Source organism: Xenopus laevis, chromosome 9_10S (assembly GCF_017654675.1).
Source record: "Xenopus laevis strain J_2021 chromosome 9_10S, Xenopus_laevis_v10.1, whole genome shotgun sequence".
NCBI classification, from domain to species: Eukaryota; Metazoa; Chordata; class Amphibia; order Anura; family Pipidae; genus Xenopus; species Xenopus laevis.
This window is the reverse complement of record NC_054388.1, coordinates 1324114-1396202: the sequence shown is the minus strand read 5'-3', so window position 1 is coordinate 1396202 and position 72089 is coordinate 1324114. Positions and strand designations below refer to the sequence as shown.

Genomic DNA, 72089 nt, shown 5'->3' with positions numbered 1-72089 from the left:
TTTCAGAGGAAAGGTGAAATACAATTGTCAGCTGACATTCAATTAATCATAAAATACACAGCAAAATATCTTTGAATTCAATTGTAACACAACTTCAGTGGTTTATTTATTAGAATGTACTTCTTGCCACATTCAATATGTTGGACAGACCTCACGTCCACTCAAGAATCGTATCAGGGAAGGTGGAGATGAAAGAAGGAAATTCAGAAGCCAACGCAGCTGAACACTTCAAAATCTGTCATGAAGGTGATGTTACAAAACTTTCTGTTATAGGAATGAAGTAGTGAGTATTAGTAGTTAGTAGTAGTAGTAGTAGTAGTAGTAGTAGTAGTAGTAAGGGAGGGGATGGCACCCTAAGACTACTTCATTTGGGAATAAATCATCATCATCATCATCACAAGTAACGACCTGACACTTCAACCCTTACCCTGTGACCATGTGATGACATCTCAGTACCTTTATAACCTTCACAATTATATATTATATTACATAAAACACATACTGTACATAGCGAGTAGAAAGGACAGCAATGTTGTGCTTCAGACTGTATTATTAGTCTTTATATCAATAGGAAGTTTTATTTAGTATGTTTACAAAATCTCTCTATATAAACATTTATCCATTCTCAGAGGATCACTCACAGAACAAGAGCCAATGGGTGTTGTAACAAACAGAATCAATAAAACACAACATTGTATTAGAATTATGTGATATACATTTTATAAATATACCCTTTATCTTTGCATCTACACAACATGTCATGTGACAATCACATGATGACAATCACAAGATGACATCACAATCATCAATATGACATCGCCACTTGACTGTCACATGACAATCATAAGATGACATCACAATCATCAATATGACATCGCCACATGACTGTCACATGACAATCACATGATGACATCACATTCACCAATATGACATCGCGACTAGTCATGTGACAATCACATGACCTTATGATATAATGATACCAAATAAGGGCATAAAACTCACATAATCAGTCTGCATTCAGACTTGGTGATTGGCAGAGGTTGGTATCAATACGTTTAGAACAGTTGTCTTTTAGAGAGGTGTGATCATGCTCAAACACACCAATGATATAATATAGCAAAATTGCCTTTTTTTTTTGTGTAATTTGCTATTACATAAATCTACCGTAATTTTCTTTTTTTTCTTTTCCATCCAGGCTAATGATATATCTCATATACCATGGCCCCTCTTAAAATATCTCGTATTTTAAAAGTGATTGGAAAATCAATAGTTAAACCCTTTAAGCTTTTAGGCAAAGGAAAGAAAAAGAACAAAGTTCAATCAAGAGAACAAGGGAATGAAACAGAAGACGAACCGTGCAACTGCTGTTTTCCCAAATGCAAAATCTTCAAGAAATTGAAAAAACAGAAGGAGAAGATAATCTACTCACAGGAGGTGTCAGTAGAAACAAAACCTTGTGAAGAAGAGGAACATATAAAGAGTGTTTCCTTCTCTCCTGAAACCAATGCTGATTGGCTCCCAGATCTCAATCTGAGCAAGAAGCATAGAGAAGAGTTGCAAGCTGATGACTGGCTGGATGACAGAATCATCGACGCAGCACAGAAGCTTTTGAAGAGACAGTTTAATACGGAGGGACTTCAAACCTGTGTCCTCTCTGAATGTCAATTTCAACCTGTCCATGGACCCTCTGCTCAAATTCATTTTGACAGCAAGAGGAACCATTGGCTGACCAGCTGTTTCAAATCTGACCATGTTGAGATAGCAGACAGCCGGAAAGCTGGAAAACTTCCCCATCAAGTGAAGAAACAAATAAGTGAATGCTACAGGGAAGTGATACGTGAGCCGACTAAAACAATGAAACAACTCAATGTAGATCAGCAGCAAAATGGCAATGACTGTGGGGTTTATGCCATTGCTAATGCATTCGAGTTCCTGTCCAATGGAGACCCCACTTGTAGGTACAATGGCAAAACGATGAGAAAACACCTCATTGAGTGTTTAGAGAAGGGAGAGATTACTGCTTTCCCTAAAACATCAGGCCCAAAGAAGAACAAGACACTGGCCTGTAAATCCTCTATGGTTACAGAAGAACAGAAGAAAGACGATGAAGAGAAGAAGAAGAAAGAAGATGAGATGAAAAGGACAGACAATTCTGTTGAAAAGAAGGAGTTGTCCCCTTTGCTCAGTTTCAGAATCCATTTTGACAAACTGGTGCAGGACTGGTTGAGGTTTGGTTTCCAGATTTGGAACAGACTATCTGCACCGCTGTATTGTGGCAGCAGTTGGCAAATCTGGTTAAAGAGTTGCTCATGGAAGAACTTGTCTAAGCACCTGATGAGAAACAGAAAGAAGAAAGAAGCTAAATCAGTGAGCTTTCATGAACCATCTGATGCCGTGGTCCCTTCTGCTAATATCAGAAATACAGTTACGGCCTATGTGGCTGGCGCAGCTACAGTTTTGGCATTTTACTTCTTTTGGAAGAAGCAATAGACACAATAGTTATGCTATAACTACTACTACTACCCAACCAGTGGCACAACCATTGGGGGAAGACTGTGTGGTGGTGCGTGGGAAGGAAGGAGGGTGGGCCTGGTGCACATTTTGCACCAGTGCCCAATGATCTACAGATTTCTTTGTGTATAAAATATAAATATTCATCTGTATATAGTTTTGGCATTTTACTTCTTTTGGAAGAAGCAATAGACACAATAGTTATGCTACAACTACTACTACTACCCAACCAGTGGCACAACCATTGGGGGAAGACTGTGTGGTGGTGCGTGCACCAGTGCCCTATGATCTACAGATTTTTTTTGTATAAAATATAAATATTTATCTGTATATAGTTTTATATTTAATAAACAGAACAAAACATATACTGTTGTGCTGATTATTACTATACTCTGGTATAAATGTGAATTCTGGGACCTGCATGAATGCCATGTTGCCTCTATTTAATGTGACAATACCAAAAAGCGTTACCTTGCTTACACATTTACTCCTGGTAATGACCCAGTTGGGGGCCAATGTTGGCCCTTGGTTAGGCGGCAGATGACAGCAAAATGGCTAATGTATTTCAGCCTGTCAGGGGGAATGATCAATGGGCTTAGGGACAACATGGATAGGGGTTCATGGGAGCTTCCAAGCTAAAGTGCAGAACACAAGGTATATATAATCCAGTGTGAGGCAGAATGGCTGCAGCAGATGAAGAGTTACCCCAGAAGAGGGTCATGAAGGGGGATCGGGGCTGCTGCACTTTTGGGACTTTAGCCAAGTCCTTGAATGTCTGAGGAAGCCAACAATGCTGAATAGTTTACGACAATACCGATCCCATCTTGTCCTCTAGACAAAAAGAATAGTTATGTGTCAATTGGAAATAAAAACCCAAAAACTCAGGGTTGTGTGGCCAGTCCACCGTTGTTTACTTTGTTAACACATGATTGTGTGGCTCAGTATAGTGGCTCAATGTAGTGGCTCAGTATAGTGGCTCAGTATAGTGGCTCAGTATAGTGGCTCAATGTAGTGGCTCAGTATAGTGGCTCAGTATAGTGGCTCAGTATAGCAAGGGCTCACCCTGCCACCATTACCGTGTGTTCCAGTGATTACTTTGTTCTATCCCGCCTATACGTTGTTTTCCTTGATTCCATTGATTTTGGAGCATTCAAACTGCAACGGCCAGACACTACATACGTTTTTTCCCACAGGAGGTTAGAGTTTCGGATGCATTAGTAGGAAAAAAAGAAAGGAAAGATAAGCAGGAGAAGAGGGCATGGTTTATTATACACAGTTTGCATAGGTTTTTTTTAGAGGCATAATATTTACTATGAATGGTTTGATTGGTCTTTAAAGGTACTGATGTTTATTATGGATTTACAATAGACCCTGGCATTCCTAGTACACAGAGGCCCACCACTTGTGTTGCCACATTATTGGGCTTCAGTGAGCAGATCCCCTCGTTTGGTCTCACCGAATCATTACAATTTCAGAGGAAAGGTGAAATACAATTGTCAGCTGACATTCAATTAATCATAAAATACACAGCAAAATATCTTTGAATTCAATTGTAACACAACTTCAGTGGTTTATTTATTAGAATGTACTTCTTGCCACATTCAATATGTTGGACAGACCTCACGTCCACTCAAGAATCGTATCAGGGAAGGTGGAGATGAAAGAAGGAAATTCAGAAGCCAACGCAGCTGAACACTTCAAAATCTGTCATGAAGGTGATGTTACAAAACTTTCTGTTATAGGAATGAAGTAGTGAGTATTAGTAGTTAGTAGTAGTAGTAGTAGTAGTAGTAGTAGTAGTAGTAAGGGAGGGGATGGCACCCTAAGACTACTTCATTTGGGAATAAATCATCATCATCATCATCATCACAAGTAACGACCTGACACTTCAACCCTTACCCTGAGACCATGTGATGACATCTCAGTACCTTTATAACCTTCACAATTATATATTATATTACATAAAACACACACTGTACATAGCGAGTAGAAAGGACAGCAATGTTGTGCTTCAGACTGTATTATTAGTCTTTATATCAATAGGAAGTTTTATTTAGTATGTTTACAAAATCTCTCTATATAAACATTTATCCATTCTCAGAGGATCACTCACAGAACAAGAGCCAATGGGTGTTGTAACAAACAGAATCAATAACACACAAAATTGTATTAGAATTATGTGATATACATTTTATAAATATACCCTTTATCTTTGCATCTACACAACGTGTCATGTGACAATCACATGATGACAATCACAAGATGACATCACAATCATCAATATGACATCGCCACTTGACTGTCACATGACAATCATAAGATGACATCACAATCATCAATATGACATCGCCACATGACTGTCACATGACAATCACATGATGACATCACATTCACCAATATGACATCGCGACTAGTCATGTGACAATCACATGACCTTATGATATAATGATACCAAATAAGGGCATAAAACTCACATAATCAGTCTGCATTCAGACTTGGTGATTGGCATAGGTGGGTATCAATACGTTTAGAACAGTTGTGTTTTAGAGAGGTGTGATCATGCTCAAACACACCAATGATATAATATAGCAAAATTGCCTTTTTTTTTGTGTAATTTGCTATTACATAAATCTACCGTAATTTTCTTTTTTTCTTTTCCATCCAGGCTAATGATATATCTCATATACCATGACCCCTCTTAAAATATCTCGTATTTTAAAAGTGATTGGAAAATCAATAGTTAAACCCTTTAAGCTTTTAGGCAAAGGAAAGAAAAAGAACAAAGTTCAATCAAGAGAACAAGGGAATGAAACAGAAGACGAACCGTGCAACTGCTGTTTTCCCAAATGCAAAATCTTCAAGAAATTGAAGAAACAGAAGGAGAAGATAATCTACTCACAGGAGGTGTCAGTAGAAACAAAACCTTGTGAAGAAGAGGAACATATAAAGAGTGTTTCCTTCTGTCCTGAAACCAATGCTGATTGGCTCCCAGATCTCAATCTGAGCAAGAAGCATAGAGAAGAGTTGCAAGCTGATGACTGGCTGGATGACAGAATCATCGACGCAGCACAGAAGCTTTTGAAGAGACAGTTTAATACGGAGGGACTTCAAACCTGTGTCCTCTCTGAATGTCAATTTCAACCTGTCCGTGGACCCTCTGCTCAAATTCATTTTGACAGCAAGAGGAACCATTGGCTGACCAGCTGTTTCAAATCTGACCATGTTGAGATAGCAGACAGCCGGAAAGCTGGAAAACTTCCCCATCAAGTGAAGAAACAAATAAGTGAATGCTACAGGGAAGTGATACGTGAGCCGACTAAAACAATGAAACAACTCAATGTAGATCAGCAGCAAAATGGCAATGACTGTGGGGTTTATGCCATTGCTAATGCATTCGAGTTCCTGTCCAATGGAGACCCCACTTGTAGGTACAATGGCAAAACGATGAGAAAACACCTCATTGAGTGTTTAGAGAGGGGAGAGATTACTGCTTTCCCTAAAACATCAGGCCCAAAGAAGAACAAGACACTGGCCTGTAAATCCTCTATGGTTACAGAAGAACAGAAGAAAGACGATGAAGAGAAGAAGAAAGAAGATGAGATGAAAAGGACAGACAATTCTGTTGAAAAGAAGGAGTTGTCCCCTTTGCTCAGTTTCAGAATCCATTTTGACAAACTGGTGCAGGACTGGTTGAGGTTTGGTTTCCAGATTTGGAACAGACTATCTGCACCGCTGTATTGTGGCAGCAGTTGGCAAATCTGGTTAAAGAGTTGCTCATGGAAGAACTTGTCTAAGCACCTGATGAGAAACAGAAAGAAGAAAGAAGCTAAATCAGTGAGCTTTCATGAACCATCTGATGCCGTGGTCCCTTCTGCTAATATCAGAAATACAGTTACGGCCTATGTGGCTGGCGCAGCTACAGTTTTGGCATTTTACTTCTTTTGGAAGAAGCAATAGACACAATAGTTATGCTATAACTACTACTACTACCCAACCAGTGGCACAACCATTGGGGGAAGACTGTGTGGTGGTGCGTGGGAAGGAAGGAGGGTGGGCCTGGTGCAAATTTTGCACCAGTGCCCTATGATCTACAGATTTTTTGTTTAGAAAATATAAATATTTATCTGTATATAGTTTTATATTTAATAAACAGAACAAAACATATTCTGTTGTGCTGATTATTACTATCCTCTGGTATAAATGTGAATTCTGGGACCTGCATGAATGCCATGTTGCCTCTATTTAATGTGACAATACCAAAAAGCGTTACCTTGCTTACACATTTACTACTGGTAATGACCCAGTTGGGGGCCAATGTTGGCCCTTGTTTAGGTGGGAGATGACAGCAAAATGGCTAATGTATTTCAGTCTGTCAGGGGGAATGATCAATGGGCTTAGGGACAACATGGATAGGGGTTCATGGGAGCTTCCAATCTAAAGTGCAGAACACAAGGTATATATAATCCAGTGTGAGGCAGAATGGCTGCAGCAGATGAAGAGTTACCCCAGAAGAGGGTCATGAAGGGGGATCGGGGCTGCTGCACATTTGGGACTTTAGCCACGTCCTTGAATGTCTGAGGAGGCCAACAATGCTGAATAGTTTACAACAATACCGATCCCATCTTGTCTTCTAGATTGATATATCTGATTGATATAGACTGAGATCCCTCTGTTAAGCTCTACCCTTGATTGATAAACAAATTCTTTCAAATGAAAGTCCAGTGTTGATTGTAGTATAATAACAGGGTCAACTTACCAATAAGTATTAGGGGTCCAAGTGCACAAGCCCCAGACCTTCAGTTTTTGGGAGGCAATAGATACAATTAGATATTCATTGTAGGACTGGCACAAAGCGGACTTCACAGAGCTGATGACTGGCTGGATGACAGAATCATCGACGCAGCACAGAAGCTTTTGAAGAGACAGTTTAATACGGAGGGACTTCAAACCTGTGTCCTCTCTGAATGTCAATTTCAACCTGTCCGTGGACCCTCTGCTCAAATTCATTTTGACAGCAAGAGGAACCATTGGCTGACCAGCTGTTTCAAATCTGACCATGTTGAGATAGCAGACAGCCGGAAAGCTGGAAAACTTCCCCATCAAGTGAAGAAACAAATAAGTGAATGCTACGGGGAAGTGATACGTGAGCCAACTAAAACAATGAAACAACTCAATGTAGATCAGCAGCAAAATGGCAATGACTGTGGGGTTTATGCCATTGCTAATGCATTCGAGTTTCTGTCCAATGGAGACCCCACTTGTAGGTACAATGGCAAAACAATGAGAAAACACCTCATTGAGTGTTTAGAGAAGGGAGAGATTACTGCTTTCCCTAAAACATCAGGCCCAAAGAAGAACAAGACACTGGACTGTAAATCCTCTATGGTTACAGAAGAACAGAAGAAAGACGACGAAGAGAAGAAGAAGAAAGAAGATGAGATGAAAAGGACAGACAATTCCGTTGAAAAGAAGGAGTTGTCCCCTTTGCTCAGTTTCAGAATCCATTTTGACAAACTGGTGCAGGACTGGTTGAGGTTTGGTTTCCAGATTTGGAACAGACTATCTGCACCGCTGTATTGTGGCAGCAGTTGGCAAATCTGGTTAAAGAGTTGCTCATGGAAGAACTTGTCTAAGCACCTGATGAGAAACAGAAAGAAGAAAGAAGCTAAATCAGTGAGCTTTCATGAACCATCTGATGCCGTGGTCCCTTCTGCTAATATCAGAAATACAGTTACGGCCTATGTGGCTGGCGCAGCTACAGTTTTGGCATTTTACTTCTTTTGGAAGAAGCAATAGACACAATAGTTATGCTACAACTACTACTACTACCCAACCAGTGGCACAACCATTGGGGGAAGACTGTGTGGTGGTGCGTGGGAAGGAAGGAGGGTGGGCCTGGTGCACATTTTGCACCAGTGCCCAATGATCTACAGATTTCTTTGTGTATAAAATATAAATATTCATCTGTATATAGTTTTGGCATTTTACTTCTTTTGGAAGAAGCAATAGACACAATAGTTATGCTATAACTACTACTACTACCCAACCAGTGGCACAACCATTGGGGGAAGACTGTGTGGTGGTGCGTGGGAAGGAAGGAGGGCGGGCCTGGTGCAAATTTTGCACCAGTGCCCTATGATCTACAGATTTTTTTTGTATAAAATATAAATATTTATCTGTATATAGTTTTATATTTAATAAACAGAACAAAACATATACTGTTGTGCTGATTATTATTATCCTCCGGTATAAATGTGAATTCTGGGACCTGCATGAATGCCATGTTGCCTCTATTTAATGTGACAATACCAAAAAGCGTTACCTTGCTTACACATTTACTCCTGGTAATGACCCATTGGGGGCCAATGTTGGCCCTTGTTTAGGTGGGAGATGACAGCAAAATGGCTAATGTATTTCAGTCTGTCAGGGGGAATGATCAATGGGCTTAGGGACAACATGGATAGGGGTTCATGGGAGCTTCCAAGCTAAAGTGCAGAACACAAGGTATATATAATCCAGTGTGAGGCAGAATGGCTGTAGCAGATGAAGAGTTACCCCAGAAGAGGGTCATGAAGGGGGATCGGGGCTGCTGCACTTTTGGGACTTTAGCCACGTCCTTGAATGTCTGAGGAAGCCAACAATGCTGAATAATTTACTACAATACCAGTCCCATCTTGTCTTCTAGATTGATATATCTGATTGATATAGACTGAGATCCCTCTGATCAGCTCAACCCCTGATTGATAAACAAATTCTTCCAAATGAAAGTCCAGTGTTGATTGTAGTATAATAACAGGGCGAACTTACCAATAAGTATTAGGGGTCCAAGTGCACAAGCCCCAGACCTTCAGCTTTTGGGAGGCAATAGATACAATTAGATATTCATTGTAGGACTGGCACAAAGCGGACTTCACTCCAATGCTTGATGCGATTATATCAATTTCAATGGAATATCAATTGTAACACAACTTCAGTGGTTTATTTATTAGAATGTACTTCTTGCCACATTCAATATGTTGGACAGACCTCACGTCCACTCAAGAATCGTATCAGGGAAGGTGGAGATGAAAGAAGGAAATTCAGAAGCCAACGCAGCTGAACACTTCAAAATCTGTCATGAAGGTGATGTTAGAAAACTTTCTGTTATAGGAATGAAGTAGTGAGTATTAGTAGTAAGTAGTAGTAGTAGTAGTAGTAGTAAGGGAGGGGATGGCACCCTAAGACTACTTCATTTGGTAATAAATCATCATCATCATCATCATCATCACAAGTAACCACCTGACACTTCAACCCTTACCCTGTGACCATGTGATGACATCTCAGTACCTTTATAACCTTCACAATTATATCTTATATTACATAAAACACACACTGTACATAGCGAGTAGAAAGGACAGCAATGTTGTGCTTCAGACTGTATTATTAGTCTTTATATCAATAGGAAGTTTTATTTTTACATAGTATGTTTACAAAATCTCTCTTTATAAACATTTATCCATTCTCAGATGATCACTCGCAGAACAAGAGCCAATGGGTGTTGTAACAAACAGAATCAATAAAACACAACATTGTATTAGAATTATGTGATATACATTTTATAAATATACACCTTATCTTTGCATCTACACAACGTGTCATGTGACAATCACATGATGACATCACAATCACCAATATGACTTTGCGACTTGTCATGTGACAGTCACATGACAATCACAAGATGACATCACAATCATCAATATGACATCGCCACTTGTCATGTGACAATCACATGGACATCCACATGACTGTCACATGACAATCACATGATGACATCACATTCACCAATATGACATCGCGACTAGTCATGTGACAATCACATGACCTTATGATATAATGATACCAAATAAGGGCATAAAACTCACATAATCAGTCTGCATTCAGACTTGGTGATTGGCAGAGGTGGGTATCAATACGTTTAGAACAGTTGTGTTTTAGAGAGGTGTGATCATGCTCAAACACACCAATGATATAATATAGCAAAATTGCCTTTTTTTTTGTGTAATTTGCTATTACATAAATCTACCGTAATTTTCTTTTTTTTCTTTTCCATCCAGGCTAATGATATATCTCATATACCATGGCCCCTCTTAAAATATCTCGTATTTTAAAAGTGATTGGAAAATCAATAGTTAAACCCTTTAAGCTTTTAAGCAAAGGAAAGAAAAAGAACAAAGTTCAATCAAGAGAACAAGGGAATGAAACAGAAGACGAACCGTGCAACTGCTGTTTTCCCAAATGCAAAATCTTCAAGAAATTGAAGAAACAGAAGGAGAAGATCATCTACTCACAGGAGGTGTCAGTAGAAACAAAACCTTGTGAAGAAGAGGAACATATAAAGAGTGTTTCCTTCTGTCCTGAAACCAATGCTGATTGGCTCCCAGATCTCAATCTGAGCAAGAAGCATAGAGAAGAGTTGCAAGCTGATGACTGGCTGGATGACAGAATCATCGACGCAGCACAGAAGCTTTTGAAGAGACAGTTTAATACGGAGGGACTTCAAACCTGTGTCCTCTCTGAATGTCAATTTCAACCTGTCCGTGGACCCTCTGCTCAAATTCATTTTGACAGCAAGAGGAACCATTGGCTGACCAGCTGTTTCAAATCTGACCATGTTGAGATAGCAGACAGCCGGAAAGCTGGAAAACTTTCCCATCAAGTGAAGAAACAAATAAGTGAATGCTACAGGGAAGTGATACGTGAGCCGACTAAAACAATGAAACAACTCAATGTAGATCAGCAGCAAAATGGCAATGACTGTGGGGTTTATGCCATTGCTAATGCATTCGAGTTCCTGTCCAATGGAGACCCCACTTGTAGGTACAATGGCAAAACGATGAGAAAACACCTCATTGAGTGTTTAGAGAGGGGAGAGATTACTGCTTTCCCTAAAACATCAGGCCCAAAGAAGAACAAGACACTGGCCTGTAAATCCTCTATGGTTACAGAAGAACAGAAGAAAGACGATGAAGAGAAGAAGAAAGAAGATGAGATGAAAAGGACAGACAATTCCGTTGAAAAGAAGGAGTTGTCCCCTTTGCTCAGTTTCAGAATCTATTTTGACAAACTGGTGCAGGACTGGTTGAGGTTTGGTTTCCACATTTGGAACAGACTATCTGCACCGCTGTATTGTGGCAGCAGTTGGCAAATCTGGTTAAAGAGTTGCTCATGGAAGAACTTGTCTAAGCACCTGATGAGAAACAGAAAGAAGAAAGAAGCTAAATCAGTGAGCTTTCATGAACCATCTGATGCCGTGGTCCCTTCTGCTAATATCAGAAATACAGTTACGGCCTATGTGGCTGGCGCAGCTACAGTTTTGGCATTTTACTTCTTTTGGAAGAAGCAATAGATACAATAGTTATGCTATAACTACTACTACCCAACCAGTGGCACAACCATTGGGGGAAGACTGTGTGGTGGTGCGTGGGAAGGAAGGAGGGTGGGCCTGGTGCAAATTTTGCACCAGTGCCCTATGATCTACAGATTTCTTTGTGTATAAAATATAAATATTTATCTGTATATAGTTTTGGCATTTTACTTCTTTTGGAAGAAGCAATAGACACAATAGTTATGCTATAACTACTACTACCCAACCAGTGGCACAACCATTGGGGGAAGACTGTGTGGTGGTGCGTGGGAAGGAAGGAGGGTGGGCCTGGTGCAAAATTTGCACTAGTGCCCTATGATCTACAGATTTTTTGTGTATAAAATATAATTATTTATCTCTATATAGTTTTATATTTAATAAACAGAACAAAACATATACTGTTGTGCTGATTATTACTATCCTCTGGTATAAATGTGAATTCTGGGACCTGCATGAATGCCATATTGCCTCTATTTAATGTGAAAAGCGTTACTTGCTTACACATTTACTCCTGGTAATGACCCAGTTGGGGGCCAATGTTGGCCCTTGTTTAGGTGGGAGTTGACAGCAAAATGGCTAATGTATTTCAGTCTGTCAGGGGGAATGATCAATGGGCTTAGGGACAACAGGGAATTCAAGAGAAGTTGGGGGATTGGTTTCAGAATCCCAAGCGGATGATTTGTTTGGTTTTTCTGTAGAGTTACTTGGAAATAAAAATGAATGTGATGAGCTTTGGACTTTGGCCATTTTTCAAGATGAGAAAGTAAGATTTCTCCAATTTTCTTTCCTCCTTACAGGCTTACAGGCTTACATGTTGTACTTTAGTGGTTTAAGGCAATGGACTACCCATCGGCACCTACTTATCATCACCTACTTACTGAAGGCACAGCAGGGGCCTGGGAGTACAGCCATGCTTAGCAAGTTTTGGTGAAAAAATACAGAAGTATATTCAGTATACCAAATAAAAATGCTGCTCATGCCATGATTCAACTAAAACCAGTTGGGTGCATGTTGGTGTGGCTTTTCTCCTTTTTTCAGCTTTGAATGACTGTCCACCCCCATGGCTACACAGCAACTTGTTTATATAAACAAAACCGTGTTGCTTATAAATACTTACTGTACCTGACCCTCAGTAAGAGGATCCTGGTGAGCTCTTGTTTTCAGCAGTTGGGTGGTCTCATGTGCATCAACATGAAATGTGGTTTCCAACTTAAATTGAAGTTCTGGTGGTTTGGCCGTCTCATGAAAATAACGAGGGGTTTTATGCAACTCATTTGTAGGTTTTTCACTTTTTTTTTACCATTATATTATCAGCTGTTGAAACAGTTGTCTCCACGTGTCTTGTAGGCCACTGGGTCATGCCTGTGGTCTTCCTCATGGCCGTAGTAATAGGATTTAGAGGTTTCTTTCTGGATTATTGGAGGTCTGTCTGTTGAATAAACTCTTCCTTTACCCCATTGAGGCAACCTGCTGTGGGAATATTGTATTTTTTTTGCTTCCTCTAGCTCCATCTGGCGGCAAATCCTGATACTTGCATTTGAGGAGCTGCATTTCATACTGTATCTCAGTTTGTTTCCAATGGGATTATCAGATCATTGCCCTGTGCTCACTAATGGACAATTGGATCATGCCCCTGAAGATGAATATTATTATGGGTCTATTCATTGGAAGGATTTTAAATTAGACAAATGGCTCTTTGAGAAAGGCTATGATCATCCTGCAAAATAATATATGGCATTAAGTCGAAAATAGGCATTAAAATAATTCCGGAAGAAGCTTCCCATCGTTGTATTGATACCCTGACAATGAGTCATTGAGATGGTCATCCATATTCAATTTTGCAATCGAGTAGGGAAGATAACCCAATGGGTCTCCTACATTTAACCCCAGTTTAAACTCTTTTGTCCTGACAAGGGTACTAAGAAACATTTAAAAAGATAATGTTAAAGGGTTGGTTCAACTTTAAGTTAATTTTTATTTCTAGAAAGGCTAATTCTAAGCAACCTTTCAAGTTATTCAGCTGATCCCACATCACCGCTCATATATTCCGGGTAAGTACGGCATTTGTTAGTTGCAGTTCAAAAACCATCCAGAGGGGGGACAGAAGAAATCTACTTATGTGTTGAGGTTTAAAAAGTTGTTAATAAAAGTATAATAATAGAGAATGTATTAGGGCACATGGCACACAATTGCTGCCCACTTAAGTGGCAACTCAGAAAGTGGGCACCAAACACTCACAGTTGCCCCTCAAATGACCTAAATGATAATTGCCCGACCCACTAGTGCACCCCGTGATTAGCAATTCAATTTATAAAGGTGCTGGAAAATGCACAGGTGGCAAAATATTTATAATTGCCTAATTGCCCCAGGTGCTGTTGCCCTTCCCATCAGAGGATAAAGGGAATAACATGGGTTGGAGAAACTTCAGTTGTTTTTGTATTTGATCCACATATTCGGTGTATAAAGCCATTTATTGTACCTTGCTATGGAATAGGTTGGTGCTTTATAACTACATGTTAATAATAGTAATAATAATAGTAATAATCATAGTAATAAATAAACCAGCAGAATAGTGTTAGTGGAAAGTAAGAAGGCAGAATAATTGTGCTGCAAGAAAATAGAACTTTAGACGACAGGTTTTGGTGGAATTTCATAAAATGGCAGAGGGATTTCAAAGGCCACAGTCCAAGGTGAATGAAGCATTAGCAAAGCTGCAATATTTCAAAATAATTTCCAGGAACCCTTTGTCCTTAGTCCCAAGCACCATAGGGGGCATAAATGCCATACAATGACCACAAGATCACACTGAAACCACTGCCATGATGACTGCCGGTCATAAGATGATTGAGATTCCTCTGTGCACTTGGTGAGATTTAATAACCTGGGGCATTTCCAGGGGACAAAACATTTCCAGGGACAGAAAGTCAAAAGCAGGGACTGTTCCTGGAAATCGGGGCCAGCTGCCAGCTACAGTATGACAGAGAGCAATGTCAAACATGTCCTGCTGAGCATGAAGAGTCACAAGAGTAATAAAAAGGATTTTTTTTAGGATTCTTCCCATGCCTGGGGAATATATGCACAAGCCACAATGTGCCTGAGACTAATACTTTGGTATTTAATAGAGAAATGGCTTACATGGAGAAATAGGAGATGGTCTGGAGCAAGAGGAGAAATTGAAATTAAATTGAAGTTAAATGCAGCAACTGGAGGAGTGTTAAATAAAGCAATAGGGTGAGCAACATGGAGGGTTTATGTGCAGCTATAAGGACTAGGGAGGATTCGTATTGTGCAATGATATACCAATTCTCAGCAAGCCTTCTTTTGCCTCCATGATACTGAGCTTTCCTGAGCTTTCCTGGTGCTGGGATTAAATAGAGAATATGAGAGTATATGGAGCACTATAGGGTTATAGGGAGGGGTATATGGAGCATTAACAGAAGCTGTAAGATTGGTTAGCTGGAGCAATTGGAGATATTATAGGAATAGTTCGATGGGGCTACAACATAAGTTATAAGGATTGAGCAATAGGAGAGGGTTATATGGAGCAATAAAAGAAGCTTTATGGGAATGTTATAATGCACTATAGGAGTACTACTATAGGTGCAATATATTTAACATCCTTGCAATAAAATACACTTCAATTCCTAAAACAGCATAAACATTTAAGCCAAAACAATCAAATAAAAGACATCAATATTGTTGCCTAACTTTGTATCATCTTTCCTTGGCGTATACCGTCCCTATTTTACACCAATCTTTATGGAAGATAAGCACAGAGCACTATCCAATGAATCGGAGCTCTTAGACAGCTTCTATATGACAAGCAATAACCGTATTATTAATATATATCTGCGGCACAAACCAAATGAGCCCATGACCCACCTGACCATTCCATTCCAGGCTCTATTATTAAAGGGACAGGGAGGGAACTAAATTATCTCTTCATCCTTTGGACAATCCATTAACATTTTTGAATTTCATAGTGGCAGGCGCTTTCCAATCAAACACCACATGGGCCGTGTCCGGTGATCCGAATGCCAAGACAACGGTGCCAAATAGCACAGGGGCAGTTGCCCAAAAGTACAATTTTATCAGTATACTACCAGTTTGAACGTGAATGCAAAGATTGGATGGGTTGCTATGGGAAACTACTCAGAAATTTAGCAACTCAGCTTTAATAGTCTTTAATTTGGCTCATTATAATAAATAAATCAAAAAATAAATGTTATGCTTAAGTTCATTATTTAGGAGGAGAAGCACCACCCCTTTGAAAACATGGCTGCCTACACCGGGAGCTCTTTCCTAGTGTGGGGTCCCAAGCAGGTCCGGACTGAGAATTAAAACAGGCCCTGGCATTTCAGTTACACAGAGGCCCAATCAGCCCACATAGAAACCCAAACATCTCCCACCAGCCCACTAAATACTGACTTTCTATGGCACCTTATAGCAGCCCCTCAGAACCCACAGATTGCCAGTCCGGGCCAGGTCCCAAGCGCTTGTTGGGGGAAACAATTTTTACATGATAGACACCCTGTCAACCATCTTCTTCTTCATTTAAAGAGACAACAGACACCAGTTATCTATATCATTTAAAGCACTCTAGGCCCTAGCATCCCATAGTAAGTAAGAGTGCAACGTGTGCAGCGAAACAATCAACAAAATACTTTCGAGAATTCCGGTCAGACCTGGGCTTTGTTCCATTGGCCAGTGATTTAATACGACGTTAACCTCCACCTCCGAAATGGGACTTATCATTTTAATATCCGGATCTGGAACGGCATTTTTCACATCGTTTTGAAACTTTCTGTTCCACAACAATGTTATTTATAGTACACAATTATTCATTTCTTTATCTGTATTTCTTTATACAATTAGTCTTAATGATGGGAATAAAAATTGCCAATGATTATTTTCCGACTTTCAATAACTGAGGGGCATCTCTATTTGTTCCAAGATACTGAAGATTCCTCATGTTGCCCATCCACTTGTGTTGGATTCTGCCCATTGCCTTCTCAATGGGGTGTAAATCAAGCCCTCCCTCCATTGGTATTATGAAAGGATTCAGAGAATTCCTTAAAGGTATGACCAGTCCCAGGGTACAAGTTACATACCATCTCACTGATGAATTGTTTGTGACTATATCCCACATGAGCACATGTTGAACACAATACTTGGTCACAGCTGTAATCCACATGTCTCCATGACCCACATTGATATCAAGCTCTGCTTTGTTCCAAGCAATAGACAAGGCCTCTTTTGGCACCAATGTAATATCTTCATTAGATGCCCCATAACTGTTGTGTTGCTGCTCAAACCAGTATATACTGTAAATATCAATTAGCTCCTATACCATGAAAAATGTAGATGTTTACTGGACTAACCTTGCCCAGATATCATTATCCTTGGTCTTAGGGTAAACTATACAAAATATATCTACAAACTGGCTCAAAGAGTGAAGTTCCGCCACTAGAGTGAAATTCCGCAGCTCTCAATTCATTTCTATGGGATTTTGAAAGGCGTATTTATCAATGGGTGAAAGTGAAATTTAGAATGGGAAGTGGCGGAATTTCACTCTACTGGCGGAACTTCACTATTAACTTCATTCTTTGATAAATATACCCCTATATCTGATTTCCGTGTGCCTGGAAAACAGGGCTGGAACTAGGGGTAGGCAGAAGAGGCATGTGCCTAGGGTACCCTTTCATAATACCAATGGAGGGAGGGCTTGATTTACACCCCATCATTATTGAGTCGCTACAAAAGATCCTTCAGATGCAAAAGGAAAAAAAGTGAAATTCCGGGCAGTGCAAATGGTCAGTGAGTTGCCATAGGGTATTGCCTGTACTGAGGCATGAGAAGGCAATGGGCAGAATCCAACACAAGTGGATGGGCAACATGAGGAATCGTCAGTATCTTGGAACAAATAGAGATGCCCCTCAGTTATTTAACTTCCCAGACTTACATGTAAAACATGCCGTCGTTTATTAGATATTCTGCTTTATATATACGCTCCACTTTGTTTCCCCAGAAGCATCATGTGAGTAACCAATCACAGCTCTCACACAGGGAAAGATACACTGCAGTTCCCTGTCAGGTCGGTCAAAGTGCTGGTTGGCTGCCCACAAGATGGGGATTGGTTGGCACCTTCCGTACAAAATGCCACTGGCTCTTCTGAACACCTTTACCAAGTGCCCAGCTGCCCAACTGGAGATATTTGTTTTCATTTAAAGGCACATCCAGCCTAATTATATAGGTAAATGTCATTTCAAATACATATTTATACCTTTTAAATAGGGTAGACATTGCCCACCATTTTTGTTTGCCTTGCTGGGGAGTGCTTTCTGCAAATCATTTCCATTTATTAACTGATGTATACAAGTTCTGCCTTAATATTGAGGTTCCAGCTAAATATTGGGAAGGGGTTTGTTACAGTGAGAGCTGTGAAGATATGGAATTGTCTCCCTGAATCAGTGGTACAGGCTTATACATTAGATAGGTACAAGGAAGGGTCGGATGCTTTATTCACCAGTAGCTCCTCCCAGCAGACAGGAGGGAGCCAATGAGATTAGAGGAGGGAAAGGGGTGTTACAGGGAGAGCTGGGAAGTGAATCAGGGGTACAGGCTGATACATTAGATAGGTACAAGGAAGGGTCGGATGCTTTATTCACCAGTAGCTCCTCCCAGCAGACAGGAGGGAGCCAATGAGATTAGAGGAGGGAAAGGGGTGTTACAGGGAGAGCTGGGAAGTGAATCAGGGGTACAGGCTGATACATTAGATAGGTACAAGGAAGGGTCGGATGCTTTATTCACCAGTAGCTCCTCCCAGCAGACAGGAGGGAGCCAATGAGATTAGAGGAGGGAAAGGGGTGTTACAGGGAGAGCTGGGAAGTGAATCAGGGGTACAGGCTTATACATTAGATAGGTACAAGGAAGGGTCGGATGCTTTATTTACCAGTAGCTCCTCCCAGCAGACAGGAGGGAGCCAATGAGATTAGAGGAGGGAAAGGGGTGTTACAGGGAGAGCTGGGAAGTGAATCAGGGGTACAGGCTGATACATTAGATAGGTACAAGGAAGGGTCGGATGCTTTATTCACCAGTAGCTCCTCCCAGCAGAAAGGAGGGAGCCAATGAGATTAGAGGAGGGAAAGGGGTGTTACAGGGAGAGCTGGGAAGTGAATCAGGGGTACAGGCTGATACATTAGATAGGTACAAGGAAGGGTCGGATGCTTTATTCACCAGTAACTCCTCCCAGCAGACAGGAGTGATCCAATGAGATTAGAGGAGGGAAAGGGGTGTTACAGGGAGAGCTGGGAAGTGAATCAGGGGTACAGGCTGATACATTAGATAGGTATAAGAAGGGGTTGGATGGTGTTTAGCAAGTGAGGGAATACAGGGATATGGGAGAGAGCTCATAGTACAAGTTGATCCAGGGACTGGTCCCATTGCATTTTGGAGTCAGGAAGGAATTTTTCCCCCTCTGAGGCAAATTGGAGAGGCTTTAAATGTTTTTTTTTTTGCCTTCCTTTGGATCAACTGTCAGTTAGGCAGGTTATATATAGACTTAAGGTTGAACTTGATGGCTGTGTGTCTTTTTTCAACCACACTCACTATGTTACTATGTTACTATGTTACTATGTTACTATGTTACTATGTATACTCTCCATGCACTTACACAGGTTGTCCAGTTAATCCAGAACACTCCAGTTCTGAGAGACCTTGCCAGAGTTTCGGATCAATGTCCAGTATTCAGTTTATCTAAACACCTGACACAATGATAGCAAAACTGTCTGCTGTGAAAAAAAAAAAACCTTTCCTTGCCCTTTTACTAAATCCTTTTCTATATATACATTTATTAACTGACAGTAATGCATCAAGTGATTGCTCTGTGCCAACACACATTTGCCATTAGGGAGGCCACATTTTCAGGAAAAAAATACTGACCTCCCTATACCTTATCAGTTTCTCTTTTAGTAACATTGGAATCAAGTATCAGTGTTACCAACCAGACTGGCACATACTGGCCAGGTAGCAACCCCCCGAACTGCCATACATTAAGCACTCGGACTGGCCAACCGGGATACCAGGAAAACTCCCGGTGGGCCCAGGTGTCAATGGGCCCATTTGCTTCTAACTATGTGGCCAATTTCATGGCCATTCCCTATTTCTTTATGGTAAAATATACTTAATAATGAAAGAATAGACTAAGTTAATATAAAAGACCAGTGGAATAAAAAGGTTGATTGAGGAGAGGAGGAAAAATAGTTTGGAAAGTGGGCCAACGGTTTTCTGGTGGGCTCCTGGCATCCCAGTCCGACACGGGAAGCACTTGTACCATAAGAGTCTTGCACCTAATTCCAGGTTGATCCTTTCCATGACACTCGTTCACACTGTGTATTACCAGTAAACTAACAATGTGGCATAAAGAGAAATCTAGAAGCTTGGAGCCCTTCTGGAAAACTAATAGGAGCAATATTTTGCCCCAGTTTGCAGGAGGGAAATACCACTAGGCACTAAAGCTTTCTGGATAACAGATCCCATACCTGTCATAAAAATAATAAACATGTGCATCAAATAATAAAGTTCTAGTGCAACGTTTTTTTGTTTTTAATTAGACACGACTTATCGGCAAATGTCCCCATTAAATAAATAATGACGGAGGAGGTTCTGACCATGAAGGAAAGCGGCAGCTTCTCAGATCAGACCTTCTGGGCACTTGAGTGAAGTGGCTCAATTCCATTCTCTGAATGTTCACGTTCGTTTCCCCCTTTGGAGTTAATCAGATGGTGACTTTGGTTGAAGAGTTTCTTCTCATCTCATGGGTTCTTTCCAATAAAAGTGTGACTTTTCTATTGCTCCATCTCTGTTTCATTTCTTTCTCCCACCCGTGCTCCTCTGTCTCTTTCCCCTGCTGTTTCCCCTCTCCCCCCCACTCGTCTATTCTGCTGGCAGTGGGACTAGAGATAGGAGTGGCTTAGCTCCTGTATAAAGTCCACATCTTTCAGCCCAGCGCAGTAAATCCTCAGTCCCCCTGGTTCTTGCTATGGAGAGCAGCAAAGCCAACACTGGTACATTGAGCCTTGAGTGTGTCATTGGGTTTTAACGTTGCCTTTAAGCCTGCAGACTCTGCGCAAACTCATTCATCTCCAGCCCAGCAAGTCACCTAAACGTCATGTCTGGATATTGCCACCCTGCCCTTTTGTTACTTGCTTTGGCAACCCTTGGCATAGCAGAAGATGCTGCCATCCAGTGCCCTCCCTGCTCACAAGAGAAGCTCATCCGTTGCTTGGACCCTGTTGGGTGCCAGGAACTGGTGAAAGAGCCAGGTTGTGGGTGCTGTGCTACCTGTGCTCTCACAAAAGGAGCCCCCTGCGGCGTGTACTCTGCCCGCTGTGGCTCTGGACTCCGATGTTACCCCCCCAGGGGGAGCGAAAAGCCACTGCACACCCTCATGCACGGGCAGGGTCTCTGCACTGAGACTGGGGAGATTGATTCCATCCAGGAAACTTTCCCGAAAGTAGGTGAGTATGAAACAATGACCAAGCCACCTCTAACTGGTTACCCCTAAAATATTTATTTACACTGCAGGGGGGATACAAACAAATTATATCATATCTCTGTCCATTACAATGATCACAAAATGATGCCATTAATAATTCACAGGGTTAATCCTTAAAATAATCAGTTGAAATGTTTTGAGCTTACAATATTCCCTCCTTTGCAACGTAAACTTCTGCTTGTATTAAAAACGTACCCCCATAATGTACATTAACGAGTTTACTCTGCACATTCTCTGTAAAGCCAGTTCTATACTTGGAAGCTGCCATGTTGCTTGTCTGAGCCAAGGTATGTGCAAGCCACTAGGGGTGCCATTATAAAGAATAAAGAAAGAATATTTTGTGCCTACACTTGAAGTTTACTGTTTATTTGATGCCTGGTGATCCCTGCTTAGAAAAACACCGAATATTTTCCTTGAAGGGATAGTTTTTTTTTATTTTAAATGTCAGGTAGACCCCGTGCATAAATAGAGTATATTTCATCAACAGGAAATGTCTACACAATATGTCATTTTAATCACCTACTGAATGGGACTTTAATGGAAGGCATTCTGTTAAATCAGTTTTAATTAACCTTAACACGTAATTACAGCTCAGTTTTTCCATTTAAACGAGGCCTTTGCCTTTTCCGGGGCAATCAGTATCTTCCAGTGGTTTATGGGAGAATTGGAATGTATAAGGGGGAGAGGTGACTGTACATAGGACGATGCATAGGCGCAGTATTAATGTTAATCCTTATAGGATCTCTATATTGATGGCTCTGGTTCTCTGACCCATGTGCCATGATGAAGATCAGTTTTCTAGTTCTGGATATTTATTTAGCCTTGGCACCAGCCTGCTGTCAAACTTCATTCCAGTGGGGTAATTAGATATTACTGGGTCCCACAGCAAATTATTTTTCAGGCCCCCAAAATGTTTAGAGGTTGACCTGTTTTAACCAATATTTATTGAAATTGTATATAAATGAGGGCCTTATAGGGTCCCAATATCTCCTGGGCAGCAGCAGGTTCTGTTTCCTCTAAAGTTACACCCCTGATTCATTCAGTAGTCTATTAATGCAATACTTATGCCTTTAATTGTTTAACTGTATCTTAGCCCTGAATTATTGTTTCTGGGACTGAAAGTTCTAAATTTTACTCCAACAGGGAAGCACAACAATGGGCCTCCTGTTCTTGGTTCCGAAAACAGTTGTTTCGCTTGGCAAAAGTATCTGGGCTGGGAGTGCTATGTCATGTCTGGTTCTGGGCCCTGATCGGAACCCGGGGCGATTAAACAATCTACAGGCACAAAAAAAAATTTGGTAATTTTTTAAAATCGTGCCAAATGATTTTTGCTAATTTCTATTTAAGATGTTGAATTCAAACAGATGGCAGGGGTTACAGGGAGTTCCCAAAGCTGGAAGCCTGTGAGCCTCCATGTTTAGCAGATCTGCTGGAGCCATATGCTTCTCAAAAAAACACAACACTGAGGCTGTAGTCTCGACACCAGAAGTGGCTTGTTCCAGCTGAGCTACTCTCTTACATTATATTATGCCACAAATTATTAGATGGACATGGTGAGCTGGGCCTACTTTGGCTCCAGATTGGTTGCTGAGACAGTCCTTGGTGCCATACTCTATAAAACACCCAGTTGTAGACGGGTGGCACTAAGCTCCACATGAACTTTACAAATAGTTTCTGAAGGTCACAGTGCAGTCTATAACAATGACCATCCCTAGGTCACCACTGAACTACTAGCCCACTGGGCATACATGCACAGATCTGGTTGGACAGTTTGACTAATTTCAACCATAGGCAATAATTCATTATTGGCTTGGGTCCTCACTACTTGCAAGAACACAACTAGTTGTAAGGGGTAATTGCTCATTTCTGCAATCCTATAGGGAAAAAAACAAGAGGTTTGCTAAGGTGCAACATCAAGGGAGCTCTTTCGGCTGTAGTCAAACATGAGACTTGCCTTACTGGTCTATAAAGATATAGTAGCTTACCTTCCTAACACTGGGAAAGAGCTGGTTTTATCAAGAGATAGCATTTGTCTGTCTTTGTTACACCTGGAAGGGATCTCAATACACATGAAGAATAGACAAACTCCTTGCAGTTAATGTCATGGCTGAGATCCATCCAAGAACCCAAATGACACGTGTATGCTATCCTCTCTGATTATCTCTGTATTGGAGACAGAATATTAGACCAGTAGGGAGCCCCACTACCTTATCCCCCTTCAAAGGCAGCTTTACAAATACAGTAAAAGCCAATCCACTAGCAGAGCTAAAAACCAAATAGGCTTGAAAGGTTTGGAGAAAATCCCATCTGGGTGAGACAAATACATTACATGCTCTTACTACAGTATCTGATTCCATGTAAAAAGCTCAATGGAAGATGTAGAATTTTATGGCCAAGTGTTTTTATAATATGTCTACTCAATGGGTGGAATTTAACTCAGTTCTCCTTTCCTGCCTTAAATCATTAGAGATAGAAGTGACAGGATTTGCCCAACACTCAGCCCAATTCAGCTAGATAATTGCTGGTGGAATAATTATATGTTCATGTTTTTTAATGTGACTCCAGGTTGAGTTGGCAGAGTTTGAGCCTAACCAACAACGTTCCCATCTGATATCTGATTGCATATCAAGCAAATATTGATCGGTAAGGTTGGGAAATGCTATTGGGCGAGAACCACATTGCGCCACTTTGTATGGAAATCTCGTTGTTGGTTCTGGGACAAGATGCACTCATTGGGGGGGACCTTGTCCAAGAAATGACAAGGGCACAGTAAGATTACTTCCCCTTGGGCACAAGAGCAGTCAGACAGACACTGGCCACTGAGGAGACAGGGAGGGAGGTGGGAGAAACACTAGACAGAAAGATGGACATGGAGAAGCTGAAGAGAGAGGCAGGCAGGGTAATTTTTTTAATGGTGTATCGTTTTAATCGAGCAGGCTCTCATATCTATGCATCCAAAGTAAGGACACATGATGCATGCCCATATATTTCCTCTTCAACGAGACTGATCTTTTTTAACCTGTACAAGTAAATAATCGCTCATTGGAAAGCATTCGTTCCCTGGGAAGGAATTTAAGGTTGTTCCCTTCCCTTCCTGTTTGGCAGATCAGCCGTCTGCTGCTAAAGATATTTGTATTTATAAGATGAATCTTTACTCCGTGAGCTACTAAAGCCTTGCATGTGAAAATCTGGCCCTTACAAATCCAGCCTGAACAGTAATTAGGAGACTAGGGCTGATATTGGAGATGGCATAATGGTGGTGCCAAGTTGTTGCTCCAGGTTCCTAAATTGTCTGTCCTAGGAAATGGGTTTCTCTTACATGAAAGGAGCATGTACCTGATCTTTTATAAAAAGATATTTTTGTGTGTAACTTTAGCAAGAAGTGGTGTTTGCCAGGGCAACAGCTTCCTCCAGCCTGATGAAAAGCTTAAAGGCATCAGCACCCGGCATTATCTATTCCACCTAGCAGGTAACGTGCCAGAAAAATAGCTTCCCCCTGTGTGCTGGACATCACTCTACAGCCGTTATATCTATATATATGTCACCTGTAGTCAAATCTGCAATTGCAGAAGAACGTTGCCCATCTCAAGACATCTGACCTTGTGGGTAAAATCGGGGCCATACTTATTATATCGGCAAAGGATTTAGTGAGGTGACCCTCAGTAAAAAAAAATACCACCAGTAGCATAAATTCTGAAGTGGAGCTGAAGGGTATGGGTGCAATCACAATCGCTTCGGGCATGTAGGGTGCATGTACTGATGATGGAAATTGGAAGGGTCCACTGGAACTAAATGCCCTGGTTAAAATGGGTATGTGATGCCCAAAAGTCAACCTGCCTTTGAATTATTTCACATTCAAACTGTATTTTATAATTTTTTAGGTTTAAGGGATAAAAAAATTAATAATTTATTCTCTTCCATTCCATTAAAACCAGCCCCAACCTCACTGGGTCAACCTATACTTTACCTATAGACCTGCACATGTAAATGCCACAGATGCAAAGAGTGCGGTAACCTCCTCATGCACAAAATGTGAACAATTTTATACTGTATATTTCATGGCCAACGGGAGAAACATTCTATTTGGAGAACTGGGAATTGTAAAAAAAAAAAATGATCAACGCATTTTTGCCTTTTCCAAGTTTTTAATACAAGGAGTGGAATGTTTATAGAGAATTCATTGGCTTTTTCTGTGACAAGATAAAAGGCCCTTGACGTTCGGGGAATTGGAATGGTAACAAGAGGGTGCTGTGAAATGTTCACTAGAGAACAAACACTGGCTGCCCTCCTTTATAACCCTTTAAAAGCAGCACAGATTTTATTGCTGCAGTGGTTTGAAATGCAATGGGGTTTAAGAAAAGCAGTAGAGCTCTGTTCCATCATGTGTATAATCTGGCGGCTGTGCATTTTTGGGGATATTTGCATTGCCATTACGCATGACAGCAAGAAGGGTGTCATTTTGGGCACTTCGACATCACATATTAAAGTGTCTAAAAAACACATGGGGGCAAATTCACTAAGATTCGTAGTTTGCCGCACTTCGCCACACTTCGCCAGGCATAGTTTCGCCAGCGCTTCGCAAATTCACTAAAATCCGAAGTTGCGCTCAGGGGTAGCGTAAGGTTGCGAAGTTGCGCTAGCGTTGATTCGCTAAGTAAAGCGAAGTTACGCTAGCGAAGGCTAATTTGCATACGGCGCGAAATTCAAATTTCAATGGAGGAATACGTATCAGCACTACAAATGGCTAGAAAACCTTCAAATCATCAAATAAAATTTTTATTTTGCCCTACACATGTGCCCACTGTCTAGGTAAGTTGCCATGAGTCAGGAAATGTAGGGGGGAAGGAGGGGAGCCCCAAAAAAAATTTCGATCTTTTTCAGCCTATCACCCATAATGTAGAAAACACGCCAGCGTTTTTTGGGACTTAGAAAAATTTTTGAGGTCTGAGGTGGCGAAGGAAGCAGGGGCGCGCCGCCAATGAGGCGAGCTGAGCCGCTCGCCTCAGGCGGCAGCGCCTGAAAGGATTCCAGGGGCGGCAAAAAGCCACTCCTGCACCTTTAAGAGCCGAATTTCCGGTTTTTGAACCGGAAATTTGGCTGTACTATTGCGAGAGAGCGCAATTGCGCTCTCCGCAATAGTGTTTCTGCTTCCCCTCCCGACACGTAAGTTGGTGAGGGGGGGCGGCATTGCAGGAGCCGCCTCAGGCGGCTCCTTAGTAAGAATCGCCGCTGGAAGGAAGTCTAGCGTAAAAGGTAGCGTTCAGTACACTGCGCGCGTTAGTGAATTTGCGTAGTTACGTCGCTAGCGAAACTTCGCCAGGCGTAAGGGTGCGAAGTAACACTAGCGAAACTACGCCAGCGTTCGTTAGTGAATTTGCGCAGTAACGAACATGACAAACGCTAGCGAAGTAACGCTAGCGTTCGGCGCTTCGGCGCTTAGTGAATTTGCCCCATGGTTGGAACTATACACAAAAGTGACGTCATATAAAAAGGTTCAAAAATGGCATTAATGTAGGGTCTTGTCTAATGCAAGATGGCATATGGTTCCACAGGCAAGGGGAAAATAAAGATTAAGGGCAGTGATCAAAAACAGGTTGCTCACCAATCCCTTGGATATTGCTCCTGGTGGCTATATTAGAATTTCTGGCTTTCTCATAAGGGTGACCAAATAGTCAACCACAGCCCTTATTTGGCATCAGGAACTTTTTTTATTGTGTTGCCCCCTAACTATTTTTACATTTGAATGTGGCTCATGGGTAAAAAAGGTTGGGGACTCCTGGATAAGGGGAAAAGAGGTAAAGTCGGTGGTAGTTTGACTGCAAACGGCCAACAGATTTTGTTTTAAGACAGGACTAATGGTAATGAGATGAATGTGGTAAAGCCTTGGCCTTGCTTGCAACACAGTAGGAAGGAAGTGATAGAAAAGGCTCATGTGCATTGTTTTGGACAATGGACCAGACACGTATGAGCATAGAAATGTGTAAAACTGTCAAGTGCATAAGTGCACGGAAACAGCTGAGAGTGACAGGAGGAAACATCAGAGGTGGAGATTAGACCCCATTTATCAGCAGTGTTGTCTCAATTTAAGTGAAGAATGTGGAAGATATACCGTAATGCTAAAAAATATGTATTCAACTCTTCAAAGGCTGGAGGATTAGTATGAAAAAGGAGAGGGGAAAGGACATAGTTGAATCAGTAATTATCGTTTGTAATTATAGTGCCTGTGCTGAATAGTACCATAGTAACATTGTAAGTTAGATTGATAAAAAACACTCGTCCATCAGGTTCAACCTTTGAACTCTATTTTTAATTGCCAGGTGAGGAAGGCATTAAAAAACCCCCATCTGAAGCCTCTCCAATTTGCCTCAGAGGGGGAAAAACTTCCTTCCTGACTCCAAATAGCATTTACTTTCATTGTGCTTTATTCATCAATGCCATAACTTATAGTGTAAAGGTGCTTGATGGACAATTGTCTGGACAAATTGATCCAAATAAAATGTATCCAGGGCTTAGGTGTCTTTGGGACATTTCTTTTTTTTTGTGAGACCTGGCTGAACCTTGTGTTCAGCTTTATTAAACTTTAACCAGATGCACAAACAGTGATGGTGTCAATGCCCAGCAATACTGAGAACTGTAGCTGTACTCTTACGGCCATCCACGTCCCTCCATCTCCAGCCTCTCCCCTAGTTGCAATTTTAGGGCAAGTGTCCAGTGGCTATTCATCCTTATTTGTCCTGCATATATTATCATTCTTCCCATGACTTTTTGTCTCACCTTCATTAATACAGAAAGAAAGAAGATGAAAAGAGGAAATAAATCCTCTGATTTGTCCTCCATCAGGAAGAGAAAGAAATCCCCCAGGTTATTGGTTTTAGAACTTTTCTTCAATGTAAATCCAGGTAGTCTGATAGTGGCCATATTGGAGTCCAGAAGGTGTTTTACCTTCTTTGAGAATGTAGATTTCTTTTAACCTTAGCTACTTAGTGTCATACAAATACAATAACAGGTGTATGATGTGCAGCAGATGCTTCCATATCCTCTGTTAATGATGATGCTGATTGGCTGAGGGCTTATAGCCGAGTGAAAAAACAAGGCTCAGCCAATAAGAGTTTGCCAACAAGTTCAGACACTTAGGGGCAAATTCATCAAGGGTCGAATTTCGAGGGGTTAAATCCCTCGAGATTCGACTGGGGAATAGAATCGAATAGGCAATTTGGGCGAATTTACGCGCTGGTGAATAGTCGAATTGGCAACTATTCGCCAGGCAAATAGGCGCTCGATCGAATATTTGCTCGAAGGATTTTCATTCGATCGAATGCCTTTTTATTCGATCAAAAACTTGGAAAACAAGCCTATGGGACTTTCCCATAGGCTTTTAAAGCAATTCGGTAGGTTTTAGGTGGCGAAGTAGGCGTCAAAGTATTTTTAAAAGAGAAAGTACTTCGACTATCGAATGGGCGAATAGTCGCAGCGTTTTTGCACTCGATCCAGTACTTCGACTATCGAATGGCGAATAGTCGCAGCGTTTTTTAACTCGATCTATTCGAATCATTCTACGCCAATTCGATAGTCGAGGAGCACAAAAATTCGAAGTTTTTTTACTTAGAATCCTTCACTCGAAGTTAGTGAATCGGCCCCTTAAACTTATATTACCTAACTGAAAATCTTGAAAAGCAATAAAAAAAGGTGGTTCCTAAAAGAAGCTTTAAGGGTAGAGGGAGTGTGCTGGATATTGACAAAGAGCTTTATGTAAACAAGCCTTTACTGGTTGAGCCATTGAACCATTGAACCACGAGTCAATAACCCATGATAAGCACAATCAAATCATTAACAACCATTAATGTGCCAATGAACATAATATATCTACTGGAATCACAGGACACCCCATAATATTGATATTGACAATGATGGATCCTGACAGCAGCATCAACCCCTATTGACCATAGAGAGGAAGCACCTATAACAAATAATCTGTGCAAGCTGCTCATTCATTGCATATAAATATTGAATACTGACAAGCAGAGCCACAGACACAGATAACTAATATTATAGAGCAGAGTGTTTAAAATACTCAAACACATTTTGGGCAAAGTGGTTGATCTGATAGGAGCGCATATGACCTTGTTTTGTTGACCTCTCCAGATGGGACATGACTCTGTATTGTTTGTGCCAGGGAACAGAGATCAGGCCTCAGTGGGGACAGCAAATAACTGATAGATAAACCACATGGAGAGGGATAAACAGGGAATATTTCCCTTATTCATGGTTTTTGCTCATTATTATGAGTCCTACAGACTCTGCATGTTTTCTAATTTATATTTCCGTTGGTACAATTAAAATGACTGGATGGAAGCTTTATATATTTAACGTTTCCAGATAATATTTTATCCCATGACAGAGGGAGCCAGTGAAACGCATGCCTGGGAGCAGCGCTGAGGGAGAGATATTTCCTAGGAGATGACAAGTGGTATTATGCAGGTTTAGTTTTATTAAGAGCAACGTAGGAAAGGTGGAGGGATCCTTGAGGATGATCTGCTGGGGCCAGAGAGTAATTATAAAGGCTGGAAATGAGTTTGTGGGAACTGGAGGCAAAGAGGAAATTCTAACTCAGCATTATTTAAAGAATTAGAATAGTTATAGAATTCCACATTTTAAATGACTGCCAAGTTCAGTCTAGAAAAAGCCGAATCTATATTTAATTAAAGAGATATCATGACTGGATCATTTTTTCTAGTTGACCTTGAATACATATTAATTATACATATTAATTGACTTATCTTGAATTTATTGCAAGTACTTGTGTGTCAACACCAAGAGAAGGGTCTCTTTTTGTTTTTTTCTCCCAGCCCTGATTGTTAATAAGCTGGGATATATATCTCTGCCAAGCCCCTCCAGAACCCCACTGCCTTTCCTAAAAATATTCCATTAGGAGATTCAACAGTTTAGTCAATTGCTTGTGGGACTGAGAACGTTTATTTATAGGCTCCATCCAGATATATGGAGGGTTATAAAGATCAATTGTGTATGTCAAGTAGAGGTTATGATGATTACTGGGAGGCAAGATGGTGGAATAGAAGGACACTTTTCATCCAATATTCATCCAACATAATATGTTAAAGGAGTTATAGGAATAGAAGAAGCAAAATATGGGGGTTATTTGAAACAAAGGGGATAAGAAGTGATATGGAGAAATAGGAGTTGCTGTATTGAAGGATATTTAATTGAATGGTACAGGTTGTGGGTTATATGCAGTAATATGAAATGTTACAGGGTGAGGTTATAATAAGCAACAGGAACAGAAAAAAAGCATTATATGGAGCAATAAGTACTTAAATGGTGCAGAAAGAAAGGATCTTATATACAAAATTAGGAAGTATGACAGACTTGTCAAATTCAATTCCATCTGGTAAATTGCTGATGAGAAATTCTGTATAAATCTCCCTCTATAACAGCTCTATAAAGGCAGACATGGTTAGCTACATGCGGGAGGAGGAGGAGGAGGAAGGATATGGTCTTTGGCTCGCTCAGCAGCTGGAGATTGAGGAGCAGTGAGAGTTGGAGCCGGTCCACACATTCCTCGAGTTTAAAGCAATAAAGCTTCGGCAGGGAGTAATATACAAGGATTTCCTGGATATCAGAAGGAAACTCTTAAGGGTCGGCACACATCACCTTGCAATGAAGGAGAGGAGGTAGGATGGGAAAGAAGAGTGGGGAGGCAAAGCAAAGGTAAGGGTAAAGGAGAATGGAGAGGAAACTTTATGAAAAAGTAGGGGAGGTGGGTAAGAAAAGGTCAGTGGGGAAATTAAGGGAAATGTTCTATATGAGATGGAATAAAAGGGACATGAGAGCACTATGAAAAACCTTTTAGCACAAGACCATATATGTAGAGAGAAGAGCTGGGGCTAGAGCTGAAAGTGAGAAGGACGGGGATTGGTACACAAGGCTGAAGAATTAATATGGAGAGATAATTTCATAGAAAGTGGGTTCCTGGAACAAGAGAGAGGAGGGAGAGGGTGGAGAGTGGATTGCATAACCTAAGATGTGGGATAAGGGCCTCCCCCAAAAACGTGCATTACAATGCACCTTAGCATAAAAGCAGTTAGGTCTATTAAAGTCCAAATTCAGTGACTGTTACAGATATATTAACAATAAAAGGACAGAATGAAGTCACAGCTTAAAAAGTTCAATAGGGTTAGGAAGACTGGTCCTCCCCAAGGAGGGTGACATAGTGGAGAAAAAAAAAGCAGATCTGCATCTCATTGAATTTCATTGTACGATGTCAGAGACTCAGGAATTTAACTGCTGCATTACTCAAATTATGGATGGAAGTACTAGGAACCCTCCCTGAATTAAATGTATCCACAGACTTCCAGTCCCCAACAAGTTAAAAATGTTTACATCCTCCCTTGTTGCCCATTAAGGATGGGAATCACTTGCCAACCTGGCTGAACTCCAGCACCGCTCTCGGAGATTACCATCGTGCATGGAAGTCACGCTAGTTCTGCTCAGCTCGAGAAATTCTTGGACCAGACATCACCTTCTGGAGAACCCGTCAGACTTTCCATGAGGTCATGAGGAAGCTGGAGATGAGGAACAGCAGAAAGTAGAATGTTTTGGAGACAGCAGAGCTGAAGGAAGAAATAGGAGCCAGAGGTGACCTCGTTAACACCTTAGACCCAATGCTAGAGTTTTCTTTGGGACTTTAAGGATGTAACACCAGCCTCTGTTCCAGCAGCAATAACTCCAAAACTAGCAGAATAACGTCCCCTTTTCTGGCATGATCTTGTACAGGACAACATACTGTACCATCGCATAACTTGTGTAACGAGGGCCAAATTCCACATATTCTAAGTAGGACATTGGAAGGCTAGAAATAGACTGTGTGTCCTGCAGGGTTAGCTATGGGTTTTACAGTGTTACCTTGTAGACTAAACAGAATAAAGACAGTTTTCTATCATTTATCAGCTGGAAAGAACTGCCAAAACCATTTCCATTGGCCTTACACTCATTTTATCGATGGCCCAGGATGTGGACCTGGGTCTCTGTTAACAATTAATAGTTATAAGTCAGACAGAAACCAACATTTCCAGCCCAACCAACCCTGACACAAGATTTAAGGTTTTCAAGTTAATATACAGATAATATTAATGGTTTTGTTGTAGCTGAACTGAAGCACTATACCAGACATAGGGTTCCAGTGCCAGCCCACAAGGGGCAAATCTTATGTCTTAGCTACAATCTATATGTCCCCATGGTCTGTATTGAACTGACTCCATAGTCCAGAGCTCTCCTCTGTCACCACATAGTTGTCAACAATCCAAAAAATGTAACTTGGAATTTGTTTTCCCAAAATATCCAATGGTATGCTTTCCGTTGAGAAGTGCAAGGAAATTTGGTACACATCTGTCATGTTGTCCTTATTAAAAAAATACATGTAGAAAGCCTGTACATTGGGTAAACTGGCAGTCATACCAAATAGCAGTGTTTTATTGGTGGAAGTCTCCTGGGATCATCATAAGCATGGATATACTTCCAGTTAGAAAATACAAGGCACTATATAGTTCTTAAAGGACCAGTGATACAACTTTAACTGGAGTCTGAATTGGTACAATGGGGGCCTGTGCTCCATCTTTACATTTATATCTAATATATATTTCTATATACTGTATATATACATACACACCATTTACTGAGTTTCCCTTCAAAATGCAGGGTTAAACTACAAATGCCTAGAAGATTTAATCAGTGAAAACCTCCTAACCAGCCTTGTCTAACTTTCACAAAATCACATAAAAAAACAATAAAGGCACCATACAGTCTCCCAATTCATCTTAGAGTTGGAACCTTCAGGCTCACAGTGCACAAATGAAGACGCAATGGAAACAATAAGAGCTTTTTGATTAACTTGGTTCTGTTTATATTTCATGATGCAAGGTTTTTCCAGTGCAAGTGTTCCAAGCAAACAGAATAACTCAGTGAATGCGATGGAGTTCTCAGTCAGTCAGAAAGAGCTCATTGGCTAAATGATAACACCAGCTACATTTTGGATGGCACTGTCAGGAACAGAGAATCAAATGCATATCCTTCAAACAGTGGCTACTTCCAAGCTGATATTTCAGTCCACAAAGCAAACTTTTTTTGCACAAAACAATGCAAGTCAGGTCATCACCAGGTATGGGTTATCCAATGGAAAGCCTTCTCCAAACATTTCCCTCACACATGGGGCCTCAAAATGGTTTGCAGCTTTAGATTTGACAGCAGGCTAAACAACACTCACGTCTTGTTTCTTCAGAACTTGTTCTCCATGATTCAATGTTGTTACCATGAAGTGTGTCTGAACATAGTATGCAGTGGTTCCGAATCGTCAACAGCGACTGAATTGCTATCATGGGCCCATTGACTTATACTCTATTTTAGATTTGGTGGACATTATTTTTCTTCTTCTGTAAAGGCTCAGTAAAACTTATAAACACGTGTTATCAGGATTTTGTGCATTGGTATGCCAGCTGCCTTTATAATGTCTGTGGCGCCAACATGGCAGTTCATCTTGTGGACACCATCAGAAAATGGAGCAAGTTGATTGGGACGATGAGCCATGATTGTTGCACCAATTCCCTCTTTTTCAGGGTGGAAAAAAATCACCAATATATTAAAAACAGCTTGCCTAAATCTGCTTTTCACGTGACGACCTCACACAGACAGCATTCCTCTAAATCTCCAAAGTAAGGAACCTTAAAATTCTCATCGCTGTTGCAAAGATGCAAAGCGATGCCAAGGCAATCGTCCTATGGTAGACTTAGCTAAGTACTTTTGACAATTATAAAAGCTGTTTTGGCCCTCCGAGAGTGCATTTAGCACATTGTAGCACCCTCCTCTCCAGTATACGCCGTGCTGTGTCTCTTTTGTTCTGTGAGAATTTGGTTTTGTTTTTAGCCACAAATGGATGTGGATTGCCCTACAATATTTTACATGAGCTGTTTGCGGTTTGTATTCTCTTTCCTCTCATTTTCTTCAAAAGCTCTGTCTTTTTTATGTGAAAATTGTTGGCTCAAATGCTCTCTGTCTATTGCATGTGGCCACGAGTCTTCAATCCCTTAGCTCTAGTAGATGTCTTGTATTTTTTAAGGGTTGCTTACCATTGGAATCAGGAATTGCCAGATACAGTTCATTCTTGTAGACATTCAGTATTTTTACAAAGTGCCAAATTGAGCAGAGATTACTGCAAGAGGCCTGCAGTGTCTTGGTGTCTACATAACGACTTACATTGCTACATGTTGTTCACTAGTTTATTGCTTAGTCAGTCGGGGCAGTCTACAGAATTCAATGCAAAGTATTTATCCAGTCATGTAATGCTAGATGTAGGCACAACCTGACTGCTTTATAGTTTCATTCTAAACAGTGACCTGTTTCAGCTTTTTAAATGATTTAAAGTAGGGTTGTCCACGCCATTGGCTTTGTAGCACTGTGCTCCACTGAACAATAGAGCAAGAAAGCCAGCATACGGTATGGAAGAGGCAGCACCATGGCAGCTTCTTGGTGGACCAATGCATGTGCCATACATAGGGCTAGTGCCTTGGTCTTCTGACTACCATGAGACAGTAATCTCAAGTATAAGCAGGGTCTCCATCTATGCCCGTCAAATAAATCCAGTTCACTTTTGTTCTAGCCAGTCCAAGAGATTTTCTTTTGTATTTCTTAGCTAAAACACTGCATACTCACTGTTCAATGCAGACCAAGCACAACAAGTTATTCAACAGCAATGTTTCCAGAACAGAAAGGTCTAGGAGCATTAGTCAGGTAAATAGAATATCAGAATTCCAGCGAAGAGTGTTTATTGAATAGGGATTACTATTGAATTAAGTAATCCAGTAGCAGCAAAGCACAGAGCAAACATGGCTGTTTCTGTGCCTCCTTGCTTTTGTGCATATGTTCTACTCATACACAGTCTTTATCATACCATGCAGTAGGTGGTACCGCCTGCATTGCTGACTATTAGAGTATCATTTTATCTCCATTTTGACTTGTGTTCCACAGAAGAAGATCACCCCAATATAAACATTAGCCCATGTGGCCCACAGGACAGGACGTGCCACTTGAAGCATAACGCCAGGATGAAAGGGATCCAAATGCAGATTGGAAGGCACTTTACCAAGAACACCAACAATGCACCCGTGTCAGAAATCCACTTGGTGAGATCTGCTGTCCAAATTTCTATAGCTTAAATTATGCTCCATTAATATTTGCCACCTCTTTCTGTATAATGAAATATTAAATTGCACATGTGTTGTTTTTGGCAGCCTGGGGAAGCTGTTCTCTTCCACTTTTCACATTAGCCAGACACTTTACAAAGAAAGAAGCAAAAATGTTTAGGCACAAAATTGTGTGTTTTACAGGTTGGAATTATTGCAACAGGCCTATGACAGCAAGGTCCATATCTCCAAATCTATACCAAGAACTCCCCTTTTGTTTGAACTTGATAAGTTCGGTTGAACTGGAGTCACCCCTTAAAGCACCAATGCTCAATAATTAACATCCCTAGTGAAGTGTGCAGTCTGTATTTTCATACTAGAGCCAATGGAATTAAAGGTGATCTAAACCCAAAGAGAAAATGATCGTAAACGTACTCACACTGTTCCTATAACCACCATTTTTAATGGTTTGTTAGCATTTAGCTGCTTTAGACTACTAATACCAGATGTTTTGCTCAGCAGATCTCTTGGGACCATTCTTAGTTTACAGTCATTTTATGTTTGGGTTTAGATCTCCTTTAAATAGCCATTTATCCACCAGTATACTTTTAGTTTGTGGGAAAAAAAAACCAGATCCCCCCATGGGAAGCCTATGTAAACACAGGGTGAACATACGAACAGGATAGGCATGCCATAAATATAATTTACAACTGGGAAGAAAGTCGCCAAATTCCAAAAATGGCTGTGATCTGACATTTTGTTGCACTTTTGCCCATTGCTTTCCTCTCTCGTTGAATTGCTGCAGGTCTTCTGGACCCCCCTTTCTGCACAACCAGATATAATTTCTTGCCTAATCTTTGATCTGTTGTTAGTTACCCTTTAAAGTTCTGCCATATTTAAATATTTTTATTTAATGTCACCTTTATTCGTGACTCATATGGCTGCCATTCATTTACCTGATCCCCCACTCCCAAAAAATTGTGCATACAAATGTTTCCCAGGTGTCATTGTCTATTAACCCAAAAAGATGAGTTGTCTATGTATGGACGACCCCATAGTTATTGTTCGAATCTTTGTTTACTCATAACTGATAAGGTCACTTTGCTCTATGCGGGACTGAAAAACATAACATTCTTGCCAAGTAATTGCGTGTCAACAGTCAAAGCCTCAGGTTGAAGCCCTCATTTACTGTATAGTGTCATGGATGACATCTTACTTTACTATTCAGTGGTCCAAAACTGTAGTCTTTTCCCTGGACACGGTCCTACAACCCCTGATACCACATCCTCTTAAAAATGACAGTATACTGACCCATTATATCCTACACTGAGTCTGTGTTCCAGCTACAGCCTTATCAGGCATTGGGCCAGCAGAAAGGTGTCCTGGGAAAGGTTGTCGCTTCCCAGGGATGAATGATTAACACACTGTTGATCTCTCATTACTTGGCATGTAGGATATGTCTTTGTCATTAGGTCATGGTGTTCCTGTGTTGAACATATTCTTTATCTGGATCAGGGATGTTCCACCCACAGTTTTCCAGCTCAAGTTGAGCTCTACTGAAGGCTGCCAGATGCTGCAGGCCTTTTTCTTCTGGATGCAAATGTAACACTTCATCTTGATTTTTTCACTTCATTCTTGATCATCTGTTTTCTGTAGGGTTTGTGTCAGAAGGATCTGCACATAGCTCTGGAGAAACTTTCTACGTATCAGACCAGAACCCAAGAGGATTTCCTGAGTATTCCTATACCAAATTGTGACCGCAATGGGAATTTTAACCCTAAGCAGGTAAATATGATCCTCAAAGGGGAGGGAAGGGGGCTAGGGATTGGTATATTATTTAAAATCTCACCTAAGGCAGACCCACATGAGTTCCCCCTACTCAACCCCCAGTGCTTACCTCTCATGTCATGGACTTGATCAATTGTCCTCTCAACTCTAAAATAAAGAGCTGAATAAAAAAAAATTCATCACTGAATTCAGGGTTGGACTGACCTGCCAGAGTACCAGAGGGTCTTCCAGTGGACCCAAGCCCTAGTGCAGGGATCCCCAACCTTTAGAACCCGTGAGCAACATTCAGAAGTAAAAGGAGTTTGGGAGCAACACAAGCATGAAAAATGTTCCTGGGCTGCCAAATATGGGCTGTGATTGACCATTTAGTAGCCCCTATGTGGATTGTCAACCTACATTGAGGCTCTGTTTGGCAGTACACCTAGTTTTTATACAACCAAAACTTGCCTCCAAGCCTGGAATTCAAAAATAATCACCTGCTTTGAGGCCACTGGGAACAACATCCAAGGGGTTGGAGAGCAACATGTTACTCATGAGCTACTGGTTGCGGATCACTGCCCTAGTGGACCCCAGTCCCATTAGCACTTCCATATTTTCACCATAAGTATTCATAGCCTCTGTACATATTTATAAATTATTGCAGTTGTGCCTTCCAGCACTTATAGTATATATATATATATATATATATATATATATATATATATATATATAAATACCAAATTTTTTTCTGCTACCCTTTCCTCACAGTGTCACCCGGCTCTTGATGGACAGCGTGGGAAGTGCTGGTGTGTGGATCGGAAAACAGGGGTGAAGCTCCACATTCCATATGACCTTGTCCTGGATGCAGATTGTCAGCTGGCATCTGAGAGGGGAAAGGAATGAAGGGGCTCACACAGCATATTTGCCCCTCAATGAATCCTAATAAAGGAATCCAACTCTTAAAGGACTTGTGGAACTAATCTTGACAACCATATAGAAACCAGCACCACAAATGTAACCTCATCTCTGCCATATGGACCTGCATGTACTTTGGGACTTCCAATGTGCTGCTGGCCATATGACAGTGAATGGGTTATTATACCACTTGAAGGGTAATGGGGGGAGGGAGAATATTATGTATTTCTTTTTATTTAATTGCTATTGGGTTTTAAGGCATCTAGGAACGAGTAGGGCCTTATGTGGGTGGGGTGATGCTTAGCACATTATGTAAAAATCAAAGTATGTTCATTTTGTGTGAGTGTGTTGGGTGCTAAAGTGAGAGAGTCAACGTGGAGTGAGTTTAACAGAGGGAGAGAGGGTTTATGGGAAGTGGATAGAGGGACAGTTAGAACAATTTGATGACGATTTAAGTGTGGAACAATAAGCTGATCTATAAGGTAAGCTAGTAGGAATAATAGGGAGCAATAAGGAGCATTATTAGGGTGCTTTCATTGGGATCACAAAGCTAAAATTTCACTTTTTTTGCTACAAGCTATGCAAATGTGCTTATGTTACCAAGGCCTTTGATTTTTTGCCAGTTCTAGTCTTTTCCTCTGTGGCTGCCATTAACAACAGACTGCAGTTTATTTGCTTTGGACCAATAATTGAAAAAGAGGGTGACAGAGGTATCCCTTCATGTAGCTCAAGATGCATTCATGATTTAAACCAAGGCAGAGTCTTATACCATCAAGAACCAGATGGACCCTGCAAGGCATCGACACCACTAGAGTTCTAGGCAATGTAGCATTGGAGTGTTTCAATGTACATATCTACTATGTTTGAAATTCAATGTGAACAATAAAGACACTGTTACATTATTTCTTACCATTCTCTATGTAGTCATCCATTGTCAGAGACTTTAATTAGCTTCATTAATTGCTGTGCCTATGTAACCATATACTGTACATATACAGGTTTATACGAAACAGACTGTGAAGATGAAGACTTGAGTTTGGGTTAATTCACTCCCTATTGAAATGTTAAAGGGGACAATTTAATATCAGGGACCAGTTTCCCAATAGCAACCGATTGGGTCTTTTGAAGGCAAGTACCTGCTGTAGGTTGCTAGACCCCTATAACAAACATGGAGTAACCCTGTACTTTATCCCTAAAGAACAATGGGAATCACATTGGAGATCTGTGACTTGAACTGATATAGCCATGGAAATAATTTTTAGTATCCTTATCATTTACACAGGGGGTATATTGTTCTGTTTCTCTACCGGGCACTATAAATACAACATGATCAGGGGGCCTGACACAATTATAAAAACAGGTCATTTGAGCTCTTGAGCAATCTGGGGCTATGAAAATCTCTTGGAGCGTCACATTTGGGCCATGGGGCTCCAGCTTTGCTATGTTAACAATCCTTATATTTTACCCAGTTTACCACTATGAACATGGTAATGAGTAGTCATATCATATTTCTCCCCTAGCCAATTAAAAAGTCAGTACGCGCATTTGTTTTATTGCCTTATAGAAGGATTTTAATATGAATCTGCTAAACAAGTTTCCTCTGACTGTTCACTTTCATTCCCCTCCCCCCCAAATTACAACTAATTCGTTCAAGATGGCAGAAATGACTTCCATTCATGAACATCTTTATGCATGAGCAGAATCACGTGTGTAGGACGTGTATAAACAATGCCATTCACAGGGCGAATCAGTATTTGCCAGTTACTGGTTGGAGTTATCCACATGGACAATAACAAAATGCAAAGGCTTATGGCAGATGGAGGTGTTTACAGCAGTGAAAGGCTTTTGGGCCTTAGTGGATGCAAACCTGGGAGATAGAGTAGAGAATGTACCTGCAGTCCCTCCTAGACCTGATTTTCTACCATTTAATTCACAGCCCTTCCACATGGCCCCTTCTGTCACTTTTGCCCTAGGCCAGAACCCAGACCTAAAAATAACCTTTGCACTTCAATTACTGACTTTCCCCAGAAGAGCCTTTATTACCATTATGACTCCTACTACCTCTACCGATTGCCCTCGCCATTATGCCTACTACTTCATCTGACCACTAGAACCATAGTCCCCATCTCTTCCCTAGAAGTGCATATACAGAAGCTATATTCTCTTCATTCACCTCCTATCCCTTCTTAACATCTCCCCTTATCTGGATCCCCAGTAAAACAACAACCCCATATATTTTCCAACTTCTAAACTAAACATTTCCCTGTTCCTAGCCCAATCATGCCCTGTTGTTCCCCAGTCTTTGGGCTTTCTCCTGGGGGGCATTCATTTTATAGTATTTTATTCAAACACAGTTTTGTAGGTCACTGAACCTGCGGCACATCTCAGTCAGATCTCACATTTGTCTACATATAGTTGAGTTCTCTCCAGCACTGTGCCGGTTAAGATTGTCCCTGGGCTCATCCCGTGTCTGGGTGTCCCTGAGAGCCTCCTCATTCAGAGGCGCCAGCACTGGATTCATTTGGACTGAGATGGCCTTGGGCTAAGTCTGGCATCCTTTATACATTGATACTTCATATATATGCAGCTCTGAGAATCCCAGAGATTTAAATGGCATTCCTAAAAATAAGCCCTCATCCTTCCTTTCTTCTGCTCTAGGCCTCCATGTCCCTATTTTGCTTTCTTTCTACATCATTAGCAAATTCCTGACCTTACCCTTCCTTTATCTTTCTTTCAACTTTCTTTGAGCAAACAGGGTTCAAATGAGACCCAAAACATGTGCTGTCCGTGTGCTAGAATGCAGGGACACATGTCTCACATAAAGAGCTGGGTGCTAGGTGATGCCGCTAGATACCAGGGTAATGGAAAGACATAGAATTAGATCTATATATGTCTATGGTTGATAATAATAACTTTATACACATCAATGCCTGTACATCTACCCTACAAAAGTGGTTCAGCATTTCGTGGTAAATCCCTTCCTTCATAATGATGTCAAAGAGATGGATTCCCCATCCAAAATGTTGGATCTTCACCCTTCACATGGGATTAATAATGAAATGGCAACAACCAATTTGCAAATTGTAAGACTGGTTCACTTTGATTTTACTGGTGTTTAATTGATGTCAATAATGAGACTGCAAGAGTTTGCCCATGTGACCCAGAGAGACTGAGCAGTCTTATGTAGCTGCCTTTGTAGATGTTAGAATAGCTTTCCAGATAAATCCAGATTCAGAAACCAAATATTTCAACGCCTGAGCTTAACTGCAGCACTAATGGTATTGATTTTGGCAAGAGGGAGGCTGCCGCCGACACAGGTGGTCCTTCTGTTCCAAGAAGGCAAGGTGTTGAGTCACAATCCAGGGAAACAGCCATGGAGCATGACATCCATGAGCCAGTCATCGGGCCACATTCAGGAAACGATTAAACAGAAATGTCTGATCATAGGACTGCACAATTAAACATTAAAATGACACAAAACATTAACCCCAGTAATCTCTACGGAATGCAACTGGCCGGTGCAGGAGAAGTTGCACTCAGGTGGCATGATGCATTAGCAAACCAGAAGCAAACAAAACCATGTTATAAATGATCCCATGTTTGTATGGAAACCATTTGCCTTTTCTTACTGGAGTTCAAATATTGGGGCTGGGGAACTTGAACTCTTCTTAGGGTTAGTCATCTGCATATGTGAGATAGTGGTTTGCAGATCCAGACTGGAATTCATGACTACCCTTCATGTTTTTTCTTCTCAAAGCCTGTAAGTGGATTTATGGTTCAGCCCAGCTGAAATAATCGACATGGAACACCCACGTCTCCATTGCCTGTATTGTACTTTGAAAATTTAGGTGCATCCAGTAAACCACAGGCACTTACAGAAATGGCCTTGCCTGGCTGCTTATACTTCATCGGCGATGCCAAGAAATTTCTCAAAGTCACTGGAAGTTCACTGCAGTCCCAAAAAAAGCTGTCAAAATCATTGCTTCCACTTTATTGCATGTTATGAGCCCGGCACTTTAAATAACAAGCTTATGGGTCGTTGCAAACCATGAAGCAGAAAACGAAGGGCTGATTATTATATTTCCGATGCTATTTATGCTGACGTCCGAGCTGCCATGTAATGAGAATTCTATATACAGTATATACATGCAGTATATTGTGAGCCAATCCTTAAGCTCAGGTAAGTGCAACACAGAGCAGGGGCTGGGCATCAGCAGAGAAGAAAATGGGGAGCTATTGGGGCATCTTTGAGGGGCGAAGCTCTTCACTTAAGGACTGTGGTTGTCTAGGGTTGGCACAGAATCCAGCAACATGAGTAGCATTTCTACCCTACTTCTTTTGGAAGGTTTAGTTCTCCTTTAAAGCAAGAACAAACGTTGCTGTATACGTCATATAATGTCTGGAGTCTTTAATTAGCTCTGCAATGATCACATCCCCTCGTATCTTTGAAACTGTTTTCTCCATGAATCAGATACACGCACTTTGTTCTCCCTTGTCAGAGCCTTTTCAATTGCCCTCATAAAAACTCCTTAACACAAAACATGCACAAACAATAAAGGCGGACGCCTCCAGACGAGTATTTTCTGCAAATAATAATAAGATAATTTAAAAACAGACAGGAGCGGTTTCCATAGTAGTATACAGTGCTGGTGTCAACAAAGTCTCCTACATTATTGCAATTATTATTCACGTAGTCTTTCTGCAGCCTTTCATACATTAATCTCTGTTCCAGTGGAGCTTACAATCTAATCTGGTACACTGTGGTCAGTTTTATCTGCAGCTAATTAACCTGCCTTCATGTTTTTGGGGGATACGTACGCAGGCTTAGATTTAACTGCTGCTGGTTGATGCTGCTATGGTTGGCTTGCTACAACTCCAAGATCCTTTGTATTTCACAAAATCAGTTTCCACTGCAAATATGGAACTTCAAAGGCCTTCTTCATTTTTGCTCCTATTGTAGAGTAGTTATGAGCAAATTTGTGGTGTTTTGATTCCTCGAAAAACATGAAAATTCAGGGAAAAATGTGCTGAAATGCAACCGGAAGGAGAAATGATTGTGGTTAAGGTATTTTAACTCTGCAATAGTGGATACATTAATCTAAATTGATAGAGAAGCTCCTTTCCATACAACTTTTCTGTATACTGTATATTAGGGATGTAGCGAACTGTTCACCCGCGAACTAGTTTGCGCGAACTTCGACCGTTCGCGTCCGCCGAATGTTCGCGAACGTTTGGGAACGTTCGCATTTTGAGTTCGCGTTCGATCGTTCGACCATTCGAATTCCTTCGACCGCTAAAAATCGAACGATTTCCATTCGTTCGAACGATTGTAACATTCGATCGAATGAAAAGCATTCGATCGAATGGCTTCGATCGTTCGATTCGAATGAAAATCCTTCCATCGAACGATTAAAATCCTTCGATCGTTCGAATCGAACGATTTTAGCGGGTGTTCGAAGTTCGCGAACTGTTCACGAACGTTCGCATTTTTTGCCGGTGTTCGCGAACGGCGTTCGCGAACACCAAATCGGCAGTTCGCGAACACCAAATCGGCAGTTCGCTACATCCCTACTGTATATTACCGGCAACTGGGAATAATCTTCCAACCAACATTTAAGTGTAAATATTCGGACGTGATTATATTGGAGTATAATTTTGTCGATCTATCCCATGTTGGAGTAAGAAGAATCAGGGGTGTAACTATAGAGGAAGCAGATCCTGCGGCTGCAGGGGGCCTAGGAGGTATAGGGGGCCCAGGAGGTATAGGGGGCCCCATGAGGCTCAAATCCATATATAATTTCAATAGATTTTGGTAAAACAGGACAACCTCTGGATATGTTTGGGGCCCTAAAATTATTTTGCTGTGGGGCCCAGTAACATCTAGTTACGCCACTGAGAAGAATGCCTTTATAGATTGAGCATCAAGAACTTCTGAATGATATATGTATGTTTCTTTTTTTATCCGGCTGGAATATAGTCTGCCTACTATTTTTGGGTGCTGGTCGATTTCTTCCCTCTGGAAATGACTTACTGTACTTGCTTTATGCTCAGTTATTTGTTTCGGTGTAAATAGCAGAATGAGCTTAGTGACTGAACCCAGTGAAACCCGTTGCTGTTTTTTCACCTTATCAGAAAGCTTTCTATTTATTTATCTATTTTTAAACCCACATTATTGTGCAAACTTGAGCTAACACAGCAAACCATTATTTGCCTTCCAGTTTAACCCTCTCAGTGCTGCAGATCTTGCTGAGTTTGTGCTGCTGCTGGGATATTTTTCAAGCTGGGGAGTGTCATATCACCAGTGATGGACCTGTAATGACCTGTAAAGGACTGGACCAACACTATTATTACTGAAGTGCTTATCTATTGATATTTTTCCAGTGTGTAAGTGCGTACAGAAAGTTTGCCTACGCTAGGGTGTGTATATGGACATGTAATCCACATCCCCTGCAAATTCTTCCTGCATGACTCTATTTTTTTATCTTTTCAAACCATCTCCAAGCCAAGACGTCCCTTAAAGAAGTTATACACCTTTAAGCTATCGAATTTCACCAATATGTCATTGAATGCAATGAGGTCCAAGATTGGGCTATGGGCAATCTTTGCACTATTTCAAAAGTTGGGGTGGTCAGATCAGAAAAATGGTTTTCTGCAAAGTGATCTATGGACATCTTTGAGAGGCTTGGCTAATAGGTCAAACATGATGCACAGCACCCTAAAAGAAAGTAACCCAAAGTATGGTCACTGGCATGAGTGAATTGAGATATATTACCAGTACCAGTTTTAGAAATGTTTTTTATTCTTATCCATTATAGTAATCATGAAATGTCATTTTTATGTACTTTAGTTCAGAAGTGCCCTTATTATGCATTCAGTACAGAGGCTGTTTTCATTGGCTGACACATACATTGACTGTACATCGATACAACACCCCCACCCGTAAAATAACATTCTCTGAGGACACAGACGGGCGCAGCAGAACAAGTGGTTCTATAAGCATTACTCATCCGCTTATTGATCTACCTGTCCTCTTGTGACCATCAACTGTTAGGGGAGGCAGCTTAGTGCAGATTTGAAGATAACTGGTCCCGGCACTATTGCTCAGATGTAATCCTCAGAGCACTTTAAGATGCAAGCTTACTTATAAACATCACCCATGGCTATTAATAAATACATTGCACTATGCTTAATAATCAATAGAAGAATTGAGAATGAGTATTGAAGAAGGTGCAGCTGAAAAAGCTGCTCATTTCGATCTTATGATCCAACACAATCTGTTACTACATATGGTGACCAATGGTGAACAAAGATAAAAGGTTTATTGGTCAATGCTTCGGTGCCGTTATGGGCCTTCTTTGAGGGGGGCTCAGTTCTCCCAGGTCTAGTCAAATTCTAATCTTTGTAAGTTCCACAAACCTTCCATAAAAACTTCCAGGACTTGCCATGAAACTGTCCACAGACGCAGAACTGGACTGTGAAATGTTGGACTACTCATAAAATTACTACTTTGATAAATGAAAGCTTCCATTGAGTCTATCTATTTTATATTTTACCCCTTTGGGGGAAATTTGGACCTTTTATGACATTAGGGTGAGGGGACAAAATCCAAATGTGCATTGATGGAGTTGTAGTTAGGCTGATGTGGTATTGTGTTAGCCTATAATCATACCAGGAATATATAGGGGAAATGATACCTGGTATCTGTAGATTACAAAAGGCCAACTTTCGGGCACTGGTTGGGTTTCTTCTTCAGTGAAGAACGATGCTTAAGGGTAAGGTCACAGTTTCGGGGAGATTTAGTTGCCTGGCGACTAATCGCTTTTTCTTTGTGGCGACTAATCTCCCCAGACTGCTTCCTCCTCTCTTCTGCCTGCTAGTCACCCCAAAGCAGAGGCGATTAGTCGATGGGCGACTTAATCTCCCCGAATCTCCCAGTGTGACCTTGCTCTAAAGAAAAGACCTAAGAGACCTAAGTCTTGGAGGCTCGCAATACCAACACAAGGTATCATTTACTCTTACTGATTTCCCATAAACCAGCACGTTGATGAAAATTGATCGTTGATTGATTGATCATTGAGCCTCAATTAGAAAGTATACAGAACATGAATAGCTCAAAGGAGAACATCACACAGGTACATAAAGTAGACACTGAAAGAAGAGAACACCGCTCTTGGTTTTGCCGTTGTTGTTTCCTTTTTAGACAGAAATGAAAGTTTTTCTATTATTCAGCAGTCAGCTTTGTTGCGCAAGGGGTTTGAGTTAGAGGAACATTTCAACTTTACTTTTTGAGCATTTACATAATTTTCTTGTCTCCTTTCCTTTTCGCCTGTTTCTTTTCAGCACTGCTGGTGCCAGATGAAGTGGGCCGTGCGAGTGATTAGCTTGCAGATGGAGTTAGCACAGGGGTACCTGCTCGCAGTTAATCTTATCCCTGTGCACAAGGAGCTGACGGCAAATGCTTTATTAATGTTGAACAGCATGAAACAGAATCTAGGGATTCTTGCATGTTTTATTAAAATAGACCCTTTTGGAATAAATAAATAAATATGGTGAGAGTGAGAGCCAAGGACACAAGGGCAGGAAATAACCTTACAGTTTGCCAATATTTCAAAATCTGCTGTGTATGTAGGCTCAGATATTTAGCAAAGGCTCCGTACTAAACTAACCCCCCCTTTCCCTGCCAAACCTTATGAATCTCATTAGTTTTAATCACCGCTGGCAATGGGTTCATGTATTTTATGTGATTTTTTTTACCCAACACTTCTTAGCAACCATATTTTACTTCGGTTTATAACACCGCATGACAGATGTTGCATAAAAAGTTATGAAAAGATACACAGTTTGCATACACTTATGCAGAAACCTATAAGGCCCACATATCAATGGGCAAAATGGGGGTGAAATTCTGTATTTCTTTGCCAACAGTGGACTTAGTCAAGGCTGGTATTGCTAATTTACTGGCAATGTACTATAGAGTCCTACAGCGGGTTTGGTACCTACAGGTACCCACAGTGTCGGACTGGCCCACCGGGATACCAGGAAAACTCACGGTGGGCCCAGGTGTCAGTGGGCCTCTTGCTTCTAAACATTTGGCCTATTTCATGGTCATTCCCTATTTGTATGAGAACAAAGAGGCTTAATAGATTGAATAATACATTATAGTATGTAAAGAAAAGAGACTAGGCGAGGTTGAGTGAGGAGAGGAAGAATTATAGCACTGAGAGTGGGCCCCTGGTCTAAGGTTTTTGGGTGGGTCCCTGGTGTCCCAGCCCGACTCTGGGTACCCACAAGTTATCCACAAAAAAAACGGGTACCCTGCGGGTAGTGTGTATAGTTGCCGGTTGCAGGTCTCATCTATATTTATCTTATGTTATATTACATATATTATCTATATTTTACTCCTTTTAAAATCTTTTTTTTCTGTCCCCACCCACTTCTGATGATGTTACTTCCTGTTTAATGGTGGTCAGCGGATTGTGGATCAGGTTGCGCATAAGGCAGTTGTGGGTTGGGTAGCGGATCAGACGAGTAAATATGCGGGTTGTGGCCCAGGTTGCGGGGGGAGACGTATTAGATACAATTGCTGTGTATTTTGCAATTTGCTTGTGTCAATGGGGAAGCAAATTGCACAGCCTCAAAAATAGCATCAGCGTGATATTCATTAGGGGCCAAAGAGTTGTGTGCTTAAAAGCAACATGCAAAGAAACCCATCTCAAGGCAGTCTTTGAACCTGTACTTTGCAGGGGGTTCTTTGGCACAAGGCACAAGAGATCCTATATCAATGAATGGGAATTGTGTCACATTCAAAGCTCCACCTGCATCTGATTCACTTGGCACAAGTCTGGTTTGCCTATAGATACAACCCACTGGGGGAATCCTGGAGCTACAGCAGGGCCAGGGTTTTGCCAGGGTAGTGCCAGGGTTTCCCAACATTGGTAGGTGCAGCTGCCCGCCTTTCATCAAGAGAAGCCATTTGTACTCATTGGCAACCATGTGGAAGTACAGGAGTGTTTATAGATGCAGGTGCACTCATGAATTGTGCCAATATGAGCTCTCCATTGAGGCTTCAGCATGTGGAGGACCGCACACTGGGGTGAGGGGCCCAGGGGTGTGTGGGGGCCCCTGAGGTGGCAACCCTGGTGGGCCCTGGAAAAAACATACTGAGGATAGCTGCTAGGTTAGAAGAAGCCCTTACGCTAACTACAACTTCTTGGCACTTTTCTCTGCTTGTACCACAACTGTCAGACATTGTCACTGACCTTGAACAATGCTTTGAACAACAATAGTTGTTAAGTTGTTGAACAAAGCATTCTTAGCTAGGAGAAAAACATGGATCCCTGCTAATGTGGAAAATCCTGCACTGATTTCCATTTCTGTGGTGCTACAGGAGTCCTGTGAATCCAGTCTATGGGGGAGCAGGTACACTCTCATTTTGCTTTACCCTGTTGCACACCAGCCTTTAATAAATAATTCAAATCATTTTTAGGGTCACACTATAACTTGGTGTTAGGGTTGCCACCTGGACTGTAAAAATGATGCTTGATGCCAATGTTATTAATAGGAAAAAACTGCAAGAATATGGGAAGGCCGGTATTTTTTTCCAGAAAAGGTGGCAGCCCTGCTTGGTGTGCCACAGTCCCAGGGTCAGGACAGACTGGGCTGTGAAACACCTCTCCCTGGGAATTTCTCTGATCCTCAATCAAATCCACAGATAGGGTTTATAGGTTTATTTGCAGGTCACTATATACTTAAATAACTTGCATACATACAGCCCAGACTGGAAGTGTGTGGGTTCTGGGGCTGATGTAAGATGCCATAGACAGACACAATTGACTGGGCTGGTAGGGGCTTTGGGCCTTTGTGTACTTGGAACGCCAGGGCCTATTTTGATTCTCAGTCCAGACTTGACTGGATCAACTTCACATAATATTACAGACAGTTTGGTGTCTGAGCTGCTGGGGGGTCCCCACTTATGTGGCAGTTTGTTCAGAGCCCTGACTGGCAGTGAGTGGGTTCAGGCAAATGGCAGAGGGGCTGCTGTAAGATCTCACAGACAATCACTATTTAGTGGGCTGGTGGGGCCTCTGTGTACTTGGAATGTCAGGGCCTATTTTGACTCCCAGTCCAGTCCTGTTTCACTCTTTAACTAACTTTACTATATATACAGCCTGCCAGCCAGGAGCAACTTTAAATAATATTACAGACAGTTTGGTGTCTGAGCTGCTGGGGGGACCCCACTTATGTGGCAGTTTGTTCAGAGCCCTGAGAAGGACTCCCTTTGGCTTTCCGTGCCCTGAGAAGAGCACGCTTTGTTCTTCAGAGCCCTGACAAGGACCCCCTTTCCTTCTGCACCCTAAACAGAGTGCGCTTTTCTGCCACTGGGGTTCCTTTCCACACACACAGTAATATGGGGGAGCTTGCAGCACCTCACTTTCTCTTCAGGCCCTGACTGGCAGTGAGTGGGTTCAGGCAAATGGCAGAGGGGCTGCTGTAAGATGTCACAGACAATCACTATTTAGTGGGCTGGTGGGGCCTCTGTGTACTTGGAAAGCCAGGGCCTATTTTGACTCCCAGTCCAGACTTGACTGGAGCAGCCAGGAGCAACGTCACATATTATTATATATAGTTTGGTCACTGAGAGGCTGGGGGGTCCCACTTATGTGGCAGTTTGTTCAGAGCCCTGACAAGGACTCCCTTTGGCTTTCCGTGCCCTGAGAAGAGCACGCTTTGTTCTTCAGAGCCCTGACAAGGACCCCCTTTCCTTCCGCACCCTAAACAGAGTGCGCTTTTCTGCCACTGGGGTTCCCCACTGACTTTCTCCACACAGTGACTTATACAGCTCCTTTCTCTCACTCTCCCATAACTTCCTGTGCAGCACTTCCTGTCACTTTCCCTCCTTCTCTCTCACAGAACTTCCTGTGCAGCACTTCCTGTCAATCTCCCTCCTTCTTTCTCACAGAACTTCCTAAAAAACAAATGCTCTGTAAGGCTACACACTAATTGTTATTGCTACATTTTATTACTTATCTTTTTAGTCAGGCCTCTCATATTCATATTCAGCCCTATTTATATTCCAGTCTCTTATTCAAATCAATGCATGGTTGCTAGGGGAATTAGGACCCTAGCAACCGGATACCTGCTGAAATCTTTCATCTTTCTATTGAGGCCTCTCCTATTCATATTCCAGTCTCTTATTCAAATCAGTGCATGGTTGCTAGGGGAATTTGGACCCTAGCAACCAGATGGCTGAAATTGCAAACTGGAGAGCTGCTGAATAAAAAGCTAAATAAGTCAAAAACCACAAATAATAAAAAATGAAAACCAATTGCAAATTGTCTCAGACTATCCCTCTCTACAACATACTAACAGTTCATTTCAAGGTGAACAACTCACTTCAATATTATAACCATTACTGGTTAGGCAAGGTACAAAGGTGGGCCCTGGACCCCCCCAGTCCAATGCTGAGTCCAACTCATGGTTCCTGTTATGGCTGACTAGTGACGGGTAAATCCGTTTCGCTTCGCTGAATACTTCACGAAATGGCGAAAAAATCTGCAAAACTGGCAAAATTCGAGAAACACATTGAAGTCAACAGGCATCAAAATAATTTTCATGCACGTAAATTTTGACGAGAGCGAAGATTTTTCGACTATTTTGTCCGTATGCACTAAAGTCAATGGGCGTCTGAATCATTGTTTTTTTTTTTTTGTGGCACCATTTTTTTGAGCATTATTATTCGCTCTTTACAAAATGCTGATCCGTGTCTGTGGAACAAGGAATCAGCGATAGTTTGCTGTTAATTAATAAAAGCAGTGTTGGACTGGCAGCCATGTGTAACGAGACGTTTTCTTGTTCAGCCGGGGGAAATGAATGTTTTGCAGCAGACTTGTCCTTTGCTTCAAGCCCTGCCACATTCCTCCATGTCTGTAGAATTCATCCCCGTCTGGAAACCTGTCGACTGCCCCCAATACAGACAGAGAGTGACCTGAGGACAGTGACATGTATAATCCATTTAAAGGGTCCATCCCGCTGACAATGAAACGGAGCCAATGACATGAAGGAATAGAAGCCAATGAGACCTCTACATGGGGGTCCCGTCACAGCTGACAGATAAATCCCAATGATATTGTTTAAAAAAAAAGGAAAGCCTTTTGTTTGATTTCGTTGCCTTGTGCGACGTGAAATGCGTCAGCTGAGAAATCTATTTCTGCTTGGGATTGTATTGACAAGTCTATTTCCATGGATTTGCCCTGGGGCCCCTATTTAGCAGCATAATGATCTGATGACCGTGACGTCTTTGAAGGGTTAAATAGCCGGTGTCACGTAAGCTGGCACATTGGCTTCAATGAACGTGGCACAATGCGTGTCTTGTGTTACAGCCATCGGATCTCTCCCATCCTCCCTCTCTCAGACCAATGTCTGTATCGACTTTACCAATGTTTCCTATATATTATCCGGAACCCTGTTATCCAGAAAGCTCTGAATTATGGAAAAGCTGCCTCCCATAGACTCTATTTTAATCGAATAATTCATATCTTTGATCATGATTTGCTTTTTCTCTGTAATAATAATAAAAACAGTACCTTATACTTGATCCCAACTCAAATATTATTAATTCTTACTGGAAGCAACAGAATCCTATTGGCTTTATTTCATGTTTAAATTATGTTTTTTTTTTTTTAGTAAACATACGGTAGATGGAGATCAAAATTACAGAAAGATCCAATTTCCAGAAACCCTTAGGTTCTGAGCATTCTGGATAACAGGTCCTATACCTGTATAGACTTATATCATGCTGACAGACATGAGCTGTGCTGCTGTTAAAGGGATACTGTCATTTTTTTCAAAATGAATCAGTTAATAGTGCTGCTCCAGCAGAATTCTGCACTGAAATCCATTTCTCAAAAGAGCAAACAGATTTTTTTATATTCAATTTTGAAATCTGACATGGGGCTAGACATATTGTCAATTTCCCAGCTGCCCCAAGTCATGTGACTTGTGCTCTGATAAACTTCAATCACTCTTTACTGCTGTACTGCAAGTTGAAGCGATATCACCCCCTCCCTTTTCCCCTCCAGCAGCCAAACAAAAGAACAATGGGAAGTTAACCAGATAGCAGCTCCCTAACACAAGATAACAGCTGCCTGGTAGATTTAAGAACAACACTAAATAGTAAAATCCAGGTCCCACTGAGACACATTCAATTACATTGAGAAGGAAAAACAGCAGCCTGCCAGAAAGCATTTCTCTCCTAAAGTGCAGGCACAAGTCACATGACCAGGGGCAGCTGGGAAATTGACAAAATGTCTAGCCCCATGTCAGATTTCAAAATTGAATATAAAAAAATCAGTTTGCTCTTTTGAGAAATGGATTTCAGTGCAGAATTCAGCTGGAGCAGCACTATTAACTGATTCATTTTGAAAAAAAATGTTTTTCCCATGACAGTATCCCTTTAAACTACAACTCCCAGCAGTCTCTTCCAGAAATCAGGATGTTCTGGTACAGCTGGACAACATATTGCTAGCAGTCATTAAGGACTTACATTATGCACACTGTGGTTATTTAATGTATATATATATATATATATATATATATATATATATAGTGAATAAAAGTCATGCACTGCTCAGCTGCACGTGTGGAATCCTATTCTCATCCTCCGTAGGCAGTAATGCATGAGTTAAATCCCATGTACCATCGGCTGTTGATATTCCATAAGAAGCCATTGTGTTTATGGGTTCCAGATGGCCCAAGATTTATAGGGCGAAATGTATTTTTCTGTAGATCATTTCACATTACCCTGCACGAACCCAGAGCGAGAGAGAGAGGTAGGAGGGGGACAGCCCAAGCATTGTAACCTATTATGTGCCATTTCCAGGGAATGGGTATTCAAAACCAGCTTTATTGTAGGCATTAAATCAGTCATATTGTCTCTTTGAGTTACAACAGTGGAGTTTTGAGTCTCCCATTCATCTCTCACAAAGCAGCAGTTCTGCCACACTTTATGGCTGAGAGTGTCACTATCTTGATAACAAATCTGTCTCTGACCACAGTGGTTTGAGTTCCCATGTGAAAACTACTGTGTATATTGACATGTGAGCTCTTTTACAGGTTTCGTTTGCAGAATGACTAAAGATGGCCATCGACGCACAGATAATATCGCAAAAAACTAATTTTCGGTGCATGGTGAGAAAAGAGCCGACCGATATCCGCAGAAGACTTGGCTCATCGATCGGGCTGGACGGAAAATTTCTATCGGACGCCTTTGAAGGCAATTGAAAATCAGCCATTGTTAGTGCTAAATCGTCAGCTACAGGTAGAATTCTATTGTTTCTACCTGTGTATTCAGCTCTATACGTGTGTATTAAAACCAACGATCTTTCTTGGAAACATCTTTTCCAAGAAAGATTGTAATTGTCATGTCTATGGCCACCTTAAGGCCAGACAGTCAGGTGCTTTGTGCTGTACAATCTATTAAGGCAGATGGAGCAGAGAGCTCTGCTGGCCTATATAACAGTCTGTAGGGTGCATATTGGTGGGGCATATTGGTGGGGCATATTGGTGGGGCAGTTCTGTGGGGAGACACAGCTGGTGTCAGGGGCAAAACGACAATATAGGGAGCAGGTGCCTCATTAAGGCAGTGAAGACCTTTCAGCTGTCATTAGACTACAACTGCCAAATAGTCATGAGATACTGGCAATTCTAGTTCTAAAACATCTGGCGGAGCAGGGAACTGCCTGCTTCAAGGGTCCCACTGAACTCTCAGCTTGACGTTATTAAAATGTCTTTGGGGAATGGGAACCTGCAGTGACTTGTTCTGCCACTGGGTGGTGCAACAGCATTTTGAGTGGTGTCACGGTAATGCAAATGGAGGAATGCAATCAAAGTCATTAACAGGAAAAATATGAGTAAGATGAACAAATATTTACGTGGACAAATTTAATATAACCTTTGTTTACACACAAAAGTACTTAGTGACCCGTTTGTCAGTGGCTAGGCCACCACCTTTAAGAAGGTCATAATCAATAAGCAACGCGCAATTAAAATGTATATAGTATAAATGTGGTGTGCTGGTTTTGCTGATGGTGCCAATATACAGATCACAAACCAGCATTTCCCGTTAAAATGTTACCGACTCTTCAAAAAAAAAACGTGTCCTTTTCATATTTTATATATAAAAAAGCATTTATTGGAAACAATGTTCTTGTGCGTTACAAAAAGAAATGTATAAATAGAACAAATCGGTAATATCAAGCCTGTAATAATGACCCACTAGGGAGAGGAATGTGGATTATAATATACACAGTATTATATATATATATATTATAATATACAGTATTTAGCAGCTGGATGCAAGAAGTCCCATCGGCCATAATGCAGCTCACCTCTTCACACTGGACATTTTAACTAGAGAAACTGATTTAATCACTATGTCTCTGCTCTCCTTTATTTAAAATATAACAAATAGTCATTAGGAAGGGAGAAACAAAAATACAATGAAAATCAAGATACATATGTGAATCAGGAACACCTGCCATTGCCTCTGACAAAGACTCAACCAATCGGCAGGTGGCTTTTACTGCTCTGTTGCAGGGAACATAATGAAACCAACCATCTGATTGGTTACGGGTCTTGTGCCAGGGTAGCCCTTATTTCCGGGTGCTAGGAGAATTCTATATTACACCATAACTTCCTATCTTTTCAACATACTCTGTCTTTCACTGCTGGCTAATGCTTCTATATTGTCTTCTCTTCTGAGAGTCTTTGACTGTTTTTTTCCCTTGTCTGACTCCGTTAGGCTGGAATAGACATGGATATCATTTCCATTTTTGGACACAAGTATGTGCAAAATCAGGGCAGCCCAAGAAGCTGTCATCCACTGGAACACTTATAAATTATCAGTGCCAAAATATGATTTGCAATAACACAAGTTGGACTTTTCCTCAAGACCCTACTGAACTTTCCATATTTTAACTAATCCTAGGCCAGTGCTCTGTGTAACCAGTGGGAAATTCTTCCACCCAAGACTACTCAGCTAATTAGTGCAGATTCAATTAGTCAGCCATGAGCAGATATCTACCAATAGCTGATGAAGAAAACAGACCAGTCCCAAATGGAGTATCATATAGGGAGATTCAGATCTACTGCTGTGAATACAGTAGGACATGATCAGATGGAAGCAGACTTCTCCAGTAGCTATCAGCATCAGCTGACAATATCTAAAAGATATTAAAGATTCCCATGGGCCCATTACACCTTTTCTTGCTGCTGGATTAGGTGCGTCAAGAAGCTTATTAGAGGCGAGGCCGGCTGAATAGCATCATACTCGGCAAAAACGTGGCACACGTTGTCTGCGGCATCTGTCGGGTTCTTTGCCACAAAGCCAAATATTCTAGAAACAAAAATATAAAACAAAAATATAAATATCAGCTATATAAGTAATAGAAGTTTGGATCATATTTTAAATGTATTTAGTAAGTAACCTGTACTTTCACTAGCCTGGACTATGGTTTAATATGTGGGTGCTGAGATGTCACCATACTGCACCCCTAGACTGTCACATGAATAAAGGGAAATTACAGTATCAACACAGCTCGCAGTCACGGAATTGCTGTGATATTTTTCTATCCAGAACTAGCAGGGCGTTACATGCAAGCGCAGAAAACACAGAAGACATCCAATGTCTGGATGTTTGAGGTTCTCTCCTCCGAGAAGCCAAAATTATCTCAGAATTTGCTTTATTGCACATTCCACATGATGTTCTTTCATTTTCTCTCCATAACCCAGCAAGTGTCTGTCTTGTGTCCCACCCAGATATACAGAGCTTCCTCCCCTGTTATGGGACACAGATGTCCATTGTAAGGTCTTCAGCATTTGTAGGTGCACTGCTGCCTGATATAATATTAGGGTTGTCATCGTAGTATTGGCGCAACGCTATGTTTAATAGGCTGGCATAATACTGGCCCAAGGCAGAACAGCTTATGGCTTGAGCATCTCAATAGCAATAACTGATATCCACTGAATACACATAAAAAGTTTTTTAGTCCTTTCAAATGGAGTTAAAGGACAAGCGAAGAGTAGATCATGGGGGGGGTGCTAATTTGTTAGGCACCTAACAGTGATTTTAATCACTAACTCAAGACCCCAGCCATTGCTCCTCTTTGCTGAAAAATGCACCCGGACACTATTCTATTGTGGTGCTGCCATCTTGTTTCTTGCCTATTATTATTATTAACATGTATTTATATAGCGCCAACATATTGCGTAGCACTGAGACTCTTTGTGGTGCACATGTGAAGTAGAGTGAGATTAGAACAAGATGGTGGTGCAATGCTCAATAGAATAGTATCAATGTTTAGCCCAGGGTCTTGGGTCAATGTTTATAACAACTGAGGGATGAATTAAAAGCTGGTACTCCCACTGATTACCGCATTCCTCACCCTTTAAGAGGTGACTATTGGAGCGATGATGGTGTTTGTATATATCTGTCATTTAATTGATACATATTTTAGACAGTATTTTTTCGGCATAAACATTTTACACAGCTTTAGGTCCCTAGACGCTGATGGGGATTCAGCATTGGTGTTGCTGGTGCTTCACCCCCTCTGTCCAACGGAGGCCTGGATTTTTTTCCCAAGTAAGCCCCTTGCTATGAACCCAGTAGATCAACAAGCACTTATTAAAATATTGGTATAACATTAACATTTTCACATAATATGTTAATACATGATGAGTTGGCTGGAACATTCATTTTTTTTGGAAAAAAAAAGGTTTCCCTTGCTTCCCTTATTTCCTGTTATGCAACAGTCAGTGAAGTCCTGAGCTTCTAGACAAGAGGAAGAGAATTGGGCCAAGGAAAGCTGAAATGCTGCTTGTATTTACATTACTTTCCAGTTCTCCACCCTGGCATAGCTACTGCCATCTGAATTTTATGTGCAAGCAAAATAAAAATAGGGCCAACTCATGCACGTGTAAGATTACGTTTTGGTGCCTTACCTTGAAGATCTGCACTGTTTCTGCCACCTGCAATACAATAAGGCAAACGTAAGCATTGTACAAAGAACTCTCTCGGCAGAGAAAAGAATAACCAACACCAGATTAACTGTGTTTGTGGCCCTAGAAATCCAGAAACAGCAAAAGTGACTATGCAGAATGACCTGAAAATAATAATAAACATTTACTATTTCTCCCAGACAGAATCATTGTACCAATGGAGGTTCTATAGACCCACTCAGTTAGCTTTATGAAGAAGGGAGAGCCACACCTCAATTCTGCTTGGAACTGTTCCAATCATATTCTCATCTACCTTTACATGTTCAGTTACTCACAGTTTGTTCACAGTCTTACCCTCAGGCTACATATCATAATTTAATAGGGTGTGACTCTGATCCCCACCCCAGCCATGTCTCAACAAGTCAACCCAGGATTGTGTTATTCTTTAAACTTAACATCAAACTGAACATATTGCTTGTTACTGTGAGGCACCCTTCCACTACTTTGCACACCTAGCCTCCGTTACCAGATCACCATTCAAAGGACAAAGATTGCAGATTCATTAAAATGCAGCCCTGCAACATGTATTTATTAGAGATGTCCTTGCATATCCAAGGGATCTTTTTAAGCCATATGCTTGGTAAGCATCTTTATCTCGACATCCAATGTCAATGAAAGGCCAACTACTGGTATTAAAAGTAATACGTTAGGGGCTCATCTAATTCTACACGAGGAAGAAATACTGGCAAACTGGCTTCTTTCATCTCTTCACTAAGGGGCCCATTTACTTAGCTCGAGTGAAGGAATAGAATAAAAAAAACTTTGAATTTCGAATGTTTTTTTGGCTACTTCGACCATCGAATGGGCTACTTCGACCTTCGTTCGACTATTCGACCGTTCGATAGTACTGTCTCTTCAAAAAAAAAACTTCGACCCCCTAGTTCGCAACCTAAAACCTACCGAAGTCAATGTTAGCCTATGGGGAAGGTCCCTATAGGCTTTGCAATCTTTTTTTGGTTGAAGAAAAATCATTCGGTCGATGGATTAAAATCCTCCGAATCGAAGGATTCGAAGGATTTAATCATTTAAATTTAAGACGAATTGCGGTAAATCCTTCGACTTTGATATTCGAAGTCGAAGGATTTCAATTTGCCAGTCGAAATTCGAGGTTTGATTAACCCTCGATATTCGACCATAAGTAAATTTGCCCCTGGATGTACTGCAGAGTACATACACATAGGTTTTGCACATTTAGCACTTCCCTACACGTTTATTTACATTGAGTAAGTTAAGTGCCACAAATATAAAAATCCCAAAATTACACAGTAAGGATAACAATATCTAACATGAGACCTTGCCCATCTACCCAACTAGTTAGGAATGACTTACTTTCTGAGCTCAGGGTCCAAACTGCAGAAAGTGATTGTTGACAGCGGGTAGTGTCGGCGGAAAAAAACTCTAAAAGAATTGAAGATAATAACATGATCAGTCCTGGGAGGAACAAACTAACTGAATGAAGGCAAAATACTTTGATAGGTTACTCCATACTTGCGCTGTACATCCGTCAGGGTGACTCCCTGATCAGTGGCTTTAAAATGTACGATGGTTGGTGTGGACTGGGTGGACGTCTCAAAGGTGGTGGATACAGCTTTTTGGACGGCGCTGGACCCAGTCAGAGTCTCGGTGCTAACAGAGTTTAAATAAAGGACGTTGCATGCTGGGGAAAGAGAACAGTGAATCAGCAGAGGTCATTGAAATATGAATTGGTTTCAGAAGGAGAAATATGCTTGTATTGGCAGAATTGGTCCTATGGTTGAACCAGAAAATGTAGGGAGTTCAACAAGGTTGCAAACATAAACCATTGCTAAATCAGCCATTCAATTACAGTTCCAAGAATATTCAGTATATTAAAGAAGTGTGCACCCTAAATCTTTCTCTAGTTGATCTCTACGATGGTGTTAATTAGATGAGGAGCCTCTAGTAGACCAAATAATGCAGCCAAACATCGTCGGAAACCACTGCATTAAAAATAAATATCCTTGAGTAGGGATTCTACATGAAAACGTCTAAAAAAGCAGCTCTTAAGTGGCAACTCTGATGAAAGAAATGTATGTATAGATTATAACACAAAAGGGGGGTTGTGGGAGCACTCCTAAGGCTAAGTAAAAATGTATTAAAGTACAATGGAAGTGCTACTGACTTGGCCAAAATAATCAGTGCACATTCCCTGGGCCCCTGTCTAAGTAATTCAGTATAAATGCAAGTGCATGTGTTCACAAAGACAGGGGTTTCTAGTTATGATGATAAAGTTGATAAGCCACCATACCACGTCAAGGTAAACCCCACTCGGTGGTCCCTAACTTGTTCATGCACTTGCATATATACTGAATTACTTAGACAGGGGCCCAGGGAATGTGCACTGATTAATTTGGTCAAGTCAGTAGCACTTCCATTGTGCTCTGATACATTTTTACTCCCACAACCGCCTTTTATATGTATATATTATCCCTGGTCCCTTGAGAAGTTTAAAATCTAGGTTCTTCTGTTTTACTACAATCCTGCATTTATTTGGGACTCTTGTATAATGTTTTGTGTCTCCCCAAATTTAGAGAGCACCACCTTGGGTCTTAAACTTACATGATGATGTCTTCAGGTTGGACAAAGTAGGCACCTGGGGAGACTCTGGACTGCTGTCTCCTTCAGACTGATCTAAATAAAAACATGAGTTTCAATAATCATACTTAAAATAGAAGAAAAACATTTTATTGGTTCAGCCATGCTTGTTCACTGATTCATCAGGGCCTATTTCCATTAGAAATGTAGACATTGTCCTTTACCAGATATTAGTTTATTAATAGGTATAGGATCCCTTATCCGGAAACCCGATATACAGAAAGCTCCGAATTACGGAATGGTTGTCTCCCATAGACTCCATTTTATCCATATAATCCAAATTTTTAAAAATTATTTCCTTTTTCTCTGTAATAATAATAAAACAGTCGCTTGTACTTGATCCCAGCTAAGATAAAATTAATCCTTATTGGAAGCAAAACCAGCTTATTGGGTTTATTTAATGATTAAATGAATTTCTAGTAGACTTAAGGCACTTATCCGGAAAACCTCAGGTCCCAAGCATTCTGGATAACAGGTCCCATACCTGTACTAGTATTCATTTACAGAACTTTTAGGCTGAGATAAAGGTTGTACATAGCACTGCTCACATACAATATATTTTGCCAAGTATCCTGCTTCAATTTGTATTTCTTTGCTAGATGAACTGCTCCCTTTTATATGTTCATTTCTGAGAACTAACCTTTGTCTGCAATAACCAGTTTGCAGGGTAAAGATAAAGGAGTGATAGTGTGCTGATAAACCAAAGCAGAGAGACTTCCTAAAAATAGTTAAAAAAAAAGAAGTTCATTACATTCAAGCAATTCTAATTTGACTTAGAACGGGAAACTGAATAATAGATACTCACCAAAATGGGGTTCCTCACAAGCCCCCTTCAAGTGAACGCCTTTGGCAGATGACTCTATCAGGAAATGTCTTACAAGGTCATTTGTTCCCTTTCCTGCAGACAGAAGACAGGCAGTTTCAAACCACTAACTTTGGACCAGAAGAACCAGGAGAAGAGAAATATCTACTGTTAAAGCATATGGTGCGTTGGACATTTAGATTTGTCCCCTCGTTCTAGATGTTATCCAAGGGGATAAATATTATATAAGGCAAAGAAAAGCCATCATATCGTTGATTAGTAGTTGGCTTTGAGTCTTTGATCTAAAGCTAGTGTAATGCATGGATGATGGATGCCATTGCATCTCACCTATGATTATGACCTGTTCAAAAATGAGCCGTTTTGGGTCATGGTTTCTATTCATCCAAAAAGATACTGATGCTTGAAATATGGAGGGTTGGAGGATTGAATTTGTTTTCAGGGACAATTACCAGTGCCAAATTGAAGCCATTGCATTTTGACTGACTAAATAACTTATAAAGCCAATGACACAATCATGAATAAATACAAAAAAATGTGTTGGTCTGGAAAGAACCATTAGAACAATAATTAGTCTGAACTGGTTAGTGTGGGATAGAATGGTTAGAATGTGCACTATGGTACGCTGAAATGTGCTTCTGATGATTTTTTATATTGTTTTTAAACTGATTTTTTTTTTGTAGATTATTAATAGGAAAAATGTTTTTGAAAATTTGAATGAAGAACTCCACCTAAAACCAGCTGAGATTCTATAGAAGTCAATGAGAGGTGTCAATCTAGCTGTGTTATTATCAGTAAAGCAAATGTTATGAATTTCATTCATATCCACAGTGGCCTGCATTTGATTTCTTTTTTTCTTGTACATCAGTTCCCGAACAGGTTGGCCATTTCACAAGCCCTTTCCAAAGAAATGGGATCAGAACCCTTGTAGTCTTTCCACGAACAGACCAATCCTGGAACCACATCAAGCCAACACCGCTTAGTGTTTACACAGAGATCGGGAACAAAAGTCCTCTGAACTGGAACCAGAAGGTCCACTGAACTGGAACCAAACTTTTGTAGAATTGTGAAGGAGTAACACCTTGGTGAGACAACCTTTAATCCTGCATATTGTGAGTCACACAGTGAGTCAGTCACTAAGAGACTGCTGTCGGTGTAAAAGGGTTATCATACCACATTCCCCTTCACTGTTTCACTGACTAACAAATTGCTAATTTGAAAGGGCCCACTTCAAGCAGCAGCTTCTTTGTCTAGAGCAAAATTCCTGGCAGCTTTCAGAAGCAGTTTTCACTTTGCACATATACGGGACCATAGAAAAGCAAATTTTATTCTTTCTGTATGGGACTTAAAAGTGGTTAATGTCAGACACGTGATTTCTCTGTGCCACACACAATCTTACCTGTTTTGGCTGGCATCCCAGGGACCTTCATGGCCATTCCAAAGGATCCCCGGTAGGAAGTACTGTCTCTGATAATAAAAGCTCCTGGTTCCTTGTCTTTCAAGAACTCGATGGCTGAGAATGAACCAAAGACGACATAATAACTTCAGAGCCATGAGCGAACCACATTTAACTATAAATTCATGAACAAAGATAATCTAAAGCAACTTACCTTGCTCCCGAGTAATGTTGGGCTTGAACCAATGCTTAGAAGTGTCCATTACAAATTTCATGCCAGGCTGTGTGTCTTTCATAGAATCTATTAAACACAAAATATATTATTACAATGATTATAATAACAATAATAAATATTATTATTATGATTATGATATAGCAGTTTTTTTGGGGGAGGATACATTTCCTTGTTTTGCGTCACTGTTTCTTAATGGTTTTCTTGTATGGTCCACCAACCTAAATCTTTTTCTGCTGCAAACAACACATACTGAATTAGCCTTCTCTTATAAATCCAATGCATTAGCCAATGATTTGGAATGTCCCTTTGCTAAAGAGTCTTGATAAAAGGCCCTGTGAGGTCTGAAACGTTGCCTTTTGTCTACTTGAATTTGAGCCAATAAACTTCACAAGTCTAAACGGATTGACTTAGGTAGGGTAGGGTATTTTACTGCTGAGCACCTAATTCTAAAATGAAGTATACAGAGGTAGAGCACTTCAATATTGTGTGGAACAAATTATCCTTTGCTAAAGAGTATGACTATGTTGTCTGTGACAGGAAAATAATGTAAGAAGTAAATGTAAGACTGGACCTCCTAGGGTCCACCAGAGAACCTGATATCCAAGCCATACTAAGAAACATAAAACATACTGTAAAATGTGGTAAATTGTATTGGTTTAAAATAACTCTGTGGTAAAAATACGAGAGTTGATGGGTATTGTCTTTCAGCGGGGCCTGGGCTGGCACTGGGTAGGGTGACTTACTATATGTGCAGTTAGTAATGGAGGACTCAGAGCAGGTCTTGTTTGGTCTGTTGGAACTGGAAGAACTTCTATGCTGGAGCATCCTAGAGGATTTTTTTAAACTGTCTTCACTCTCCAAGCACCCATTTACCAAAAGTATTGGTATATCCATACTGGAACTGGTAACAGATGGAGGGCAGCTGTTGGTGTTGCCTTTTGTAGTAAACATCTTCTGGTTAGGGACTTTGGGCAGACATGGGTTAGAGTTGAAGATCTCAGTATTGTGGTCAAAGTGATGTGCAGGTGTTGTAGGGGACATTAAGCCAGGACTCATTATATTGGAAAATGACCCCACAGATCCACAAGGACTTTCTAATGTTCTTCCATGGAAGCTTGGCCCATCAAAATCATCTTGAGGAAGAGAATGAGTGCTGTGGATTTCAACAGAGAGTATGTTAATTTTCCCATCATCACACTAATGACACATAATAACACTAGTGTTTGCTACATGGACAATTGTGAAGTGAACCACTAATTTCATGTGTCTTTTCAATGAGGTATTTGGGTTTTCCTAAACAGTCAACCTACAGAATAGACATGGATTGCCTTGACTCACCTCCCTAAGACGTAGCTGGTGTCAGATCCAGGACTGTTGGATATCATCGAGATTTCACTATTGCGGAAAAGTGGCCTTGGGTGCTGCATGGTCTCTGACCCCAGAGATGAGGACATAATGGTGTCATGTTGATTGGACCTCTGGTATACAATAGGAATGCTCTGTGTTGCCTGCTGGCAGTATCCAGTTGATGGGCGCCTCTGAAGTGTCTGAGGACCCCTGACACATGGACGGGATTCAGAGACAATAGGACTGCAGTTAGGGGTACAGCTGTCCATAGTAGTTCCTCGAGATATTAATAGGCCCTCATGTTTTGTAATGGGACTTGATGTCTGGTGAATGTTCTCCTGACACACGGCTCTTTTCACATTCACCGCAACACATTTTATCTCTGAAATGAAAAATGAAAACATAGACATTTGTTGACATTTCACAGCTCTTTCATGGTAATTTCTTTAGCCCAGTATATTCTATGAAAGCCAAACATTTTTTTCATAGAACCCTGACAGACAAATCCAGCATTCATCCATCTGAACAGTGGTTTTCCCTTCAGATTCAGGAGTTCCTTGAGAGATTTTTTTCCCCTTCCTGTTTTAACGTTGGCTGCAGGGCTTATATTCTTCTCAACACGTCTGCCTCGGCTTGGTTAACAAGCGCTTCGTGACAATCCCTCATCAGCAGAATAGGTGTTGAATGATGTCATCTACAGCTAAGTAAAGCCTGTGTCGAGCCTCTATGTAGAGGAGTGCTGGCGCCTGCATCATGGTGCCAAAGTCTACAGTGTGCAGAGCTTATTTTTAAACAGAGACCCTGTGCATTCTAAAGCAAGTAATGCATTAAGACAGGCAGTCTGCCCCCAATTTATAAGTGTGATCTCTTCCTTCAGCACCAATTGAAATAATGAGAAGAACTGGGGCAAATTCACTAAGCGCCGAAGCGCCGAACACTAGCGTCAATTCGTTAGCGTTGGGCATTTTCGTTACTTCGCAAATCCACTAACGAACGCTGGCGTAGATTCGCTAGTGTTACTTCGCACCCTTACGTCTGGCGAATTTTCGCTACGGACGTAACTACGCTACCTTTTACGCTAGACTTCCTTCGCCACCTCAGACCAGGCGAAGCGCAATAGAGTAGATAGGGATTGCTTCAAAAAAAGTTCAATTTTTTTCTAAGTCCCAAAAAACGCTGGCGTGTTTTCTATGTTATGGGTGATAGGCTGAAAAAGATCGAAAATTTTTTTGGGGCTCCCCTCCTTCCCCCCTACATTTCCTAACTCATGGCAACTTAACTATACAGTGGGCACATGTGTAGGGCAAAAAAAATTTTTTATTTGATGTTTTGAAGGTTTCCCAGGCATTTGTAGTGATTCTATGTATTCCTCCATTGAAATTTGAATTTGGCGCCGTATGCAAATTAACCTTCGCTAGCGTAACTTCGCTTCACTTAGCGAATCAACGATAGCGCAACTTCGCAATCTTACGCTACCCCTGTGCACAACTTCGGATTTTAGTGAATTTGCGGAGCGCTGGCGAAAATACGCCTGGCGAAGTGTGGCGAAGGGCGGCGAAGTTGCGCCTGGCGCAACTACGAATCTTAGTGAATTTGCCCCTCTGACTTTGAAAGCATTGAAAGGGTATATGTAAAGCTAATTATTACCAAAAGCTTCCCTTTAGAATCAAGTCATTTTTCCATAGGATCACAATGTTTAATTGTTAATTGTTTGTCCCATATTAATTGTAGGTTATACATTTTTATTTGTTTCCAATCAAATTTACTTTTATGCTTTTTCTATTATTGTTTAGTAAAAGATGAGCATATCCAGGACTGCCCTGCCTCTATCTTTAGCTGGAATGGCAGAGAAGGGTAATTATGGGGCAAATTCAATAAGATTCGTAGTTGCGCCAGCGTCCGCTTCGCCGCACTTCGCCAGGCGTATGTAACCCTGAAAAAAATATTGAATGTCTTCTGGAGGAATTTTTGCTGTAATTACACATAGGAATGAATGTTGATAGAACACATGCAGAGATAGAGCCTTGGTATACCTCTGGTTACAACTCTATGTTATTTCTTCATATTTTTGACCTTTCATCTTATCTGACAGATACACGCAACCTCTTATTTTACTTGCCATTTCCAGTAGATCTCTGAATCTAGCACTTTCTGCTCTTACAATAGTTATACTTTTACTATGATAATATCGTTTTCATCACTTTATTGTATTCCCCACATACTGAGAGAAGTCAACTAACCCCCCTAGCTCACTCCTTCCCCCTAAAGTATATAACCCTGAACCCAACTAACACCCACAACCGACTAATTCCCCTTTATAATCCTGAAGTTTTCTGGTTTTACTAGAAACTTGCAGTAATCAATGTTATTGTCTTACTGGGCTGGGCTAGTCTGTTCAGAACAATTGACCTTGCCAGACATTGAAGTGCAGAATGATTATCATACACGTCTATAAAATCTGCTACTTTATTATACCACGTGTGAATGGTATAAACTGAATGAGCCACAAGAAATATAATATGAGGCTTGGAGGTCCAGCTACATGTAACAATATATAGGTAAACCATTATGGCCAGAAGAAAAATACTTGGATCGGCCATAATGAATTTTGATCGATATGCTAATGAAAGTCTATAAAAATAAATGGAGTTGTAGAAATTCATATTAAACCTTTTTCTTACCTGGAGAACTTTGTTTCTTGGTTGCTTCTGGTTGCTTCTTGGAGGCTACATTAGTAGAATTTTTTCTCATCTGGTCGTTCTTGACAGGCAGGGGTTGGAATGTTGGATCCAACTGTAAAATCAGCTGATTCAGATGTTCTATGGATATGTCCAAAGATGGAGACATAGGGTCTTCTCCATTGTAAACTTCAGGTTCAGGTCCACTCCTCTGCTGACTTTTGTGGTCACTTTGGGGGCTAAAATTCATATTCCCCAAAACTGTGGGAATGGAATTGGAAGGCAGGTTCCTTTCTCCACTATAGAGCCCTGGGTGAGACAAAATGTGACCATTGTATTGTAATGGCACCTGTCCACCATATCTGTCTGTGCTGAAGTAAGAGCATGTATTGGTCACGCTGATGGCTCTTGGGTGCCCACCTTGCCTGAACACTCCACCATCGTCCTTGGATGCCATGCAGACTGTTTGACCCACCCGCAATACATGGTTGGGTATCACTTGGGACATGTTGCTAAGGGTGAGTTGAGCTTATCCTTCAACTGGCCTAGAAGGATCCTAAAAATGAGCAAGTCATAAAAATCAGATAAGTAGGACCTCAAAGCAATATGTTTAGTATTGATAAACGGATAATATATAAATGCTACAATACATGAGTAATGGTGTGAAACTGACAGATGTTGTACATTACAGCTCTCAGCTATCTGAACATCTTAAAGCTGCTATGGAATGCTGGGACTTGTAACTCTCAACTGTTGCAGAAGCAAGAGTTTCAACCTCAGGGCTACATATTATTTTCCAATCCACAGGCGTATAGCTGGAGCTGAAGTGTAAACACCTGCACCTTCTAAACTAAAGACTAAAGATGCTGAGAGTTTTAGTTTCCTCAGTTCCCCCGGTCACAAACTGAATATCTCTGGAACATAGGGTCAGGCTTGGTGGAGGGATTAAAGAGAAGTTACAATATTTTCATATACATTTCCCAGGTCAACCAGTGAGGACAAGACGCCAATGGAAGAACAGTGCAAAGTTGTTCTTCTCGTATGGCGGTTATGATAAAGTGACAAAACAGCAGCTCTATATTTTTAGGTATGGGTCTAATCAGTACTAGGGTTGGTTTATTTATTGACAGCTTTTGGTGCAGCTCAGATGGGGTCTCTTGTTCTTGGTGGGACTCCCATGATGATGTTAGGTGCATGATCAGTTTATGGACTAAGCACATCAAACACTAGCACACCTAGAAGGTACATTGGAGGAAACTTAATATAGAAGTTACTGTATATTAGTATTTATTTATTTCTTATCTTTCTATAAGAAATAAATATATATATATATATCTTATATACTGTATATTTCTGGTACCCATGCTATCTTCAGGCTAGATGGCATGGGTACCAGCTCTGTTGGATGCTCTGAGCAGCAGTACCCAAACACTCTCTGCCTGTCTGTCCCACAATTCCTTAGTTGGATGTTATCCATGTGGAATGTCCAAAGACACACTGTTACAGCTCATTTACTAACCCTGGGCAAAATTTGAACATGGGCAGTAACCGATGGCAACCAATTAAGGATAAGCTGCAGGTAAAAGAAGTCAAGGGGAAATTGGTTGCTGAGATTTACTGCCCTGTTGCATTTTGCCCTATTTGTAAGTACTAATAACATTGATAGGGTTAGATTATCTGGTTAGAGATAAAAAGGTTCAGGCATTTTGGAAACTAGTAGAAAACACAATTTGGCATGCAGTAGTAAATGTAGGCAGAGAATACATACCTTTCTCCTTCACTGAGCTCTCTCTAGGTTGAATATATGACACTGAAGTCAAACAGGGCCAGTATATAACGAGTTACACCCACACTTTAACTCATATCATGCCAGGTCCCTGTCAGCTTGGCAGGAATGAACCACAGTCTTCCTTAGTCCACAGCTGGTTGGGCGATGAGGAGTTAAAAGGAGCGGCTGGGGGCAAGAACAGACAGGCAGTGCCCTCCCCTCTGTGAATACAGGTGTGTGTGGCCAAACCCTTCTTCTTTGGATTAGAAGCCTGACGTCAGGTGGACCCAGGCTACAAAGTAGTTGCATGACACACAGTCACAACATGGCAACAACACACTACTATCAGCACACAGCACCATTAAACACAGTAGGAATAATAATAATAACCATAATGAGATCATTCTCTAAATATAATATCTATACTTCTCCCTAGGAGTCACTACATAGAGATAAAAGGGCTCACATGTCTGCAAGAGAGAATAAAAGAGATAATAAAAGGTACTTGCATTAAAATGTGTCCTTTACACCTCCGTACAGTTGCGCCCCTTACAATTGCTTATTCCTTTGAGCTTCTCATCCAAATTGGGGACTATGGCAGATAGGAACCTTCTCAATAACAGGGGTCTGTGAAGCCTCTTTTACCCTAAATACTTCCACTAACTGGGGATTCTTGAGGCCAAACAGGTGCAGGGTAGTTGGCAACAGGTGGGGAAGGTGTGAGTGGGGGGATATAAATACCTGGAGAGATTAGGAATTCATCTTTTTGAAAAATATAGTCATCAGTATTTAGGGGGTTAATCCCGATTGGGTGGATAGTTTCTGGTTCCATGGGCTTTAAGGAAGGTTCTATAAGTGTTTAGCATGGTAAATAACTTGTGTGACAGTGTTATTGTCGTGTTGTGATCGTTGAGTAAAGTGCTGCTATGTGTTTAAAGGCTCTAAGCTTTGCACTTTATCCCCTTGGCACTTCCAACCTTGAGCTGGAGGCTCATTATCCCTTAAACAATCCTGAAATTGTCATGAGACCATTGTAAAACCTTTATAGGATGTTTGTGTGCCTTTAAACCAACAACATATAACAGATACAATGGCTTATTGGCACTGTATATAGAATACTGAACATTATTATGACTTTGCAGCAGGTTGCAGGCTTGGGAAATATACAAACAATATTCATATAGTAATAATAACTAATAATCAAATATGATAATATCAAATTACAAATGATGATGTTACTAGACACAAGCATACCCGTGTATGGCTCCCATTTTGGTGACAAATGCCACCACTTCTTAAGCTCCATGACCAATGGAAATACAGTAAGACTGAACTGTAATGAAATCACTGCATAATGGGAACACACTTGTAACTGTTGGCGTGTAAGTGACCTGTAAAAGCCCCAAAGCAGCAACAAAAAATCCCTGAAATTCCCATAATGTTCACTAACACTGACCTGTAAATGGATTATAGAAAAATGACACCAAACTGCCAAAGGTGTCACTTACCCAAAGATGGAACCTAAAATACAGTCAACTGCAACAGTGTCACCAAATTGCAACTTGATGTGCAAGTGAATTAGTGATTTGGTTTCAGATTGTGCTGATCACCCTAATCTGAGCAATAACTGAACCAGATAACAAGAAGAGAAGAGGTTGGTGACCTCCTATTGTCTGTTTGTGCATTTGTTGAGAATTGTGATCCAGAGAAACGTGTCTGTAAATTTGAGGAATATTTAGGAATATAGGAATAGAAGAAGGAACATGTAAAAAAAATGTATTTTAGATGCCTTCAATTTGCTGAAACTTCTGCCCCAAAATGTCACCACTTTGTCCCCCTGTACGAAATGGCAGTAGCGAAAAGGTGTTAAACCTACGCACACCTGTAAAAAAATTGGAAATGATAAATAGAGTTTTGGTGAACACCCCCATAACCGGCTGGAGCTCCTTGTCTAGTACTGTGTCCATCTGGAAGGTTTAGGTCAGTAGTTGGACAAGTTCCAAGGGTAAGAAATGAAAGTGACCCATTTTAAAAAATTTCTTCCTGGATCCCAGAAAATCTGAGAAACACAGGCAGAAAAGTAGAAATTCCTCAACTGACTCTGTGGAGTTTCCAGAACTGTTGTTTTCAAATCCTTCTTTATTGAACATCTGACACCAAAAATGTTGTCTTGCCTGCTGTATAAGGTAAATTGGTCTATAACTATTTTCTCCTCCTTGTTTTTCACCACAGGTTCATTCCATTCCAACAATTTCTTCTTGTTTGGGGAAGGGAAAGACAATGGTCCTTGTGCGTAGGAAAACAACACCCCACCAAGAGAAGACTTGCTGTCCAGGGTCCTGGAAACAGGAAGAATTGACCCCACCATTTTTCCTTGCAAAAAAAACACCTCAATTTACTGAACAGCACAGATGATACCAGGTTTCATTTTCCTTTAAACAGAAGGCAGGGATCCTATAAGCTATAAAGCAAAAATAACAGTAGTTGTGCAATTGAGCCCAGTCCCATGACATCCAAGCCAATCTTCCATCTGAAACTCAAGAGTCTAGCTAGAAGCCCATGGCCTTCACAGTACAATAATTGGGTGTTGAGGTCCATCTTTACCTTTCTTCAAAAGATGTCACCAAAAACTGCACATTTCTTAATTCCACCCTCTCTATTAACCCGTCATGTACCCTGCAAAGGGGATTGTGTTTGGCTGCTTCAAACAATAGTTTTATTTTCTTCTGTAGGCTGTAAGGTCAAGTGTATGTGACTATGGGCCCCACCAAGGTCATAAGAGCTAATTCTATCTTAACTTCTTCAACACTTCTGTTTAGACGTCTGTACCCCTAGACCCATCACTTTTTGAATGGCATCATCATATTCAGCAGCCAGGGTGCATTCTGGGTAACAGAGGAAAACCACCAGTCAGTCTACTGATACTTGGTCCATGTTTATTTCTGTTATCCCAAGCACAGTTAATTACATATATTTTAAATCTATTTGACTTCTGATATGTCCAACCTTTCTTATTAACTTAACTGTTTACTATGGGCCCCCAAGCACAGTGACAAAGCCATCTTCATAGCCCACCAATTGAAACAGGAGAGCAGAACACTACTTAGTAAGCATGGGCCACAGGGTTGTGTTTGTGAAAGCAGAATTCCACAGTGTTCTTGGTAAAACATTTCACAATGCACGGCTGGCTCTTCTTGGGTTTAGATGACATTTGCTGGGAGGTTTAAGGTCTCACACAAAGTAAACAAGTCAGGTTATAACCCCACGAGGTGGTGAACAGATTTTTTTTATTTAAATGCTGAAAAATAACAAAGCAAAGGGCAACAGGGAGAGAAACACAAACATCCCAATCTGCTGCCATTCCAACTCTGGATTATGTAAAGTTATTCCATATCCCATAAACCCCAGGTCCCCACGGATCCTCACTGTTCCTGCTGTACTTTCAGATATATAAATATTAAATCATGTGTTTTGTGCAGAGCTGAATCAGCTGCAAGTGACGCGGTGAGGGAGATCTCTAAACGTAGACCTGGTTTGCTAAGGGGACCTGAACCCACAGAAAAGATATGAAAGTCTGTTATTTAATATTGGACAATATTCTTATTCAGTGCCAAAAAATTAACTGAATTTAGAAAATACTGTTATCTTTCAATGTCTAGCATTTCTGTTAGAAAAGAATATTGTAAGCAGCAAGATTTTGTTTATTCAGCTTGGGCCAATTCCCAATTTGGTAAGACATGTAATGCAAACGTCAATCATCATCATCATTTATTGATATAGCGCCGACAAGATACGCAGTGCTCTAATCGTGTTTGTTATTGACTAGGCGTTAAAGTAC

At 40.9% G+C, this 72089-nt stretch overlaps 2 protein-coding genes across 2 annotated transcripts; one reads left to right on the top strand and one right to left on the bottom strand.

Moving 5' to 3' along the window:
* Positions 1–20920: 20920 nt before the first annotated feature.
* Positions 20921–39243, top strand: igfbp4.S (insulin like growth factor binding protein 4 S homeolog). The gene is made up of 4 exons (XM_018237958.2): positions 20921–21432; positions 35505–35659; positions 37316–37444; positions 38195–39243. Exons 1-4 carry the CDS (start codon positions 21084–21086, stop codon positions 38327–38329), a joined length of 768 nt encoding a protein of 255 aa, XP_018093447.1. The 5' UTR covers positions 20921–21083; the 3' UTR covers positions 38330–39243.
* A 15264-nt stretch (positions 39244–54507) lies between these two features.
* Positions 54508–68378, bottom strand: tns4.S (tensin 4 S homeolog). The gene is made up of 13 exons (XM_018237957.2): positions 68252–68378; positions 66487–67039; positions 63797–64187; positions 63202–63611; positions 62438–62524; positions 62227–62340; positions 60813–60905; positions 60648–60725; positions 59972–60043; positions 58883–59051; positions 58724–58792; positions 57338–57364; positions 54508–55733 (listed from the first exon to the last, which is right to left on the bottom strand). Exons 2-13 carry the CDS (start codon positions 66989–66991, stop codon positions 55592–55594), a joined length of 2157 nt encoding a protein of 718 aa, XP_018093446.1. The 5' UTR covers positions 66992–67039; positions 68252–68378; the 3' UTR covers positions 54508–55591.
* Between the last annotated feature and the right edge of the window lie 3711 nt (positions 68379–72089).

Bases quoted from the DNA above. Each gene is read 5' to 3' on its own strand.
- tns4.S (XM_018237957.2), bottom strand. From the start codon at position 66,991: ATGTCCCAAGTGATACCCAACCATGTATTGCGGGTGGGTCAAACAGTC. The intron at 64,188-66,486 runs GTAAGAAAAAGG...TTTTCATTTCAG, and splicing joins CAAGAAACAAAGTTCTCCAG to AGATAAAATGTGTTGCGGTG. The intron at 63,612-63,796 runs GTGAGTCAAGGC...TGAAATCCACAG, and splicing joins ACCAGCTACGTCTTAGGGAG to CACTCATTCTCTTCCTCAAG.
- igfbp4.S (XM_018237958.2), top strand. From the start codon at position 21,084: ATGTCTGGATATTGCCACCCTGCCCTTTTGTTACTTGCTTTGGCAACC. The intron at 35,660-37,315 runs GTGAGATCTGCT...TGTTTTCTGTAG, and splicing joins CCGTGTCAGAAATCCACTTG to GGTTTGTGTCAGAAGGATCT. The intron at 37,445-38,194 runs GTAAATATGATC...CTTTCCTCACAG, and splicing joins GGAATTTTAACCCTAAGCAG to TGTCACCCGGCTCTTGATGG.